Raw genomic sequence first — 72,089 nt, 5'->3', positions numbered from 1 at the left:
AGCGATATAGCTTACCCACAGGAGAACCCACCCAGAGTTCTGACCCCAGGCCTTTGAGCCCTCCACCAAGGTTCAGCTTTCCAGTACAAAGGTGGCCATATAGTCTTCTCAGAAGTTAGGGTTATACAGCCATGGGAAAAACTCTGAATCACCAGTTCACTATTCACAGCTTCTTCCCTTTGATTTCTAGTCTAAATAGAGAGATTTACACATTCTAATTGGCTGCTTCTGGTAACCTCTGGGGTGAGTTTTCCCATTATGGAAGTGGACTCTGAAGTCATATGGAGCTGATTTTGTCACAAAACTATGCCCGATACAGACACTTACCAGCAGGGTACACATCTTCACCTTTGGTTTCAACTTAGCACAAGTCTTTCAACCTAGCACTAGGGAGGCAGAGGCAAGTTGATCTCTGTAAGTTCAAGCCTAACCTGTTTTACCCAGACATTTCCAGGCTAACCAATGTCACATAGTGAGACCCTGTTTCAGAAAATTGGAAAAAAAAATGAAAAGAGAAAACAATAGCTCCTCTCAGTATACTCCTTGTCAACTTTGCTTAGAAAATGGGCTCTTATTATCTGCAAAAAGCAAAAGTTTGACTTTTTCCTTTCTGATTTGTATTCCCTTGATCTCCATTTGTTGTCTTGTTGATCTAGCTAGAACTTGAGGTTCTAGATTGAATAGATATGGAGAGAGTGGACAGCCTTATATTATTCCTAATTTTAGTGGAATGGTTTTGCGTTTCTCTCCATTTTAATTTGATATTGGCTGTTGGCTTGCTGTATACTGCTTTTATTATGTTTGGGTATGTTCCTTGTATCCCCGATCTCTCCAAGATCTTTATCATGAAGGGTGTTGGATTTTGTTGAAGGCTTTTTCAGCATCTATGAGACGATCTTTTTTTTTTTCAGTTTGTTTATATGGTGGGTTACATCGACAGAATTTCATATGTTGAACCACCCCTTTGTCTCTGGAATGAAGCCTACTTGATCACAGCAGATGATTTTTTTTTTGATGTGTTCTTGGATTTGGTTTGCCAATATTTTATTGACTATTTTTGCATCAATGTTCATGAGGGAGATTGGTCTGTAATTCTCTTTCTTTGTTGCATATTTGTGTGGTTTTGGTATCAGGGTAACTTCAGCCTCATAAAAAGACTTTGGCAATGTTCCTTCTGTTTTTATTATGTGGAAGAATATGAGGAGTATTGGTATTTAGCTCTTCTTTGAAATTCTGGTAGAATACTGGACTGAAACCATCTGGCCCTGGGCTTTTTTTTGGTTGGGTGACTTTTAATGTCTGCTTCTATTTCCTTAGGGGCAATATGTCTATTTAAATTTTTTATCTGGTTTTAATATAATTTTGGTATGTGGAACCTATCCAGAAAATTGTCCATTTCTTTAGATTTTCCTAAGTGACCCCAAAAATTCTACCATGGAACTCCTACAACCGATAAACAACCTTCAGTAATGTGGTGGCAGGATACAAGAATAACTAAAAAAAAACCAGAAGACCTCCTATATATTGCTGTGGGATAGTCTGTATGTCACATTGCTCTGATCGGTCAATAAATAAAACACTAATTGGCCAGTGGCTAGGCAGGAAGTAGGTGGGACAAGGAGAGAGGAGAATTCTGGGAAGCGGAAGGCTGAGGTGGAGAGACACTGCCAGCCGCCGCCATGACAAGAAGCATGTGAAGACACTGGTAAGCTACCAGCCACGTGGCAAGGTATAGATTTATGGAAATGGATTAATTTAAGATATAAGAACAGTTAGCAAGAAGCCTGCCACGGCCATACAGTTTGTAAGCAATATAAGCCTCTGTGTTTACTTGGTTGGGTCTGAGCAGCTGTGGGACTGATAGGTGACAAAGAGTTGTCCTGACTGTGGGCAAGGCAGGAAAACTCTAGCTACAATATACAAATGATAAAGGGGCTGAAAAAGAAATCAGAGAAACAACACCATTTACAATAGCCACAAATAATATAAAATATCTTAGGTTAACTCTAACCAAACAAGTGAAAGACCTGTATTACAAGAACTTTAAGTCTTTGAAGAAAGAAATTGAAGAAGATATCTGAAAATAGAAAAATCTCCCATGCTTTTGGATAGGTAGGCTTAACATAATAAAAATGGCAATAGTGCTGTGGATATTGCTCTGTATAAATAAAATGCTGATTGGCCAGTAGCCGGGCAGGAAGTATAAGAGGAACAAACAGAAAAGAGAATTCTGGGGACAAGAAGGCTGAGTCAGGAGATGCTGACAGCCACCACCATGAGTACCAACATATAAGATATTGGTAAGCCACGAGCCATGTGGCAGGGTATAGATTAATAGAAATGGGTTAATTTAAGATGTAAGAACTAGAAGTCTGAGCCATTAGGCCAAACAGTTCAAATAATGTAAGAGTCTGTATGTTTATTTTATAAGTGGGCTGTGGGACTGCCAGGGCTTGGCAGGAGCTGGGAAGAAACTCTCCAGCTACAAATGGCACCCAATGGGTTAGCAAGAGTTTCCACATAAAACCTGAGGAAAAAAATTCTAAAACGGAGGTAAAAACAGCTTCCTAATTGTCTCTAAAGTTAGCGGCAGCCTGTGGATTTGAGCTAATATGGCAGGTTCCTGGCATGTACGTTTGACTGGCAGTATGGCGGTTTTGTGGCATGCTTTTACTGTTACACAGAGGTGTATCCAAGCTATGCACTATGCTTTGTGTTGGATATAGTTTTTGCTAGTTAAAAAAAAAAAAGAGGTTACTGGGCTACATGCTTCTTTGATAAAAGCATAGACCCACTGTTTCTAAGAGCTGATGGCTCTCAGAGCTGGCAGTAAATGTACCACCGCCATGTTGTGAAGGTTAAGGTGGGCAGAGCCAGCAACCACAGGGCCATTTCAGTCTTAGAATGCTGCAGTTTAAATCAATAGGTTCACAATAAGGCAGATTCAGATGGAATAGTTTACAATGTGTGTAAAATATATACAGGCTTGAAAGAGACAAAGAAGGTGATATATACAGTTATACAAAGAAATACATAGTTTTAAAAAATAAAGTCTTTAAAGAGACAGTAAAATTAATATAAAAGGCAAGCCACAAAAAGATGGATATCACACAGAGAATCTGGATTATGTTGTCTTTAATAGTCTTAACTGCAGAAAGACATTTGATTGTAAAAACTGTTGAGTTAAGCCAATATGTATATTTTAAAGGTATCTTGACTTCAAAATTTGGATCTAAAGATATGTTGCTTTGGAAAGGAGGCTATGCTTTTGTTTCCACAGAAAGCCAGAGGCTATGGGTTTGTTCCAGATTAAGATACATCAGGTTTGACCAGCCAAGACACTCTGAAAGGTCTCCAATGACACCATGGCCCAGATGATCCAGAATGGTTTCAAGGCAACTGGCTCAGACAATACACCCTCACAGACTAAACCATAATCCTAAAATTTTCTTTGTGTCCCCATAAGATACAGCACCCCCCTTCAGCAGGAAGTAATAAGAGAAGCTACTCCCAAATTCCCAAATATACCAAGCTGGCTTTGGAGAAGGAATTGGCTCACTCCTCTAAACCCAAACATATTGCTAAAAAAAGGGGGTTAAGAGATTCTTTTGTCCCATATCAGAAGAGCCCTTTGGTGTGTGACAGAGAAAAACCAATATTTTTATTTAAATCAGGGTGATTATAAATGTAATCTCTTTCTAAAGAACAAAAGGGAGTATGATATAGATAAGATAAAGGGGTAGATTATTGAACCTACTTTTAAAGAGCAACTTGTTTAAAAATGTTTTACATTGCTATGGCTTTCAGTTTATTGATACAAATTTAACGCTAATTTTGTATACTGTATGTGTAATTTTACTCTTATTTAAGGTATTATGTTTATACAACTCATTTAAATTGTAGTGCAACAATTAGTCTTCTATAATAGTCAAACTTAAAGCCTTGTTAGTTAAGTCTTCTAGGTATACAGAGATATATTTCAGATAGATAGGTAATCTTCAAACACTTCAAAGACCTACAGAATATGGAATTTAAAATATTTTTAAAAATTTAGACTTTCTGGACAATGAGACATGTCTGCTCCTGGCAGCATCGATTTACTTCAGAGAGGAGGATGGGCACCGAAGACACTCCATATGGAGTTTATCTTTGCTTTGGCAAAAATAGCCATTTGGGCAAGAAACTGTTCTTGCCTGGACTGCTTGATCGACTGGACATGCAGGACTCACTGAACTTTGCTTGGCAAAATGGTCCTTCAGGTTCCTGCTTCTCAGAGGAAATTGCCAGACATTCTACAGGACACAGAGAGAAGTGATTGAGAGACTCTAGGCCTGTGGGCTAAAGACAAATGCTCCAACATTAAAAAGGAACATTAGGTGACTGTCTAGGCTACCAGCTGTCTCTGTCTACTCTTGCAAGATTCCCAAAAGTTGCTTGCATCTTTCTCCCATTTCTCAGGTAATATTATATCCTTCTGAGGTCTTTGATGTAGTTGAAGACTAGATAGTTATAATTTTCCTTAGTTATGATAAAAGATAAGTTAGATATGAAATCTTAGACTCACAAATATAGGATAGATAGAATACATTCTTTAATTTTGCTAAATAGGTTAGATATTATAAATAGACTAGATATTGTAACTGTAATTTTGGCTTAATAATTGTTTTGCTATATGTAATTTTACTATGTGAAAGTTAAAACCTTCCTTTTTGAAAAAAGGAAAAGAGGAAGTGCTGTGGTGTAGCTTGAGTTTTCCTGCCTTGCCCACAGTCAGGACAAATCTTTGTCACCCGCCAGTCCCACAACTGCTCAGACTCAACCAAGTAAACACAGAGACTTATATTGTTTACAAACTGTATGGCCGTGGCAGGCTTCTTGCTAACTGTTCTTATAGCTTAAATTAATCCATTTCCATAAATCTATACCTTGTCACGTGGCTGGTGGCTTACCGGCATCTTCACATGCTGCTGGTCATGGCGGCGGCTGGCGGTGTCTCTCCACCTCAGCCTTCCGCTTACCAGAATTCTCCTCTTTCCTTGTCCCAACTACTTCCTGCCTGGCCACTGGCCAATCAGTGTTTTATTTATTGACCAATCAGAGCATTTGACATACAGACCGTCCCACAGCACTGTGGATATCACTCTGTATAAACAAAATGCTGATTGACCAGTAGCCAGGCAGGAAGTATAGGTGGGACAAGCAGAGAAGAGAATTTGGGGGGGGGGACAAGAAGGCTGAGTCAGGAGATGCTGCCAACCACCACCATGAGTACCAACATGTAAGATACTGGTAAGCCTCAAGCCATGTGACAGGGTATAGTTTTATAGAAATGGGTTAATTTAAGATGTAAAAACTAGATAGCTAGAAGCCTGAGCCATTAGGCCAAACAGTTTAAATAATATGAGTATGTGTGTTTATTTTATAAGTGGGCTGTGGGACTGCACTCTCCAGCTCTAGGCAATCTTACCAAAAGCAATGCAATCTCCATCAAAATTCCAACACAATTCTTTACAAACCTTGAAAGAACAATACTCAAAAAAAATCTCAGGATAGCTAAAACAACCCTGTACAAAGGAACTTCTGGAGGCATCACCATCCCTGACTTCAAGCTCTACTATAGAACTATAGTAATAAAAACAGCTTGGTATTGGCATAAAAACAGACACGTGGATCAATGGAATTGAATTGAATACACTGACATAAATCCACACACCTATGAAAACCTAATTTTTGACAAAGAAGCCAAAACTGCACAACAGAAAAAATAAAGCATTGTCAACAGATGATGTTGGCATAACTGAATATCAGCATGTAGAAGAATACAAATAAATCCCTATCTATTGACATGCACAAAACTCAAGTTCAAATGGATCAAAAACCTCAACATAAATCCAGTTATACTCAACCTGATAGAAGACAAAATGGGAAGTAGCATTGAACACATTGGCACAGGAGGCAATTTCCTCAATATAACACCAGTAGCATAGACACTGAGGTCGACAATTAACAAATGGAACCTCATGATACTGAAAGGATATGGTCGACAGAACAAAAAGGCAGCCTATAGAATTGGAAAAGATCTTCACCAACCCCACATCTGACAGAGGGCCGATCTCCAAATATATAAAGACCTCAAGAAACTAGATGTCAAAATACCAAATAACCCAATTTTAAAAAAAAAAAAGGGATACAACTGTGCAGTGGTGGTGCATGCCTTTAATCCTAGCAACTTGGGAGTCATAGGCTGGTGGATCTCTGTGAGTTCAAGGCCAGCTTGGTCTACAAAGTGAGTTCCAGGACAGCCAGGACTGTTACACAAAGAAACTCTGTCTCAAAAACAAATGGGGTACATATCCAAAGAAAGAGTTCTCAACAGAAGAATTTAAAATGGCTGAAAGATATTTAAGGAATTGCTCAACATCCTTAGTTGTCACAGAAATGCAAATAAAAAAAAAACTCTGAGATACCATCTTAAACCTGTCAGAATGGCTAAGATCAAAAACACTGTAGACAGCTTATGTTGGAGAGGATGTGGAGTAAGAGGAACACTTACTTCTCCACTGCTGGTGGGAGTGCAAACTTGTACAGACAGTTTAGAAATCAATATGGTGGTTTCTAAGAAAATTGGAAATCAATTTACCTCAAGACCCAGTGATATCACTCTTGGGAGTATACCCAAAGGATGCTCAATCATACCACAAGGACACTTGCTCAACTATGTTCATAGCAGCATAATTCATAATAGCCAGAACCTGGAAACAACCCAGATGCCCCTCAACCAAAGAATGGATAAAGAAAATGTGGCACACTTAGACAATGGAGTATCACTCAGCAGTAAAAAAACAAGAACATTATGAAATTTGTAGGCAAATGGATGGAACTAGAATAAAATCATCCCTAGTGAGGTAACTCAGACTCAGAAAGACAAACAAGATATGTACTCATTCATAAGTGGATAGTAGATGTAAAGCAAAGGATAACCAGACTATAATCCACAGCCCCAGAAAATCTAGATAACAAGGAGGACCCAAACAGGGATGCATGAATTGCCCTGGGAAAGGGAAATAGATGACATTTCCTAGGTAAACTGGGGACCTGGAGCTGGGGGAGTAGAGAGGAGGGGATGGAGGATGGGAACATGAGGAATAAAACAAAAAAAGAAGGAAAATGTTATTTTAAGAGTATTTACAGTTTTTTGTTGAGTAAAGTAAATACTTGGAAACTGCTTTTCCATTGCAAACAAAAATTTTTAAAAAATCCAAATTAACCTTAAAAGTATACTAAAGAGGCAGATAAGAGCTTGTAGTTAAAGGATGACTGAATGAATTCATACATCATAAATAGAAAAACATTGTTAAATGAGTTGAATGGCCCTCCACTCTTTCCTATGGAGCACAGGCTGAAGCAGCATTTGAGTTGAAGATGAGGTTTCTTCAGCCAGAGGAGACTAGCTCTACTCAGACAGGTACCTAATGTTCTAAGTTCAACAAAGGACTATGTATTTAGATTAGGCTTTTGAGGACTATGTATGTACATTTGATGTTTGGTAGTCTTCAGTTCATTTTTCTTTCTCTCCAGGTTACTTTCTGATTTTAAATATTCTGAAGGCAGTTTAACAGCATGTCCACTTTAGCAAAACATCACCAGTAAATTCTCCCCTAGAGCAGTGGTTCTCAACCTTCCTAATACGTCAACTCTTTAATACAGTTCTTCATGTTGTGGTAACCTGCAACCATAAAAGAATTTTGTTACTACTTCGTGACTATAATTTTGCTACTATTATGAATCATAATGTAAATATCTGATATGCAGAATGTCTGATATGTGACCACCCAAAGGGATTGCAACTCACATATTGAGAATTGATGCTCTGAGCCTGTGAGCTTCCACACATGGACTTATGTCCAGGCCTCAAATGTAATCATAGGGCAGTTACTTCCCCCATAATAGTCATGCCATTATTGTACTACTGCATACATATTTTTTTTGATAAGTGGGAATTGTGGCATGCAGGCACAATAGCTGGGTAGAATCACCGATGACTTTTTACTCCCGTTAGCCGGTACAGCAGCTTCAATTTCTAGAAAAGCTTCCCAGCAAGGAAGGAGCTTCCAGGTCAGAACCAGCTTGGTCACCCTGTGTCCTTTAATCACAGTACTCATTGTTATTAGCAATGGGGTCTTACCATCTAATTATGAAAGTCATGAGGTAATGCCATTTTAGTTGCCAGTCATGTCTGGAAGGTGGGAGACTCTAGGGTTTCCAGACAGACAACTCACAAGCAAGCCTAGCATTTGGATTATTTTTTAATAACCTATTCTTCTAGGTTATCCATACATGTTGGCTACTTGTGTTCAAAGTGGCTATTTCCAATTGTGTTTTTAATTAGCTTACAATGTAGTAAGCTTATATGTGGAGTTTTCATATATTCTCAACTTTATTTCACTTCTCTCCCTATTTGTGCCCATCTTTGATTTAATTTCTTCCATATCCATTGCTCACTTGTACTTTCATATTATTTGCATTCTGCTCTAACACTCCCCCAACAAAGACTTTTTTGTCTACTTGTTCATGGCTCCTTTCTGGCTTCCTAAAGTCAATAAGGTAGTCCAAAATAAACTCACAAACTTCAAAATAAGAAGCTAGGTTCCACATAGAGTGGGAATATGGGTCATCTGCTGTCTTTCAGGACCTAAGCTACCTCATTCAGTCTGATATTGTCTAGTTCTATCCTGCAATTTAGTTTCTTTAAGGTGAAAATAAATTCAATTTGAAGATATACCATATCTTATCATCCTTTCTTCAACTGGTGGGTGGGCAGCTATATTTATTCCATTTCCTAGCTGTTGTGAATAGAGTGACAATGAACAGGAATGTCCAAGTGTTTCAGCAGTAGTCCTTTGTGTATATGTCTGGAATATAGTGCTATGGGAATATAGGTTGTTTGTTGTCTTTCAGGATCTAAGCTACCTCACTCAGTAGGTTATTTTCCAATTCAAGCAATTTTCCTATAAATTTTATTTTCTTCAAGTTGAAAAAAAAATCCACTTTGTCTCGACTGCAGGGACTTAGAAGGATAACCAACAACATTGCAATAACCTGTAATGCTTGGGAATATATGAAACTCCATTGCCCACAACTAAGGTATGTTATTTATATTTTTTTGTGTGCTAATAGATAGCCTCATGAAGGGATGTTGAATTTTCCTAACCTCTATTTTCTTCAGCTACTGGTTTAATCATGTTATTTTGTACTTCAGTTGATTAATGTGGCTTATCATGATTATTGATTCACATAAGATGCTAAACTATTCTTCTATATCTGACAAAAATGCTATTTGATCCTGTTGAGTGATGTTTTTAATTTGCTGATGAATTTGGTGGCTGATATTTTGGTGTGGATGTTTATCCTAAATTGGTCAGGGACACTAGTCTGTAGTTTGCCTTTCATTGTTGAATATTTGTCTGGTTAGTTGCCAAAACAATGCTAATTTTCCAGAATGAGATGGAAGAATCCCTTTGCATTTATTTCTTTTGGAATAATTCACTTAAAAATAGTACTAGTTGTTGAAATTCAAAATAAATGTAAAGACTCAGATTCTGGCTTTTCTCTAATGGAAACACCAACTTCCTGCTTCAGTCTTGAAGATCACCAATGCCTTGCTCATCTTTCCTTGATTCTTCTTGATTAGACCATGATGAGTTATATATGTGTAAAGTCATACCTATGTCTTCTAGATTTTATGATTTGCTGTTGTATAATTATTCTGTACAGCCTCTAATGAGCCTTTATATTTGTTGTATCAGCCAAATTGTCCTTATTTGTCCTTGATAAAATTCTTTCATGTCTTTTCTCATTTATTTTTTCAATTGGAATGGGTAAAGGTATGACACTGCTATTTCTCATTCCAAAAACCCATTTCTTCATTTCATTGATCTTTGATAGTTTCTTTACACAGAATTTTATATACTATCCCCAGTTCATTATTTTTCCTTCTACCTTTTATGTGTGTTGTTTATACTTGAGATGCAACAGTACAGTATTTATTTGCAATGTTGCTTCTTATTGATGTAGGTGTTTAATTCTATTAAAAGCTGTTGCTTTGAAGCCCACAAAGTGCTTACAGAGAACACTTGATAGTTGTAACGGGTTATCTCAATCTGATAAATTAAATCTGATGGCCAAAAATAGAAATCAAAATTATTAAAGTGCTCTTGTTTTCTTCCTTCCCCTGCACGTGATGCTTTTTATGCCATAAATTATGTTCCTCATACTTCATCTTCCTTAACACATTATTCCAGGTATAACTTCCTTACACATTTTCTCCTTCTGATTTCCTATTAAAGGAAGCAGTGGAGTGATTTTCCAGTACTACTATGTGAAAACAATCTGAATTCTCAGTAGTTATTCTTACCATAGTTACATGTTCAGGTGTTCTCATATAATACTATCATTCTACTTTTCCAGTGCACATAGTTCCTATTAGCATTTCTTGGAAAGAAGGGCTGTTTACACTTAATTACCTTCTAAATAAATTGTCTAGAAATACCTTTATCCATATGTTATTTTTTTAAGAATATACATAGCTTTGATGAATAAAATATACAGAGTTGGTAAGTTATTTTCTCATTAGCACATTGGCTATTTCACCTGACCCTTTCCTGTCCTTAGAGTTTCTGGCATAAAGTCTACTTCTGGGCACTTTGAAACACTTAATTTGTCCTTGTTGGAAGCTAAGTTTGCTCAAGGATGGCCTTCAAGTTCTGTAGTGTTCCATACTGTTTATTCTATAGATTATATTTACTGAAGCTTTTTAATAGACTGATCAGGTTGTACTCATGCATTTTATATGTATGTATGTGTACATATGTGTAGATGTATATTGAAACTAAAATTTACAAAGGCATCATGAACATGAAAAGGAAGAGAGAGCAGTATACAAGAGGGTTTGCAAAGAAGAAATAAAGGAGACAAATGATGTAATTATAATCTCAAAAGTAAAAGAAACCAATAAATGAAAAAGGAAAGAAACAGAAACTATGAAGATAGTCAAGATAATGAAATACAAGCACTCAAGAGAATGCTGTGATCAGTGTATTTGACATAGGAATACATAAAAAAACAACACAAAATGGAGAACATGCTCAAAAACTTTAAAGTAAGAAAGTGGATTTATAATTAGTACACTTACAGGTATTGAATTCATTTCATAGGTCTGAATGTACATGTATGAGTATGTTTTTAATCTCATCAGTCTGAGTGCATGCGTATGTTTATGTCGAGGATGCATATTAACACAGAGACTTCACAGGATATTCTGGGAGATTTAGTTTTCTGCTTCTATTTCTTGGGTCCAAGGATAAAACTCAGGTCGCCAGGCTTGGTAGCAAATGCCCCCACCACCCAAGACATTGCACTTCCTCCAAATGGAGGTTTTAGAAGTACACATAGCAATATAGTATAAGATCACAGTAGATGCACTGGACTGATTCCATAACAGAATTCCATAACTAGGAAACTGACTAATAGAGAACTACCACAAAGCATTCTGGTTAAACTGAAAACAAGAAAACTAAAAAAGCAAAAATACATAACACATCAAATTTTAACAAACTTAATATTGGAGTCACAAAGCAAAATTGTTAGTTGAATGCCAATAATATTCAGAGGTTATTTTTTTAAGAAAATATTCAATTTATTTATTTGGGGATTTCCTACATGCATGCTATATACACATCATCATCAACCCTCCCTCTTACTCTTCACCCCCTTCCATGTTCCCCCAACTCTCCTCTCATAACCTTTCATTGACATTTGTTACTTATACACATATTTCTGTATACACATGCATATTTCTGTACACATATGCATATTTATGTAAAACCTGCCGAGTTCATTTGGTTTTATTAATGTGTTTATGTGTTTAAGGCTTATATCTATGGAATGGATAACCTATCAGGGGAATTACGCCTTCAGAAGATGGATTCACCTTCTCTCAGAAGGTATTAACTGCTGTAGTTCTTCACCTAGGTGTGGGACCTTGTGAGATTCCCATCTGTCTTGGCATGTCAACTGGTGTCAGCATTAAATATATATAAACCCCACCATGCCAAAAGTCAAAAGTCACAAATGAAAACATTAATATAAGAAAAAACCTAAAGATTTAAAGTCTGTCCACGGAACATGTTTACAGTGAAAGATGGCTTACACACACATACCAACACAATTTAAAGGGAAAAAATTCAAGCTACCACATCAGAATTTTTCACATATCTCTAAAGAGCACTTCAGATTTATCCTTCTTAGTTTATCTTTCTCTTTTGATTGTGTTCTTTAATCTGTTTCTCTTTATAGATGTTCTTTCTTCTGTCAGGTTGAATATTTGGCTTTTGCTCTTCAATGAAAAATGTTATTTTTACAATGATATTTTCATCTCAGAATTTCCAGTTTATTCCTGGATATAACTTCAGCTTATTTATATCTAGAGAAGTATTTTGTATACCCAGAAGATATTTGATCAGAAGTTGCATATAATCTCCACAGTTAATTAGTGCTATGTTGGTTGTTACCATTTTTGTGGTGTCTTTATAGTTTTCTACATATATGGTCATGTCATCTAAAGACAGTATTTCACCTCTTCCTTTATGATTTGGATTTTAATTATTTTTTTTCTGATTTGACACAGCAATCTTTTTTTTTTAATACAGACATTTATTTTTTATTTATTTTTTTTAAAGTAAATTTATTTTACAACATCATTTAGTTCAACATAGCAATCTTGATCAGGTTTTGTTCATATGTCAAGATATACTGTTGAGGTCTGTCAGCATTGTGTCCAGTAAAAGTAAGCATGATTAACATGCTTGATTTGTTTCTGATTATATTGTGAAGGTGTCAGGATTTCATCATCATGTGAAATATTGGGCGTGGGCTTTTCACGGTATTATGGTGTTGCTTCAATGGTGTCAACTGCTAGACTGTGGACTTTTCTTTTTGGATGGGCTAAAGTACTGATGACGTGAAAGATGGCATAGATCGTGCTCCAGAAGTTGTATGCATTGATAGGAAAATATATCAGTAAGTCTGTTTTGTTAAGTGATTGTTCACCATGCCAATGCAACATGCATGCAAGGAGTCTGCAGCAACAAAATCACTGTTATCATGATGATAAATGGAGCCCATCAAACTATAAACTAAGTGTCACTGGAGGTAGTAATGACAGTGGTCCACCTCTTGTGGAAGCACCTAAAATTTCCCCCAAGAAACTACCCCAGATAAACCCCAGCTAGTGTAACTACATGCTAGAGTTTTTAATTCCTTCGTGATTTTGTTATTTTCTTTAATGTGCCTAATTATGAGGAAGAAACCATCATCTAAGACAGAAGCAGAAGCAGAACACAAAGCTGAAATTTTACCTTGACAGTATCTGCCAAAGCTGAATATTCACGTGAGGGAAAGGGGGTGGGGGCAAAGATAAAGCTTCACATAAAAGAAAAACATATTAAAAATTGCTTCATCCTCCAGGAATCTTTGCATGTATTAGTTTGTAGACTTCTGGACATAGAAATGTCATTGCATGTGTCAAAAGATCCAGAATTTCTGAAGCACTCCCTTGTTTGAGTATCAAAAGCACTCCCCACCAAATGAAAGGAAGTCCTACCACATTCATACTTTTCATTGATTTCACTAATTTATTGTCTCATTTTTCATCGAATTGATGCCTGTCTTCCATAAGCATAGGTCCAACCCACTGGCCTCTGTATGTGTTTCTTTGTATTTTGCTTCCTTCGGGTCCAAAGTCCCTTTTGAGAAACTGGTTTGCGGTTCAGGTCATGGTTGCTACAGGCTCAGCTCTCACTTGCCTGGTGTTGGTAGCTCTCACTCTGCAGGTGATTTTAACATAGATTTCCAAAGATTCAGCACAACTCTGAAACATCTCAAACAGAATTCTAATCTCAGGTCACTGAGCCCTCCACCAGATCCCAAAGGTTCCAGCACCAACATCTGTCCTCCGAGATTAGCCTCCCACAGCCGTGGAACAGCCTTCAAATCGCTGAACAGCTATCCAGACCTGTTTCCCTTTGACATCTAGCCCCAGTGCAGAGAGCTACACATTCCAGTTAGCAGCCTTGGTCATCTTGTGGGTGAATGTCTCTCAAAACAGAGTGATGGCACACTTTAGTACTATGTTAAATTCAAAGTAACATCGCTGCCCTTTACTGTTACAGGAAGGTAATTTAAGCTTGGACGTTAATTTATCATCTGTAACAGAAAACAATAGATTCTGACACCCCACTTCCAGTCAACTTTGTCTATAATGAGCTTATGAAGATATTGACAATGCTGTGCTGCATAAGATAAATACATGTACACTGTTTAAAAAATAAAATCCCTATTAAAATTTAAAAAAAAAAACAAACTTTCAAGGCAGACATGAGCCTGTACTCAAAAGGATGACTAAGTGAAATCATAGTTCAAATAAAGAAAACCATTCTGAAGAGAGTTGGCTTGCCTTCTACTTTTCCCTCCAGAGCGGGAGCTGATGCTGCACAAGATGGGTTTGGCTCACAGACAGATCCAAACTCTTAGTCACACAGAACTACCTATGTACCCAGAGCTTCAGAAGGGGTTATATAGATGTACTGTTTAACTATTAGCAGTAAACCGTCAATTTCTCTCAACACTTTGACCAATTATGAGTCTCTGTTTTAATCAGCACCCACTGAAAAAAGATGAGGTGTAATAATAAATTTGAGCAAGCAATTTTGCAGCCTGTTCATTTAATAAAAGATCAGTGACATCTTTCTTGCTAGAGCCTACAGCTCCCTGAGCCATGGCCTCTTCACCAGGCTTTCTTTCCATGGAGCAGTTCGTAAGTCCAATCAGAGAGCAGTTTCTTATTTCCATAATTGTCATGTTTCCTTTATAGCAGTTAGGACATTTTACCCAGGAGACTGGAAATACATAGCATGGAGGGCCCACACTGATAACTTTTCTTCCCCAATATCCTTCGTGGAATATTCTGGCACTATGAAAACTTGCCAGGTCAGTTTCACTGTGATTTTTCTATGTCCTGTAAGTAGAGAGTGTGTGGGCCTCAACAACGATGTATTATAATCTAGTTCTTGTTGTCATTCAAGAGCTATCATGGTAGCCTGCATAGATTTGGGGAACCCCGTTGCCTCCATGACAATCAACTCAGTGACAGGGAGTGTCTTAGTTGGGTTTTCTATTGCTGTGAAGAGACACCATGGCCACAGAACTCTTATAAAGAAACATCTAATTGGGGTGGCTCCCTAACAGTTTAGAGGTTTAGTGCGTTATCATCAGGAAGTGGAGCATGGAGGCATACAAGCAGACATTGTACTAGAGTATTAGCTGAGAGTCCCACATCTTGCCAGCAGCAGGAAGTCAACTGAGACACTTGGTGATATCCTGAGCATAGGAAACTTCAAAGCCTGCCCTCACAGTGACACACTTCCTCCAGTAAGGCCATACCCACTCCAACAAAGCCACATCTCCTAGGAGTCCCACTCCCTATGAGATTATGGAGACCAATTCCATTCAAACTACCATAGGGAGATATCCCACTACTGGCTCTGAGATGTTTTTTAAATAACCCACAGATTCAGGAAGAAACAATATGCAACTCATGCAGAGTACCTTTGTTGAAATTTTATTTTAATTGTATTCTTTAAATTAATTTACATAGTTGTAAGTTTCCATGTGACTTTTCAAGCATCTCTGGGTTACACTTTTGTTCCTTTCCAACATTTTCCCACAGTAATCCTCTCTCACACCTCTAAACACATTACTCCCTGGCATTTTTCATATCATATATAAGTTGTTGGTTTTGGAGTTTTATTTATTTTTGTTTGTTTGTTTATTATTTATTTATTTATTGTTTTTGCTTGCTTGGTTGGTTGGTTGGATTTGTAATATTTTGTTTTTGTTTTATTGAGACAGATTTTCACTGTGTGTAGTTCTGCCTGTCCTGAACTCACTCTATAGACCAGGCTAGCCTTGAACTCACAGAGATCTTACTGTCTCTGCCCCAAGAGTGCTGGGATTAAAGGCATGTGCCACCATGCCTGGCTATATCACATGTGCTTTTGTATCCTCCTTAAGGCTGTAGACATAAGTTCTCCTGTGTCCCGCTCAGTTCCGCAGCCACTCAGACCCAAGTAAACACACACACAGGGGCTTATATTAATTATGAACTGGATGGCCTATGGCTCACGCTTCTTTCTAACTAGCTTGCATATCTTAAATTAACCTATTTCTATTAATCTATGTTTTGCCATGTGTTCTGTGGCTTTTACCGGTCCTGCTGGCTTGCTGTTCCTTGGTCAGCAGGCTAGCATCTCTCCCTGCTCTGCCTTTCTTCTTCCTGTTTGTCTCTTCAATTTCCTGCCTAGCTATAACCTGACTTGCCATAAGACAAACGGCTCTACTTATCAACCAATCAGAGCAACACATATTCACAGCATACAGAAAGGCATCCCACAGTATAAGGCTTCTATTTTTATATCATTTCCTGCTTCCCTTCAAGCTTCCTGGCCTCTATAGACTCAAAGATAAATTATCAAATCTACAGATTCAAAAATAGGATCCACTCATGAGAGAAAACTGGTACCATTGTGCATCTGTGTCTAGGTTGACATTACTCTGTATAAAGTTGTCTAGTCAATCAATTTTCTTGACAAATTAATAACTTCATTTTTTATAGCTGAATAAAATTCCATTGTGTATGTATACCACATCTTCATTATTCACTTATTAGTTGATGAACATAGAGGTTCATTCTTTTTTTTTTTTTTTGCTCTTGTGAATAGTGCAGCAATGAACGTGAACATACAAATATTTTTCTGCTATGATACAGAATCTTTTGCACATACATACAAAGGTTAAGTGGATCATATCTTATATATATTTTTAGTTCTTAAAGATTACCACAAATGAGCCACATGTGGTGATATACATCCCAGCTCTCTGAATGCAGAATCAAAGAAATCCTTACCTATGCAGTAAGCATCATGCCAAACTGAAATACCAAGTGAGATAGTATCAAAAAAGAATGCTCTGCATTGAATACAGTAATTTCTCTGCCAATTTATACTCCCAGAAACAGTAGAAAAGCTTTGCCCTTTTCCACATCCTCACCATCATTAGCTTTAATTTATTATAGTCTCATTCTTAGTCTTTCTGATTGGAATGAAATGTAATATCAAAACTAAATGGATATGAATAGGAAACTTAAAAGTTGGAACATTCATAATTACAGGTGATGTAATTCTAAACATACCAGACCCTAAATTCTCAACTACAAAATTCATTGAGTTTATAAATACTTTCAGTAACATTGCAACATATAACATATGAAAAATTTAGTAGTTGGCTGGGTGTGGTGGCACATGCCTTTAATCCCAACACTCGAGAGTAAGAGGCAGGGAGATCTCTGTGAGTTCGAGGCCAGCCTAGTCTACAGAGTGAGTTCCAGGATAGGCTCCAAAGCTACACAAAGAAACCCTGTTTCAAAAAAAAAAAATAAAAATAAAAAAAGAAAGAAAAAGAAAAAGAAAAATTTAGTAGTCATCCTACATAAACAATGACAGGTTGAGGAAGAAATCAGGGAAACAATCCTGTTTACTATAGGCTCAAAACAAAAACAAATGAAAAATCTCAGGCAAATTTAATCATTGCAGTAAAATACCTCTCTGATGAAAACTTTCAAACACTGAAGAAAGAAGTGGAAGAAGACATTAGAAGATGAAAAGGCCTCCCATGCTCCTGCATTTTTAGGATTGATACTGTCAAAATGACCATTCTACCAACATTAATATATAGATGCTTTTGGCATTCTTTATTTCTCTGTAGCTAGAGTTTTCCTGCCTGGCCCACAGTCAGGACAAATCTTTGTCACCCACCAGTCCCACAGCCACTCAGACCCAACCAAGTAAACACAGAAACTAATATTGTTTACAAACTGTATGGCCATGGCAGGCTTCTTGCTAACTGTTCTTCTAGCTTAAATTAATTCATTTTTATAAGTCTATACCTTGTCACATGGCTCGTGGCTTACCGGTATCTTCACATGCTGCTTGTCCTGGCAGTGGCTGGTAGTGACTCCTGTCTTCCTGTTCTTTCTTTTCTCCCCTCTGTCAGTCCTGCCTATACTTTCTGCCTAGCCACAGGCCAATCAGTGTTTTATTTACTAACCAATCAGAGCAACACATTTGCCATACAGAACATCCCACAGCATTTCTCTTTGAACATTGACAGGTTGATTTTAGTATATGAGGGGGCTGATTTATTTTATTAGATTTTGATTGATTTTTATCAATCTTGTATCAAGTTATTTAATTTATTTTCCATTTGTTAAATTCTCTTATTATGTCTTTGAATAAGTTCTCGATGCACTGGTAATTCTTCAGTCGTTCTTGGACCAAAATCACTGATAGGTCTTTTGATGACATCATAAATAATCACATAATTTTGTTTCTTTTCATTCACCTTTTCCCCTCTGACTGCATTGTGAACTGTGAATCTTATAGATCACTGATTATGTTTCTGATTGACCAGTTTTGCTTTTAAGTATCTCCAGTACATTTTGTTTTGTTTTGTTTTGTTACATTGTTTTTAGCTCTCATATCTCCTTTTGGATTTTCTTTTAATTTTCTGCTAGTTACTTTATTATTTCTCTCTCTCCTCTTCTCCTCTTCTCTCCTTCTCCTCTCCTCTCCTCTCCTCTCCTCTTCTCTTCTCTCTCTCTGTCCTGTGTGTGTGTGTGTGTGTGTATGTGTGTGTGTGTGTGTGTGTGTGTGTGTGTAGAGAGAGAGAGAGTGACAGACAGACAGACACAGAGAGAAGAAAGACACATACAGAGAGATGGAGATAGAGAAGGGGAGTTCGCTTGTGTGCCTATGACATGTTTGTGCATATGAACATGAGCATTTTCATGTCAAGATGCACATAGAGGTTAGAGGACCACTTTAAAAGTTGGGTTCTCTCCATGAACTGTGGATGCTGCAGGCTGAACTCAGATGTCTTGTTTGGACAGAAATCTTTACCACTCTTTACCACCCAGTCATCTGAACATAACACATGTGAGAAATTTTTTACTTCAGTTTCATTGTTTTACCTTCATCTGATAATTTTCTTCATTTGCAATTTGGTAAATTTTATTAAAATCATTATTTTTAATTTTGTTTCATATAAGTCATTAGCTTACATTTATCAATCTTTAGAATCTGTTACTAATGTCTTATTTTTTCTTTTTAATGAGAAAAATCTTTCTTTAGCTCTTCTTATATAGATTTACATCTCTATTGACAGATTTGACACATCCATCTTCAGAGACTGGGTTTGCTGGGGAATATTTCCATTTGAGTGGGCTTGTTTGGAAGTTCTATGGTAACTTAATTTTATATTCTGATATAATATTAGAGAGCTTCAAAGTCCAGAGTGAAAATGAGCTTCTTTAGTGACCCTCCTTTTTGGTAGTACCCAACCTGGACGTAAAATTCACCAAGCAGCAAGGATGAAAAATCATTGCCATATTCTGTACAGGAAGTATTAGCCTTATCTCCTCTCTTTGTAACTAAGAAACCACAGATGTTTCAGTCTCGGTGTTACTGATGATGCAAAAGTCAGTCAAATGCCCAGAACATAGAGCTACATAGATATCAAATGCTATTTCTTGTTCAACTTCAAGTATAGATACTATAAGAATAATAATGATTCATATAATTAATATTACAAAACCTTGGCATGAGACCATTGTGGTCAGAGAATCTTATTTGTCCTGATCAACCAGAGTTCCTACTGACTCTTACCAAGGTGTTTCACAGTCTCCCTTTTCAGTTTCCTTAGCTTGTCAGGAGATTCTTTCATGTGTGGATGGATAAATGTTCCAGTTGGTGTGCACATGTAGGACTTCCAGTGGGCAGTCCTCTTCCACCACTTTAGCTTATTTCATTATTTGTGCTCAATTTAGGTCTTTGTGGAAATCTGGTGAGTCAGACTAACATTTCTAAAGCAGTTTTCTAAAATCTTGTTTTGTATTTGTCATAAGAGAATGAAGACATAAAAGAAGGCTTTGCTTCAGGCCTATATTCAGTGACTCTCAAGATCCTAACCTGAATCATAATGTAGCATGAGGCCAAAACCTCTGAGTGACAGATATCAACCTCTCTATAATCTTTCAAAGATGAAGATGCAAAATCACAGTGGTTTCTAGGCAAAAACTGGTAGGTCTGGAGCAAGGGAAAGAGAGAACTACCCAAGTTTTACTGACTCTCACTCATCTCAGACCTCGTTAAAGAAGTGACTTAGAAACCAGCTTTATAGTCTATCTTTCTAACAGATGAAGTAGTGTGTATGTGTGTGTGTGTAATATACTTCTTACTTGTCCCTCAAGATTCCATAGTTTTTGTATACACAAATACTAATGTGTGTGTGTGTGTGTGTGTGTGTATCAAAATGTTTTCACCTGTTCTCAAGAGAAACTATTTTGAGACTTTTTAAATTAAAAAATAGAGGTCATGAACTTGAAAAAGAGAAAGGAGGGGTATACCTGGAAGGGCTTTCAGGGAGGAAAGGGAAGGGGAAATGATGTAATAATATAATCTCCAAAAAACACAACTAATTTAAAAAGGAAGAAGTTAAGAAATAAAAACAGTTGATGAATAGAGTAAGCATGTATGCAAAAATGTTGATAATTAACATCTTTTTTTTTTTTTTTTTTTTTGGATTTTTCGAGACAGGGTTTCTCTGCGTAGCTTTGCGCCTTTCCTGGAGCTCACTTGGTAGGCCAGGCTGGCCTCGAACTCAGAGATCCACCTGGCTCTGCCTCCTGAGTGCTGGGATTAAAGGCGTGCACCACCACTGCCCGGTGAACATCTTTTAAAATAAGGGAAATGCAGAAGAAATAAGAAAGGATGAAGCCTATCCTCAAAAATACTTAAAATTTATCAAATGGAGTTTTAGAAGTAAAAATAACTGTGTGCTATAGGACTCAGTACTTGGACTGAACATTTAATTGGACAGAGCAGCTGACATAATTACTTAAATGAAGGACAGAGTAAGGGAAACATCCTTATATGGAAGTTCATGGCCTAACAATCAAGAAAAAATAAAAAAGTAAGAACAATACGGTATACTCCATGTTGTAATATGCTTAATATCAGAGTCACAGGGGAATGCAACAGAGTTTAATGATAATAATAAGCTGCTGTGGGATGTCTTTCTGCATGCTGTATTCACAGATGTGTGACTCCCAATTTGATAATAAATAAAACTGTTTTGGCCTATGGCAAGAAAGCTTACAGCCAGGTGGAAAAACCAAGCAGAGATACAGAGAGAGGAAGGACGAAGTCGGGAGAGATGCCAGACACTGCCAAAGGAGCAACAAGATGCCCGCAGACTAGTAATGCCACAGCCATGTGGCAACATATAGATGAATAGGAACGGGTTAATTTAAGATGAAAGAGTTAGCTAGCCAGAAACTGGAGCCATAGGCCATACAGTTTGTAATTAATATAAGCCTCTGAGTGATGATTTTATAAGTGTCTGCAGGACTGCAGGTGGGAGAGGTTTGTCTGAACTGCTGGGCAAGGCAGGACCAGAGAAATTTTGGGCTTCATTAAGCCACATTGTTAGTTGTAGGGACTGTATGAAAAAAGAAAAGATTTCAAACTACCTCTTCAGAGTGGATAACATGCCTCTTAAGAATACTTTCTTCTTCTTCTTCTTCTTCTTCTTCTTCTTCTTCTTCTTCTTCTTCTTCTTCTTCTTCTTCTTCTTCTTCTTCTTCTTCTTCTTCTCCTCCTCCTCCTCCTCCTCCTCCTCCTCCTCCTCCTCCTCCTCCTCCACCTCCTCCTCCTCCTTCTTCTTCTTCTTCCTTCTTCTCCTTCTCCTTCTCCTCCTCCTCCTCCTTCCTTCTTCTTCTCCTTCTCCTTCTCCTCCTCCTCCTCCTCCTTCTTTTTCTTCTTCTTCTTCTCCTCCTCTTCCTTCTTTTTCTTCTTTTCCCTCTTCTTCTTAATTCTATGTTTTGTTTTGTTTCCCATAATCAGTTTTCTTAAGTTGAGTTTATTTATTCTTCAAACATTCATTTTTCTTCCAGGTCAAGTGTTTGGCTGAGCAATACAATATATATTTTTTGTTTTTATAATTATATTTTTCTTCCTCAGGATTTCACTAAGTTGCTGGATATGACATCTCTTTGTACCCAGAGAAGCATTTTGATTTGTGGATGCTTGGTCAGGAGTTGTTTGTAATCAGTCACCTTGGGTCAGTTGGTTTCATTTGGTTTTGTTTACAGTTAATTTTAATGGTTTTTCCTTTTAAGCTTTACAGTAGTTAAAAATTAATTTATGCTGCACCATTTCCTAGCTATATAATTGTGTTTGTCTGCTTATTTACTAACACTGCCAAGATACATACATTCATGGGAACGTTTAGTGCTGTTGAGCCTCATCGCATTTGGTGTGTCTGGAAAAGCCTTCATGTCTCTTTGGTTGTATAAGTTCATTCTCTTGGCAAATGTGTTCCTGATTGTCACATTATTTTATATGGCACTTCTAATAAACTAGCACCCCCGATTGTATGGGTATGCTTCCTGTATCATTCTTTTAATTCTTATACTAAAGCATACAATTTGTGTAATACTATGTATTTTCTATACGCTACCATTTTTCTATTTTTTTTTTCTTTTTGAAGTGCAGAGTGTTGTTTCCAGTTTCTGGACAGAAACAGCTAAGTCTCACAACTGGACACTGTGTGAGAAAAAACAGAGCTATAAATGATTCACAGACTATGACCACCAGTCATTTGCAAAGCCTCATCTATACCATGAGTCGAACGGCTCTAATGAACTTCTTTTTACAATTTTTTTCTGTATGGATTTATCATTGCTTTACAAGGAATTCCTCAAAACTGTTGTGAGTGAAGTAGAAGTTGAATTAATGCCATTTTCAAATTTTGATGCCACTGGCAGAGTTATTTACAAAATACTTGTTCCCATTTATATTTAGATGCAACTCAAAACCTACATCAGGATATAATCAGAGGTATTTTCAACTTTGAAAACACCCATTTCTTCCTGCATTTGCCTTATAATGCATAGAAGAAGGAACACATTTTCCATTTCTTAAATGTCTTTAGTCATGTTTTATTTGCAATCATATAATTTTGAAGTTCTTTTTGCTGCAAAGCAAACACACACACCAATTAGAGATAATGTATTAATGGACTCCTTATTCTACTAAAGCTAATCTTAAAACAGAAATATGGCAAGCCATAATGCCATCCGTGGGTCCATTGAGGGCTGCAAAGTTAATGAAGCAAGACAAACATTCTGAATCTACACCTGTGGGTCAACTTTCCATCTGGTAAAGGGGAGAAGCCTATAAAATAACCCAGTAACATATATACAATATGGGGCATGCTTACAATCTTATCTGCAAGACAAATGACTACTAAATACCAGGCTTCTGCCTAAGCACATGACATACATCTGACCTTATCTAATATCTATAGCTGCCTAGAACAGTTACTGTTGTTATGATTATTCCAACTTCACATATCAAATAATAAAAGACAAAGGATTAAAAGATGGTACAGTAATAGGGCTGTGGTGACGTCTGGGCCCAAACTGCTGCCAAGGGCCATGTCTGAGTCCTTGGAGCTGCTGGAGTTGGGGGTCTGCGATGATGTCCATGGACCGTGTTAGCACAAGGGCTCATTGGAGCCATGCTACACTGAGCCAGCACCATCATTCACTGGCCCTGGGATAGCTGGCCCTGCCCCTGGGTGGATAGTATAGTAGGGAAGCTGGCCCTGCCCCCTCAGGGGAGAGTACTCAGGAAAGGTAGTTCCATCCTTCACCACAGGAGTGCACCTCACCTGGCCAGCACACTGGAGACAGCTCTGAGGGCCCAAGAGCAACAGCAGACCCACCCACCCTTGTTCTACCATTCAATATGCAATAGCAGGGATGAGGGAAAGATGCCTTCCTACCTCAGTCCCTTGCTACCTGTCACAAGTGAGAGAGTTGGCCCCTGGGTCACAAGAGTGAGAGAACTAACCCTGCCCCTCATCAACTGCAGCACACAGAAGAGTGGGCCCTGCACCCCATCTGGGCAGCATACTAGATCTGACCCTGTTATTGGGGGTGCGGGGTGGGGACATAGGTGAGCCAGCCCAGAGGGCTTGAGGACAGGAGAGCTTACTCCCCACCCCATATGTCCCCTACAGCAATCAGGAGAGAGGTTCCTGCACCCTGCCTGGACAAAAGAGAAGAGCTGGCTCTGGGAATATGAATGTGGATGACCTGGATCTGAGGACCTGAGAGCAGGAGAACTGGCCCTGCTCCTTGCTACAGGCTGCAATGGGTGAGCTAGCCAAGGCAGTGCTGAAGAGCTTGCCTCGGTACTGACCATGAGGGAAAATTGGTAGGCTGATCAATCTAGGTACCACCCAGGCCCAGAATTAGGACTTAATTAGCCCACCCAGACCAACATCCACTGAATCTATGAACTGTTGGAACATGCAAAGGGAAAGAATCTACAGATCCAAAGCAGCAGGATCTCCATGACACAGTACAACAGAATATCTAAGAAGCAGCCCAGTGAGAGCCCATTATTGGTGGTGTAGCAGAAACCAGAAGCCTTGAGTCAGACCAATGACTCAGGCAATGAACACTTGCAAGTAAAGATGGATCGACTGAAGCTAAACTGTATGAAAAGAAAGTTAGGGTCAGAGAGATGGGTCCAAGCACAGATACACTTCTCTAGGACTTGTCCCCCAGAAACCCATTTCTTCTTTTAAAAAAAAAAAAAAAAAAAAAAAAAAGCTCCAACTTACACAATAATGGCAACTCTGCCTCATGATCCAATCACTTCCTTAAAGCCCCACCTGAGAACCAGGACAAACTATACACTACGTGAGACTTTGACTGGACTCTTTATATACAATATCAATAATCCAAAGAAAGTTCAAAGAAGTTTCACACATGTCTTCACACATATATCTCATTGAACCCACCTTCTTTTTAATAACTCCTTTATTGAGGGTTAGATTCTGAGTAAATCAGAGTATAACATAATTTACAAATCCAAAATCTTTTCTCAAGAATGTCTGATTTAGCTTGTTACAGTACCAGGGTTCCCATGAAGAACATAATTGATAGAATGAATATATACATTTCAATGGAGTTGTTGCATTTGCTTACATAGTAATGTCTGGAAAGTCCAACAGTAGTTGTCTTCACACTAGAGAAGATAAGAACCCATAAGACTAGACACTTCAGGGGTCCTATTGTGGCACTGTAAGTCTGGAGGATTCCTGAAGAGCTATGGGTCCTTTATTCCACATGGAAGACCAAAGAACTTGCTTTCTGACACTTGATAAGGATGTAGCAGTAGCCCAAGAACAATATAAGGTAGATGAACTTGCAAACATGGTCATGAAATCACTCCCAGAATGAAAGGCAATGAAGGAAAGAAAAAAACAACAGTGAAGTTTTTCCCAGAAAGTTCTGCTTTCATTTAATGTGGCTCTTCCTGTATCAAATAACCTGATGAAAAAAAGTCCCTTACAGGTGTGCTCAGTGGGGTTCTCTTAGTTGATTCCACATCCACTCTAGTTGATAATAAATATTAATCATTGTGACTTGTATAGAATAAAAAAGAGATCATTTTATTATTTAAATGACACTTAAATATTTAAAAATTCTAACTAAAGGTAAAATAATAGCAACATATTTCTGTGAATGACATATATACTGACTGTAAAAATTAGAAGTCCTGTATTCAGTCCAAACAATTTCTTATATGTTTTCAGCTCAACAAATTTATTTTTAAGTCTCCTACCCTCCAATGAAGCAATGTAGACATGGCTAGTTAGGAGGTGTCATCATCTTACATCCTAAGATTGAAACTCCACCATGGACTGTTGCTTCTGATTTTAGAAAAACATAGAGCTGTCAATCTCTATGATTTGAAAAAAGTCTCTGCCTATTGAATTACATTGGAATTTAATTTCTGTTAATGAGTTGGAAAGTGTGTACTTCTGTATCTTTGGCTTTTAGAAGATTCACATATGTTGTATGTGCTAAACACGTACCTTCATCTCTGAAAATGCTCAAGCAGACCTTTACACACAGGTCTGAGCACAAGTTTCACGTTTTAATTCAAATATTGTAACATTTTGTCTGATTGGATTTGTATTCAGTCATCTCAAATAATACATGAACATCAACTATGGGAAGAGGCAACATAAGGAAGCAGATAAGCAAGAACAGGCTTGTGGTGCAGAGAGCAATAAAAACAATAGCTATAACATGTGTAAAATGACAATACAGATGGTAGATTTTTGTGTATCTGAGAAAAAAATCAGCTGAAAGTATTCTGCTGAAGCACCTCATTCCTTCACTAACACAGAATTATACACAGTTAAAATCTGTCTTCATCTTCTTTTCTCTCTCAGCAGCATGGCCTGATTTTGTGAAATGTGTTCTCCTTATCTGAACAGAACCTGTTCCTCATACAGCACAGTTCACGTTCCTTCATCTTTTATCCTGACACTCATTTTCTGAGTCCATTTTAAGGTAGGACTGTCTTTCTTTTTATGTCTTTTTATAATTTTTAATCTTTTCTCCTGCCCCTTTATGTTTTTTTTGCATCATGGTTTTTGTTTAATCAAAATTTCATTTCCAGAGCTAAAGAGATGTCTTAAGTTGTCAAGAGTGCTTGCTGCTCTGGAAGAGTGCAGTTTGGTTTCCTGGTCTATTTCAGATGGCTCTAAACCTTCTGTGCCTTCATTCTGGAGGGCCCCAATGTCCTCTGGCTTCCTTAGTCTCCTATATTCTCGTGTTGCACATAAACAGGCACACAAACAGATGTGAATACATCATTAAAAACAATATGTTTATTTTGGAAGAGTTCAACTCACCAGATCATTTGTGTTTGTTTCCCAATGGTCAAAGTAAGTCTTTTAGGGATACCTGGAAGCAAGAAATGTTCAGAGTGCTTCTAGGTGGAAAGCCAAGAGCCCCACAAAGGCTCAGATTGCTTTGTTTTATGTGATAAAAGAACTCACACAACCCAAAATGGACTGCTAATGCAAACCCAGCAGGAGAAAACTATTTGGGGTCTAAGTATCAGGCTAGCCCAGGGAGTATTCCTGTCTGTTTGGCTTATATCATAGTCCTTATTCACAGGGCTTCAACTTGATGGGACTTGGAGTCACCTAGGAGACACTCTTTGGGGCATGCCTGTGAGGACATTTCCAGAAAGGTTTTGCTGAAAAGGATAGACCCACCCTGGATGTAGGTGGCACCATCCAATGATGGAGAAGCCAAATAAAGCACCATTCTCTCTCTTCTTCCTCCTCTTCTCTTCTCTTCTCTTCTCGTCTCGTCTCGTCTCTTCTCTTCCTTCTTCTTCTTCTTCTTCTTCTTCTTCTTCTTCTTCTTCTTCTTCTTCTTCTTCTTCTTCTTCTTCTTTTTCTTCTTTTCTCTCTCTCTCTCTCTCTCTCTCTCTCTCTCTCTCTCTCTCTCTCTCTCTCTCTCTCTCTCCTTTCCTTTCCTCCTCTCATCTTTCCTCTCTTCTTCCATTATTGCAACTACCTCACACTCCTGCAGTCATAGCTTCCTACACATGATGGACTGTATCCTTCCTTAAACACAAGCAGAATAATCCTTTCCTTCCTAACTTACATTTGTTGAGTATTATTTCAAGGTAATGAGAAAAGTAACTAATTCATCATGTATCTTCTCCTAGGCTTGGCACTTCATCTTGGTTCCTAGGAGCCTCCTTCTACTGAGGCCAATGTCCCATGCTGATTCTTTTCCTAGTAGCATAGGTTGTGATAGAGAATTTGAAATGAGTTCCTACCTGCTGCCACTGCTTTTCCTTGTCTGCAGCTTACATGAACTACATGATAGCCTTACAAGCTATCATGTACCATGACTCCACTTGCCAACAGGCTTGTGTATGATATCACATGCCCAACCAATTGAGGGTTTGTTGATTCCTGGGAATATTTTGTTTATTTTATAAAAATATTTTATGCTGATATAAAAAAATATTTTCTCTGCATAGTCGCATCATCTACATAGCAGCTTTCAAGGATGAATCCCTCACAGTGTCCTCATCATATTGACCTTTGAAGTAACTCATGTATGGTATAGTTTGCCAGTTATTGGACTTGATAGGAATTTTACACTATATGTCTGGTTTTTTTTTACGAGAATAATGCATTTGAGTTTCACCAGTGCTGCTGCATGTATAAGAAGATCCTTCTTGTTTTCTGTATAATTACTTTTGACAACTATTTGATACAATTAATTATTTCAGTTGATGCCGTTGGAAGCAATTACAGATAAGCAGTTCATGAGGACACTGTTTAGTTTACTTGAGCAAACACATAGCAGCTTGCTCTCTGTGTTGCGTGTTTGCTGTGTATTAAATGCACAGCAGCACTTGCCTGTCTTCCACAGGGACAGGACCAGCTCCCATCTCTGCAGGTACCATTTGAGAGCTCTAGTTGTCCTGAACTTCCATCCAACTTTGGATTGTCAGGTGGTTTTCTCTCTGCCCATTCTGCAGATGTGGTTACAGCATCATTTGTCCTGCTTCTTCTTCTCTGTCAATAGTTAGTCCAATCCTGTCTCCTAAATAAGCACCTGATCCACTGGTGAGACAATTTACTTCATCATATTTCCATAACAAATATGAGCTGGAGTTGTGGCTCAGTGGCAGACCACTGGATGACATCCTGAGCACCATAAAAAAAAATAAAATAAAAACACAGATAGTGGAGAGACATACTGAGGTTTACTGAAAGCCAACAATTGCATCCAAACTGTAGAAGAGTGATGTGAAATGCTGTCTTCTGTGTGTGACATGCATATTATAAACATATAGCAATTATGATTACCCACATAACGATCAAGTCAAAATGTTCTGTTGTTGATGGAAATGACCTTCTCCAGGCACTATCCTTCACTGAATAGTTATTACCAGTTGGTAGTGACTTGGCATGGAGGCTCACTCTGTGTATGTGTGTGTGTGTGTGTGTGTGTATTTGGTCATTTGTATAGGTTGTACATAGTCCAGTAGATGACCCCATTCTTAGGCACATGTGAGTAGCATTAACTGGACTTAACAAGTTTTCAAAAACACAGCAAAAAAGGGGACACAAAGTTGGGAGAGGGATGTGGCAGAGGTTTAGCATGGAAATAAAAAGCTAGAAATGGCAATGGATATGATCATATTTCATTGTATATCTGAATGAAATTCTTAAAAATTAAAAAATAACAAAGAAATCTTGAAAATATGTGTCAGATACTCTTTCTGATAAGATATTTCATAATGAATTTGATATCTAAATTACCCAATTCTGGGTATTTAAATTCTAGTGACAGGTTCACTCTGTTGAAGTTCTTTTTCTGTTATTTAAGCCGCTTCACTCTTAACATGAACTAGTATGTAATTACTGATACTTCTGTGACAATTAGGACAGGTCATGACACATTTACTTATTTGTGGATACCTTGTTTTCACTACCAAACTATTAGCTACTAGAGCACCTAAGCCATACCCCTTCAATGACTTTTGCGAAAAATAAAAACCTGGATAAGAGTAATAAGTTTTCTAAATGATTCTGAAATCATAATGATCTCAGTTGAATGATACAGCTGAAAAACACTTGAGGCCATATAAAGAAATGTTTAAGTCAATTTTGCTACATTGTTAATTACTAGTATTAAAATGGCAATCTTACTAGTACTCTAATCTTAATGGTCCTCATTGGAGGTGATGCTACTATTCATAGGACATTGTCGACACACAGAGATATCTGTGAAATATGCCAAGAATCGTGTGGCATATCATATAGTGCAAAGGGAAATGCCACAAAACATAAAAATCTAACAAAAAGATATAAAGAAATTTTGTAGTTCAAAATTGACCGTATTAATTCTTTGAGCTTTATTTTCATGTTTTGCTGAGATGGCTATGCCCAAGACCTATAGGGTTCACTAAGAGTCTATTCTTGATTGATCTCAGTGATCCATAAAAAGCCAATTTCATCTTTATCCTCATGATCATCACTATCATCAGCAACAATAGCACTCTGAAATTACATATTGAGGAGGTTTAAAGATGTTAGCCAAATAAGAAAAGAATCTTGAACATTTGAAACCCATTTATCAAGACACTTAGAGAACCAACATCATCATTGACATCATTCAAATCTCTCAGTCAATATATCTACTTTGCTACCTGCATAAATATAGTTAAGGACATAAAATATTTTAGAAAGACAGGTTATTTTTCTCGTTATACACCAATATTTTCTGGGATCAAGTTATCTGTATTTCCTATTTTATGACCTCTTAGTCTTATAAATTGTCATGCTGCAGCCTTTTGTGTAGAGTTTTGAATTTCTAAAGTAACATGTGTAAGAGATTTTCAGTGAAAGAAAACTCAGATCCACCCCAAAGTAGTCGGATATTTAAGAGAATTTACTTATGAAACAAATATAAGGTAGCACATTATCTCTCTGAGGTTCTTATGGGAAGCATATAAAAAAGAAAAAAGATTCCCTAAAGTGTACAATGTCTATTGAGCATTAGGTAAAATAATTATTCCCCAATCAGTGACTTAAACACTGGTGTATTCATGACCTAACATCTCAGGGTATTGGGTCTCAGAGTACAGCCTGGCTGAGCATTTTCCTCTGAGTCTTACTAGGCTGTAAATTATGTGTTGTTAGACCATGGTCTCATCTGCAGACCCAAGTAAGAACAAAACCACTTTGACCCCCTTTCACATTCCTAAAATGATTGGTCTGCTGCTATCTGTACATCTGAGAGTCCTAGCATCTGTCTGTCTACTGTGAGTCTCCCACAGGCCGCTGTTGGCTAGAAAATCCCCTACTCTGTTATATTAATAAGGAAATGCTCTGAACTTTCCTGTTTCATCAATGACATGCCTCTGAAGCACTGAAGGAGTTGATTAAATCATTACATTCTATAATTGACTTTCTCACTTTTTTGTTTCAACATTGAACCTTAATGATTTATGAAATTTTGCTCAAAGTTTGAGACAGATTTTCAATTTGGGAAGGTGTAAACTAATGTTTTTAAAATTGGTTTTGATTAGCTTTTATTTCTAAAAGAAAGTAGTATATTTAAGTGTAGTTTTTCTTCATTTTTCAGAAACATGACTGTTTTCTCTGACTTATGGAAACAAACACTACACATACAGATTTGTTTAAAGAAAGTTCAATAAGCCCTATAAAAATATATATCCCAGTTAAGCTTTACATGTGCTTCCTCAGCAACAGGGAGAAGGAGGGATCATTAGCTTTCAATGTATAAGGAGCCTGGTTACCAGATTCTAAAAGAAAAAGAAAAAGAATTATTGGGAAATAAGCCATATGCAAGTCATATAAAATGTACTATTTCAGGTAAAATATAGCTGAAAACTCAATGTAGATCTCAGATTAAGCCTATCACTGGAAAAATTGGACATATTAAAAAGTCTGGTTATAATACCACATTAAAGAGAGAAGTGGATGAAAGGAATGAAGGAGTACAAACTGTAGTTTATATTTATATATGAAGACAGCATGATGAAATCCATTGCTGTGTATGCTAACTTAAAAATATAATCAAATGATATTACTACAGATTTAACAACTTGATATACATATAAGCAACAAGAAACAAAAAAAGTAAAATGCAAATAGTAAACAGCTTACTTTAATAAATTTGTCTCATTTTAATAAGATGCCCTGATTTTAATTTCATGCTTGCTTCTTTTTCACCTGAAAAATAAAATAAAATAAGTCATGTTCTTTTTCACATTGGTATTTGTTACTTTTGAAACATAGTTGTACTTCCTTCTGGAGTATAGTGTGATTAAACTGATAATGTAATTTACAAAGTGTGATGATCAAACTAGGAACATTTTTATTTCCCTAAAATTGCATCACCTTGTACTGGTTAGTTTCAAAATCTTCTGGTCATTTGTAAAATATTTATAATATATTCTTATAAATTTATACTCTAATACCATTCATATATATAGTTATTTGCCTATTGATATTCCATCTAGACATACAATCTATTGTTGAAAGTAGGGCTTTTCAGTAACCTAATATTATTTTACTGCTACTTCTCTCACACTGATATCTCAATATAGATTTCATATATTTAGATATTCTGGTGTTAGGTACATACATATTTATAATACTTTTATTGCATCTCAAAGAAGTGACAGTTTTAACATATATGGCTTTGACTCCTAGAAATTTTTTACTTAAAGATAATATTTTATGATATAAATCAAAGTTCATGTAAATGGAGTTAATATTTGGATATAGACCACAGCAGGTAGCGAATAGTATTATGCTTAGGCATCCCAGGGAGGGGGGGGTCCAAAACTGAAGAAAAATCCCCAAATAAGTGATTCCTTAGCCATATCAGAGGAAGTATGGCCATGATAACACCATGATATTGGAGTTCTGGACCCTTAATCTGACAGACAATAAATTAATATTTTTAAGGAATTACATTTGTGTTACGTAAGGTAGAGATGACAGAAAACCCACAGAGGGACTTACATCCTAGGGTGAAATTAGATACTTTTAATAAGCAATGGGAATAAAAGCTAGAAAACAGCATGAAAAGGAAAATACCAAGATCTTCATATGATCATATGGGGCAATAAGAAACACACTACATCAATGGCAGATACCAAACCTGCAAGCCTTACCAGTTTTACAAATATGTTACACTGGTTTGCACTGCTTATCCCATCTAACCTGTTGAATACACTGGCCTTAGATTGGAATGTTTTCAACTATCACCTAGTTCATTGTCAATGATGACGATCCATACGCTGTTGTTTTATCTTCCATCTTCTGAATTCTGTCTTTCGGCTTTTCTTTTTCATCATACATTATAAAACAGACAAAGAAGCCACATGCGGGTATACAATGTCTTAGAAATAGTCACTAACCCTCAAAACATATAAGCGGTGAGAGCGACTTGATTCCTTAGACTGTTTTGGAAAAGAGATGTAAACTGTTTTCTGGGGCTTCAGATAATTTCAGTGTCGTGTGATATGATTCAATAGTGATGAATGAAGTGAAACAAGGATTTCAACATGAACAAACATACAGAGTTAATCTGCTTTTGCTGTATGGGAGAAACAAGAGAAATGGAAGTAAAGAAATGAGCTTCATTCATACCTGAGTTACTGTGATGTAAGCAAATGAGCGTGAGGAAGTCAGTCATACATTGAGGAGGAAGGCAAAAACAAGTTTGCCTGAGATAGTGGAGAATCAGTCAGGAAGAACTTCAGTCAGTTGACATGTTCTGCACTCATGAAAGCCCCTGCTGCTAGGCACAAAAATCTAGAATTAACTCCATGAAAACCAAACAAAAGAAAGAATTTGTATTCTATTCATCCTGTGTGGCTTTGAATAAAAATCTTTGCTCAGAATATGGGTGTTAGAGATGAGTCGTGGGTCAGGGCATAGCTGGAAGGAACATGAATATCACCTTTGCCATTGGTCTTTCAGTAATTCTTTTTCCTGAAGGAGAATAGCTCAAATGACTACTAGATGCACATATGTAGCCCATAATTCTTAACAGTTGTTTAGATGTGGGGGAGTGCCATGCTCTTTAATAGTTCTGTTGTATTAGGTGTCTCTAAACAGGTTTGGATGTATTTTAACGTAGTTTCAAAAGAGTGGGCCTGGGTTTTAAGTGGTTGGGATGAGAAATAGTGAATCTGAGAATCACCTGGAAGTCTGTTATTATCACTCTGCAATTTAAAAAAAAAAAAAAACTTTTATTTATTCTTCTATCGTACAATATATCCCAACCTCAGCTCCCCTTGCTCCACTCCTCTCAGTCCCACCCACCTCCTCCTCTCCTAGATCCACTTCCCTTACCTCCCCTCAGAAAAGAGCAGGCTTCCCAAGAACATCAACTGAAAATGGTACATCAAGATACATTAAGACTGGGCACAAATCCTCACATCAAGGCTGGGCAAGGCAATCCAGTAGATGGAAAAGGGCCCCAAAAGCAGGCAAAAGAGTTAGAGACACTCCAACTCCCACGGTCAAGCATCCCTCCAAAACACCAACTCAACAATGATAACATATACTCAGATAATGTTATATCTCTGTAGGAGTTGTTGGCTCTGGAATCATGAGAGTAACACTAGATGGTCTGGCTCAAACTTTCTTTCAAATTGGTTTCCTAATACACACTTTAAAACAAAGTCTAAGGAATAATTCCTAAAACACTCATGTTGATGCAGTCATAAAAATGAAGATTAGTGGAGAATAATACCTTTTCATTGCAACACAAGTCTACACTCTACAGTAATTTTAACCTGCATCAAATTAATCATGGACACTTATTCATCATGATAGAATTTTTACCACAATTTCAGGATATTGTCTTCAAATGTCTCTTTTACTGACTCTTTTTCTTTAGTGGGCTCTTGGCACTCCATGTGGTGGCAATCTGCTTTTCTTACTTGATCACATTTCCCACTTAATAAGACATTTTTGTCACATTAAAGATGTGCACAAAGGGCTAATGGAGTTCAGTTGGTAAAGTGCTTGCTGGGCAAACATAAACGTCTGAGTTTGTTTCTTAGCACCTTTAAAATGGCCCTACATAGTAGTATGTGCTTGTAATCACAAAACTGGGGAGGCTGAGACAACTGATCTACTGTCTGCTACACAGACAATTTAATTAGTAAGCCTCTAGTTCCTATGGCAGATGCTGTCTCAAAGAACAAGGTAGATGCATACAGACACTAACATATATCAATAAATAATAAAAACTAAAAAATATATAACAACATGGGATGAGAGATGGATTTGTGGTTCAGAGAACCAGGATTTGACTTTCAGCACCAAAACTGAGTGGCTCATCATTTCCTGTACCTAGCTCTAGGTGATCTCACCCTCTTCTGTACCCTGACGGCATCTGTAGGCACGTGTATATGCACATACAGAAACATGCATACACATGCACATAAAGAATAAAATAATTATTTTAGTAGAAACAATGTCTGGGGAACAACACCTGTAGTTGATCTATGGCATCCAGATTTATGTTTATTCCCTGGCACATACTTACCAACTAACACAAACACATGCATACTCATATTCACAGATGCACTGCAAAGTAAATTAAAAAGTACCAAAGTTTACAAAATTATGTACTCAAACTTACTCCACAAACACTATGATAATGATAAATAAAAATAAATTAGGTTAACGTTCACCCTCATATAAAAGGGAAAAGCATAAACTAAAAAGAATATCCAGCACTGGATGAAGTAAACAATAAATGGTAATTACTCCAAGTGACAAGTGATGCTTTGACACTGGCAATTTGAAAGGATGAGAGAAAGTAAATGAATAATAACTTCTATGAACTACAAATTAAAGACCATGAGAAAAAGCAATGAATGCATTTTATGTACCTCTCCTAACCTGAATAATTTATCATACGGGTTATTTAAAGGGGGAATTGGAAGAATAGGAGGCTCTTTAGTGAGGTGGGGGTGATAAATAAAGAAGAAGATGGGAGGAAGGTAAAGGGGAATAACAAGATACAAGTTATCTGATAGGGAAAAGGCAAAGTGGGGGCTCCTTATGGAAAGAGGAAGGAGATAAATACAGGAGGAGGGAAGTAGATTGGTAAAATAAACAACGTAAATACCTGAAAAAGCTACAAGAAATCATACAATTAACTACCTAAAAGACAAAAACCTACAAGATATGTAATTAAGTATAAATGTACATGTAAAAAGTTTTAATGAACTTTTCTTATCTGGGGATGGTGATCCCGCCAAGAGACAAAGTCCATTTAAAAACATTCCAATACTGGACACTAGAAACCCACTTTGGACTTTTTGGATAGTGCTGTCAAAAAGATTCCCAACACATACAGCTTATGGGTGTTGCCCTTGGTTACTCTGCAGAGGTGGAAGGTAAGTCCCTACTGCTGAAGGCACTGCATACTTTGGAAGTGAGGCACAGAAGCCACTGAGATGGAACTAACCTGAATGTCCCCTCTCTGAGGACTAGCTTTTATGGTGCTAGAAGGTGCCATTCAAGCTTCCAAAAGAGAGTCAACCAACAGCCCCAAACAACTACAAATCCCATCAATGACCAGCATGGCATGAAAACTCTACACGTGTATTAATGACACACATACCTTTGTTGTAACTAATGGCTCTCTAATTGTCCTTAAGAAACACTCAACAAGACAGATTATGCCTGGACTGAAAACCTACCTAACTACTCAATGAAATCATGGTTATTGGAGAAGAATCTACAACCACTAAGTTACTAAGTCAGTATAATTCCTAATAATAGTCTATAAATATTTGTCCTTACTCTCACAAATAAGTGTCATCTTCATACCTTATGTTTCTCTTTGCAACAGATGGATGAGGGACTTTGGTGTAAGATTGTATCTCCTAGTGATATCCGAAGCTACACCTGTAAAGTCTCACCACCATGACTGCCCAAATGTGAGATGAACAAGGAGGACACCAATGAATATGCCAGACTGGATGTGGGGAAGACCACAGGGCCTCTATCCTACACAAAGAGCTACAAGCCAACAAAATACAGCTGGGAGGGAGAGGGGTGGCCCTCCCCAGAGAAGAGCATAACAATTGGTTGTCCAGTGTCAAACGGTCAGCACAGACAACAAACATACGTGTAACATATGAACTCAGCAGGTTATATTTGGGAACATTCAAATACATTTTTGAAGATGTATTTTTTGAAAATAACTTTTGAAAAGAGAGGCCATGAATTTGAAAGAGAGTAGGGGGGTATATAGGGAGGTTGGAAAGGAAGAAAGGGAAGAGAGGAATATTGTAATTAAAATACAATCTAAAAATATAACGATAATAATTTATTATAAATGGAAAGAAAGAACTGCTGAGAGTTGTTATAAATTAACATATATGAGTTAAGATTTCTTCACCCAAAAGATGCACTTTAGATTTCCATCAGTATTCTTTTTCTTTTTTATTGAGAATTTCAAACTTATATGTAACATATTTTAATCAAATCCACCATTCCTCCATTCCCTTCAATCCTCTTTTTCCCACCACGATTATTTCCCAACTTCATATGCTGGCTCTGCTTTTAAACCCACTGAAACCACTTAGTGTAACCTTTATGTGAGTGATGGTAGGACTATCTACTGCAGCATCGGGAACCTACCAGAGCCCTTATCCCTCTCCCAGTGGCGATCAATTGCAATAGTGCCTCAACTACTTGTGGAACACCATGTGGCACTCTACCATGCATAGTGGAACTTTGGCTAGATTGACTTTGTAAAGGTCTGGTGCATGTAGTCAGCCACCGTGAGTCCATGTGTACAATGCCATTTGCATGTCTGTCAAACACTGATACACAGCAGACTTCCGACTAATAAATAATTTCAATTCATTGTCTATGATAATCCCAAGTATGAAATATGATAGAGTTGTCCTACTTAGAATTTAGTTCTACAGAATCTCTTATTCTCTATACTCTAACCAGCTGTGGTTCTCTCATACTATTGTTTCTTTTTTGGTTTTTTGTTTGTTTTGCTTTTAAGCTTATCTCGTAAGGGCTGAAAGAAGCACTAATCTCTGGCATGAAAATAAAAACACAGGGGGCAGATTATTACTATGACTGTTAAGCAGAATAACAGTATTGATTTTTTTCCCTTGGGTTTGGGTTAGGAATTCAGGTAACAGTACCAGGTAGGAGTTCTCTCTTGCAGAGCAGGCATTAAATCCAACCATAAAATTTTGCACCAGTAGGTATACATATCTTGGCAGACCAGATATTATTGTAGCTAGCAGTGTTCACAAATGAATAATAGAAGAAAAACTAGATATGAGACACTTTTACAGCCACTTTCTTAGAGTCCACAAATATACATTGGAGAAAAGATAGCATCTTCAACAAATGGTGCTAGTCAAACTGGCTAATGAAACTAGATTCTTATCTCTCATTCTTCACAAAACTCAAATCCAAATGGATTAATATTGTGTAAGAAGACTTTTCCTGGGGAAATACCACATGCATTTCTGCTCACCCCAGATAGGAATGTATGACATACCAAAGTTCAATTTGGCAAACGAAAGAGGTTTTTGTTGTTGTTGTTGTTTACTTAAAGTAATATAGGTGAGGAGTTACTTACAAGAGCAGAAATAACTGAAAGACAACTGCATCACCACACCCACTATAGCAAGCATGGCAGCTCACAAAATCTGGGAACCTGGAGTGTGTTGCACAACATACCAGCAACTCAGCAAGTTGAAGAGTACCCTTTCCAAGCAACTCAGTTCTTCTACACTTCATGTATGCAGTTCAGCTGGTTTCTGCTTCTTCCCAGAAGCTGAGCTGGTCTCACAGTCCTCTTTGCAGTTTGGCTTCTCTAAGATTAACTTTCTCCAACTCTACTGTTTACCCTTGGAATGGAAGAACCTAGTGAATCTGTTCACGGAATTCCTGGAGCTATTTTGACTTGTTTACCTTTCTGTTTAAGGATTTTCTTTACAGGATAGAAATTTTCAATCTAGACAAAAGACCTGGCATCCTGAATCTGAAGAGAAAGTATACACTTCAATTTAAAGACACAAGAAAGATTTTCTCAGCAGGACTCCAATGGCACAAGTATTAGGATAAACAATTATTAACGGCACTCCAAGATATTAAAAAGTTTTTGTATGGCAAATGAATCCATTAATATTAAATACTATTTATGATGAAAATAATCACATATATATGTATTTGTTTATACTTATATATCATATTATATATTTAAAGAATATATTATATATAAATATATATTTGTGTTATTTATATGTACAAATATATATAAATAAATATATATATTTAAAAAAGACTAAACTGTGCCACTTGTCATCTGCACATAAACAATCTGGCTATATTTTAGCCAGAACAAGGAGCTAGAGAAATTCCTCAGTGGTTAGAAAAAAATGTATTGCCCTTTCAGAGAACTAGAACTTGTTCCTGGCACCCATGTTGGGTGATTCACAACATATATCTCCAGGTCCACAGAACATGGTCTTCAGTGAGACCCTGATACATGTGAGAATCACTATCCAGCAACTCTGGACCATTGCTTTTTCTATCTTCATGGACACTAACTTGAGATTCTTAACAGTACAGCAGCCCTAAAATGGTCCCATAATAGTCACTGACACTAGTGGAGACACTAGGCCCCTGGATAGATGTTTCATGACCTGTATTTTAGAAACTAAAGACGCATTTTCTATATAAAACACATGAATTACTTGATATCCATATATCTCTCACCTACAGTGACCAAGGTGCTTTTCTGAAGTGCCAGCCTTTGGGGAGAAAAGCTGTTAATACCACAGTTTTGTTGATAAGGAATAAAGGTTCATGGTTGCTTTTACTTCCAATTCGGAAGACTTTCATTGATAAATTAAAATAAGGAATACCTTTTAGGTAGTCAAACCCATCCTCTATTTCAATTTGAACTCTGATTTCTTATATTCACAGTGAAGAGGTGGAATTATTTCGCTTGAGATACAGCCTAACGGAAGAATGACTACTGAAATTTAAAGAGTGATGCCTACACATTGAAATAAAGCAATTATTAGGATTGAGGACCCCACAGATGAGTTCCTGAAATCATATTGGTGGCAAATCATAGACATTTTATTATTGAGAAATTAATTGTTCTTATACAAAGGATAATATAAACATCAACATAAATGAAATAAATGCCTATTATTTTCTATTGCATATTGGTATGGTTTTACTTGACTTTAAGATGTAGAATGAAATATATTCTGTAGTAGTAGAAACAGGTATAAAGCAGGTTCCTTAGGTCCTTGGGAAATGTTGCCCATAGAGGAAAGACAGCCTTATGACCACATTTGTCAGGATATTGCACATCTTTCTTATAAATTGTGCATATGGTACATAGAACCTAGCCAATCTTGGAGAAATATGCAATCTTATCTATAATAGAATAGTGGACAGTTTCAAAGGTAATTCTCTGACTCAGATGGTAATACTGTGTCTCATAATTTGGGAGTAGAAGCTGCATAATATCTCCAACAAAAATTAGTAATATAAAACTCATCAACTGCCATGATGTTGTAAATTTGGGAACCACTACTTTAAAGAGGTACCACTACCATTACAACCTTGAATGTCAACTACTGTAAGGTCTGGTAAGGGGCAATGGAGGGAATGTGAACAGTGGCCCACCTCCTCTGAGAACAGCTGAAAGACAGGCAAAGAGTATTTACTCCCTACAAAGATTGTCTTTTTGGGTTTTCTTATCCATCTGGAATTTCCCTACATACTAGTCTCAAATCTACAGGTCATTTTAACATCTAACCTATGTAGGAATGTTGTCATTGAAGATGAAAAATGGTGTGACTGTAGATCTTGTACTAAAGATCCATGTTTTGTGGAGGGCTGAACTATGAGTTACAGTGCTGATTGTGCTTTGGAGTTTATTGAAGATTGTCAATTCATGTCACCAGGCACAGTGTGCAAAGAAAAACACCTTCTAGGATTGTACAACGGAACTTTGGGTAAGTGTCCTGAAGAGATTCTCTGTCTCTCTCTGTCTCTGTGTGTGTGTGTCCATTAATTAACACCCTAGTAACTATTATTGTAACTGTGATAACAAGGGCAACACATATATGAGATACAATATCCTTGATGTATTCTGTGGATGAATTCAGTATGACAGTGTGATAGAGATTTCCATTATAAAAGATCATCTACTTTGAACTGGAACTCCCCCACATACTATATCTCAGTGAGACCTCCACTTGCCACGGCCTGCGCAGCTGGAGCACAAAATCTGGCGAGGGACACCGAGGTTAAACAGCACTCTAGACACCCAGTTTCAGTTTGTCAGGGAAGCAGCTTTCTTTATTCATACCAACATGGGCTTATATTCCCCTCTAACAGCAGGGGTCAAGGAATGGTTAATCTGTATCCAGAGGCAAGCCAAACACTGTTTTCCAAACAGGAAAAACCACAGGGGAACTGATGCCCAGCACCCTCCAGAACCCAACTGCACATTTTTCACACCAACAACTTAACTGGGACAGGACAAAAAGGGGCATTTAAAATTAAGGCAGCAAACTTACTGCTGCCGACATGCTCTCCCTTTTTATTTTTAAAAGGAACACATCGGCCAGAACAGCCTGTGGAAGATCAGATAGCCCCTGCCTTAGGTCACCTGTTGCAATCCCCAAACTTACCCATCATAGGGGGCTGTCCTTATGCTCCCTGCCTTAGGTCGCATGATGACCACAGGAGTTGCCCGTCTCTGGGTACTATCTGTCCAACATTTGTAACCACACTTGTGCAGATTCATAGGGTGACATGGCTGAAGGGCTTGCTTGGTTACCTGTCGGTGTCAAGTGAACTGGCATTGCCATCGGCATAGCAGAAATTACCCAATTCCCATACCGCCTGCACAGATTAATAAGAGAGAAACAGACCCTGCCCATCTAGTAATCCACCCAGTAGCTTTAGACATTAATTACCATCATGTCTGCTCATTTACAGGAACAACTTGAGTTTCATTAATCCTTACAATAGCATGTGCTAACTGAATTGAATAGTTCAAAAATGTTCCATTATACAAACTTCTGACATTCCATAAACATATAACATATGTTGGTGTATCCACAACATATCTATTTGTTCTTGTAACAGTGCTGCTTGCTGATTAAGCATCAGAATTCCAAAGTGTAATTGTCCCTCAATGTTCGCTGAATGTCCAAGGCACCAGCCACCCTCTCAGATAATGTGTTGATAACGGCAGCCTGTTGAACAGTCTGAGATAATGCAAGCCCAGCAGCTGTAGCAGCAACAGCGGATGCAGCCACAGCTGCAACAATTGCGGCAGTAATTCCAAAGTCTATTCTTCTCCTCTTCAGTTGCAGCGGAAACTGATCAGAAGGACTCTTCAGAGGCATCACTGCAAATGCGGGTATTCTCACAATCACTGCATGGGAATCATTTTCACTCCAGCAATTATTCAAGCTACAATTTAGAACTGAACAGTTCAGTAGTCCCTCCCCTCCCACATCACCATTCCAAACAACAAAAGGGAAAGGAGCACTTGGAGACCCACAGCATGGGACATGCTGGAACTACCTACAAAGTCTGCCAAAGAAATATTACTCAGGACTAGGCAATCATGAAAGCTGCCTTTCAGATTCAAGGAGATGCCATTGGTATTATTCTTGCCAGCTGTACTATTTTTCTCAAAACAAAGAGCATTTTTACAAAACCTTCTTGGAGTTTTACATTGCTGGCAGCAGTACCAATTGTCCAATTAGAAGAAAATACAGCAGGAAAAACAGGGCTATCAATACTCACAGGCAGTTACACAGGTGGATTTCTTACTAAACTCCATAATGGCTCAGCTTCTCCCTGAGGCATCATCTCTTAAAGTTAAAGGAACATGCTCCCGGACCATCTGTCCAGCTTGATTCTGAGTTTCAATGACTGGATATGTTTCATGCCACACCACCACCACCCCCCTTTTTTTTGCCTATATCTGTCCTCTGATTCTTTTTCCTCCCTTATCCAATGAGGATTTCTTGGCGGGGGTCGAGACAATAGAGGAGCAGAAGGTGCTGACTGTGCTTTCTCTTTTGCACGGCCCAAATTCTGTTGTAGTTCCTCTATCTCTTTTTCTAGCTGCTCTTCCTCCTCTACTAAATCTGAGACAGAGGCAAGATCATCATCTTCTTCCTCATCTATTAAATCTTTCACAAATATCCTTATACGCTCTTTACAGGGGACCTCGACCTCTTCCTTTTCCCCTTTCAAAGATTCATTCATCTCTGCCTCCTGAGCGGTAGCAAATGCTTGCTCGCACTCTGAAAGTTGCTCTTTCACTTTCACTTTATCAGTCAGAAGAGCATCTTTCACAAGTCTCCATTGAGAAAATGCAGCGGTAGGAAATTTATCTGCGCCCTTCTCTTGCAACATCTTTTGTAAATCTCTTTTTACTTGTTCCCAATCTGGAATATTCAAACATCCTCCAGTCAGAAAACAAGGACTTGCTTCAGCTATGGTGTCCACAAATGTGAGTGTGGTGCTAGACTTAATTCCTGTTCCTTGCTTACTTATCTTAATTCCCGTTCCTCAGTGGCCATCTGAGCTTTTGCAGAATTACCCATGGTACGTACCAATGTTTCAATCCTCCACCCCTCCTTTTAGGGTGAGCCTCATTCGCTTACCCCTCTTTCCAGGTCCCGATGGTGACTTCCACCTGCCACAACCTGCACGGCCTGGGACCCAGAACTGGCTAGGGACGTCAAGGTTAAGCAGCACTCAGGACACACCGTGGTTCATCATTCAAAGAGAGCCCTTTATTGACTATCCATCAGCCTTATATACCCTGCTACTTCCTACTCTCCATGGGGTCAGGGTACAGTCCTCAGGTTCCGATCTGTGTCCCAGCATCTCAGCCAAAAAGGAAAACTGCAAGCAAATCAGCAGAGAGCTGATTCTCGAAACAATGTTCCAGCAATAGCTATATTGTAAACATCCTGTGACTCCCTGACCACAGGAAAAGAGGAAGGACAAAAGGACACCTTAGGGCAATATAGGGCAAGCAAACAGGCTATGCACAAGGCCTGTTCAGCATCTGCTGCCAACAATACTAGTCTGTAGTGTCTTGGCAGTAAAAATATTACTGTATGTGTCAAAAACCTCTGATAGGAAGTTCCAGAAAGCTACACTGTTTCAGGACCACAAGGATTTACCTCTAAATAAAAGAAATCCCTAGCAAGTTCACACTATGTAATATTTTATACCACTTTACTTTATTTTCAGTAGAATTGGTGTTGTAATCCATAGCAAAGAAGCAACTCCCAGGCTCTGTGTTCATTTCCAGTGGGGCTTCTCAGTTCCAAGACACCCTCTCCTTTTCACTCTGTTTTCTCATTTACTTAGAGGGAACCTACAAATCTCATTTGTTTTTTCCTCCAACACTTCCTACTAAAAATCTGCACAATTGAGGAACCGAATTTGGACTGCAAAGTTGGGGGGAGGGGAGCAACTGTTAGATCGGTTTCTGTCAGTGTTGCTTTAATCATAGTTCTAACCTATGTGGCATCCGTAGCTTTCAGATTGTGTTTGATTAGTATGTATATTTACCTCTTCTCTAAGCATCGGGACTGACAGCTCTAGAGATACAGCACTCCTATGAACCAGCTTACCTGAGACTCAACTTCACGGCTTTGAGTCATCCAATAAATTTCAGAGGACCCAGAACTGAGGTGGCCAGACCCCTTTACAAGTACTTCTAGGTTCTCATGTTTTAGATCTATAAGACAAAATCCAAAGCCCTGGTTAACTATTTTCCTTTTGATATCTACTCCCAGTGGACAGCTAATTTCCATACTGAGTCCTCTCTACAGTGCAGTGTTGAGCTTTTAAAGATAATTGATTTACAAAACAAATATCAGAGGCATCATTATGCTATTAAGGCAAAGATAATGGAAAGTTGAGAAGGGAAAATTCACTTCCTAGTGATAATAGTGATAATCGATCATCATATAAAAAATTATCCTCAAATTAGTGTCTTAAACACACATACACACAAAAAAACCACATACATACATGACCTAAACATCTCAGTGAACTAGGAATATGGATATAGTCTCGTTGAGTTTTTTCTCTAGGTCTCACTCCGCTGTAAGTGAGGTACTGTTCAGAAAATGGTCTCCTGGAAACCAAGGAACAAATCCACTTAGTCACCTTTCCCATTCCTGGCATGACTGGTCTTCCACTCGCAGTACATCTCAGAGTCTGGCTTTCTATTGTCAGTAACCTCAGAGCCTACTACAGTTCTCTAACAACTTGGAAACTCAATGTCCACTTATATTCAAGAGAAACTCAAAATATTTTGCAAATTCACCACTAATGATCGGCTGAAAGATACAATGATGTTGGTTACCATTTTAACATGATCATTGCTGTGTCCTTTAGTCAATGCTCTTCTGAACCCCGTACATTTTTTGAGACTGTAACTTAATTACATTTCTACTTTTGCTTTCCTCTCTCCAACCCCTCCCATATTCCTGTCCCCACTTTCCTTCTAATTTACAGCCTCTTTTTCCCCTAACTGTAACTGCATGCTTACAACCACCTTAGTCCATATAATGTTATTTACTAGTATGTATGCCATCAGGGCTGACCCTTTGCCACTGGATAATCAATAGACATGATCTTCTATGGGGAAGACCACCTCTCCCTTCCAGTTCTCCTCCATTGCCTATAGCTCTTTCTATGGTATTGAGGCCTTGTGGGCTTATCATGACCAGTTATGCATGTTAGTTGTTCTCATCTTTCTTCAACTCACATTTGAGCAGTCATATGAACCCAGTACTTTTCTTTAAACTTTAAACCTTATACTCTTGTGAAAAATTGCTAGAAATTTTATACAAATTTGCATATGGAGTGAATAATCTCTGGGGAAAATAAATACATTAAACTGTAGCTTTTCTTTCATTTTCAGGGACAAGAGTGGTTCATAGAAACATAAGCACTACACATACTCCTTTGCATAAATGAAACTCAACAACTCCTAGAAGAATGTATTCTAGTTAAGTTTACAAATAGGGAGGAAGCGAATTAGCCATCATCAGTTCCATGGCCCTGTTATGGGAAGCAAAATATTATTGTGAAATGAACTCTTTATAAGTCATGTAATATTTAATAGAACATGCATATTGTAGTCAAATAGTATCATACTATACCTGATCAAGTTTGTCACTGGCAACATTGAATGTTTTATAAAAAACATTTTAATAGAATAACGATATGGGGTGAACAATGAACAACAGCAAACTATAATGGCACATATGCATGAAGATACCATGATGAAACTCATTACTGTGAATAATACACTAATAAAACTTGATCAGGAGAACGTATTACTCCTTTACTAATGTAATGTTAATATTATTAAGTATAAATAACTATACAAGGAGATATAGTAAATGAATAATTCATAAGCACATAAAAATAAGTTAGTATTATATGTTAGCTATTTTAATTGAATGTTTGTTTCCTCTCAATTTAAAATAAAATAAATTTATTTTCATTTACAAACCGGAATTTGCTATTTTTATGGTGACACAGTGTTGTAAATCCTTTTGTGTATTCATGAAAAACTGACTCATTCATAAAGTATGATGACAAAATCCAGGTAATTGTCACTGTTAACCACATAAGAATTGTTATTATTTATTTGGTATGGAAAATTTCCAAATCCTTTAGTTCTACATAAAATATATAAAAAGTTACTGTAAAATCGGTATATATACCATTCAAATATACAGTTCAAAACTGTAATTATTTGGCTAGAGGCTTTCCCTTTGCATATTCAATCTATTGGTGAAAGTTGGATTTTGAAGCAACTTAATAACATATGTTAATCTGACAAGACCTGCTAAGTATGGCTATAAATTCTGATATATGATATCAATTTTAATATATTTAAAGTATCCCCAAAACCTGACATTTTTAACATATATAATTATGATGGTTGATTGGGATTTTTACTTATTTGTTGACCCTTGTAAATGGTGTAAAACTTAGAAACAGACCATAGCAGATGACAAATAGCATTTGTGGTGTAAAGCCTAAACAACTATGAAGAGATGAAGGAGTGTCCTAAAGATGGAAGGGTCAAGGAAGAACATTGGCAGGTGCCAAGACAATTTTAATTAGTAAATAGACTTGTTATCACCATGTGTCCAAGCTATCCTGTTAAAAGCATTCGTCTCAGGTTGATGTTTTCCCAAGAATCAGTTAGTTAATTGCCAAAAAAAATTTATGCCTATCCTGCTATTTTATTCATGTCTCCTCTTCTAAGTTCTGTTTATGCCTTATTTTTGATGACAGTTGTATGAAATAGGTAAAGCATCTTCATGAGCAGTTGCAGTGTCTGATATATTCATTGACCATTGAAAGAAAAGAAGTAACAAATACTTGATTTCTTAGGCTATGTTGTAAAAGGGATAGAAAAATTCTTGCATATTTGAATGATTAAGAGTATTCCTTACTATTGTTCACAATTGAGGGAACAAACTGGGAAAAAGGTTTCAATATGCACAAAAGTTCAGAGTTCAGCTTTTGTTTACAATTCACATACAGTAAAATAAAATGAATGTCATGAAATGGTCTTTGTCTATATTAGAGATACTGGAGGATATCAAATGATGGGGAGGAAGCACACTTACTCGCATTGAAGAAATCCTAATAAGTTTGGTTGAGATGGCTGAAGAATACTTGGGAAGAACCTCATCATTGCCAGGTTCTGTGGATTGGGAGGCTTCTGTTGCAAGGCACAGGATTCTAGAACCTTGTCCATGAGAGACAATGGAGAGCCCTTGAGTTCTCTTTATCATGTGTGCTCTCAGAAGATGAATAGTAGAATTACAAATGATTCTACAGCAGAGCCAGAACAAGAGCTATGCACATCACTCCATCATGGTAGGTCTTACAGGAGTTTCATTCTAAAAGACAGAAGGAGAGATGATTATCAGAAGAATAAACATACATTCCTTAATTCTTTGCCAATTGTTTAAAGTTTGGGGCATGGCATTTCCTTTAAATATTTTCTGCTTTTCTCTCTTTCTTTGGTGACTCTGTAGAGTTTTTCTTATAGATTTTGTAGTTTGTCAGGACAGCTGGAATTGTTGTAGACAGTTCTACTCACAGGAAAATTAGTGATAATTTATCTGGAGATTAAAATGCATGCTCAGTTTAAAAATGTTATTGCTTCAAAATAATATTTGATATTGAATACTTGTATCAAGGAAACTGCTGAGTAGTCTGAGTTTCACTAAACTGCTTTGAATTTTATTGGAAGAGCTGAACTTCATGAGAGTATTCCTCCATTCAGCCAGAAGATGTTTATTTTTAAACATGGTTTCATGTAGTTCATGCTGGTCCTGTGCTTGCTATGTAGTCCTGAACTACTGATGCTCTTGCCTTGAGCTTCTGAGTGCTGAAATTATAGACCTCAGAATAAGAAACACAGCTTACTTTGCAGTTGGTATATTGCCTGTGTAGTGTGTAGGGTGCTATGGTGTTTTTAATGTGGTTTAATATTCTCTAGATAACAGAGAGCCTAAATGGTGAGTTTCTAGTTATTGATGAAAATGTAAGGGGGAAAAGCAATGGATAAAAGATGGTATTTTGGAGTTGCATGGAAGACTCTCTTAATATCATTCTGCACTACATTTTTAATGAAAGTATTCGATTTTGTCAACACCATTGGTCTCTAGAATCATTGTGTACAGTAATTTACACAATTGTACACAAGTATTCTTTCCAGTTTTTTTCCTGTTTCATACTTTTGAAATATATTTTTAATAGGGGATCCTGAGACTCACATTGACAGAACTTTAAGAGTGCTACACTAAAATACATATGACTGTTTTTGTTGTTGCTGTTGTTACAATACAAATCTAGGCATTCAAATAATTATGAAATGAATCAAAACCATAATGGACAGTGACTTAGCATGTCAAATTTTTAATCACAAGTTTAAGATATTGTCTTCAAAATCTATTTTACCAAAGAATTATCTTCTATGGCTTGTTAGCACTGCCTATGGCAACTCTCTTTTTTCCTTAGTTAGTTTTCTTCACCAACAGGACACTCTTGTTTCTAGGAAAATGAGCATACTGGATGGGAAAGGTAGGTGAGTTGGTAAGGATATACATCATAATCATAAAGACCTGAGTTTGAACACCAGGATATTCTAACAGGCAGGCATTAGCAGCATATGCTTGGAATACAAGGAGTGTCAGGAGGCAGAGACAGGAGAATGGCTAGGACTGTCTGTCCAGTGAACTGAATCTCCTTAGTGAACTTTAAGTCAGTGTCAGACTCTGTGTCAAAAAGCAAGGTGGATAGTGACTTTGAAATGCTCCCTAATGACAGTTCTTGTCCTAAACTCACACACTCTCTCTCCTCTCTCTCTCTCCCCCTTCTCTCTCTAACACACCCACACCAACACATAGATAAATATCCACACATACACAATCACACACACACACACACACACACACACACACACACACACACACATCAAATAAACACACATTCAAAAATTACAAAAGCATAAATAGTAAAACAAAAAATAATGTATATGTCTCCAGAGTACCACTAATCTAGGATGAACTCTGGCCTACATATATACAGAGAAGTACATTTACTATGAACATGAACACAATCCACACAACCTTGGCATTCATGCCTAGAACACATCTACACTAAAATCCAAATGAGAAAAATGTTTGTCTTGAAACAATTTCCTGCCTCCTTTGACAATGACAAGCCATGGACTAAAATGAGCATCCAACCTGTACTTAATAAGCCAGAGTTTACCTTAGCTTTACAACATAAATCACTGTTACAGAATAATCTTTCTGTACACTGTGAAGATGTGTCTTTGTCAATGCACCTTCTGATTGGTTGGATAAAATGCTCAATGTCCACTAGGTTGGCAGGTAGAGGTTAGTTGGGACTTCAGAGCAGAGAGAAATGAAGAGGGCATGAATCTAGGAGGGAGGAGAGACACCAGAGGAGCCAGAAAGGAAGCAGGACATGCAGAATGAGAGATGAAACCTACGAGCCATGTGGCAGCATATAGATTAATAGAAATGGGTTAATTTAAGTTATAAGAGTTAGATGCAAGCAAAAGGCAATGCCAAGCTTTCATAATTAATAATAAGTCTGTGTCAAGATTTGGGGGCTGGCAATCCAAGAAAGCCTGCTACAAATCACCATAACAGAAATTCAGTAATAAAATCTAAAATCAAAAACAAAACAGACAACACCCATTTTAGATGAGGATTCTTCCTGTTGTTGGGGAATGTTGTAAAATGATAACATTTAAAAACAACATGAAAAGGCAGAATAATTTTAAAAATTGGTGCTGTATGAAAAATATACCTCTGCAGGAACAAGAATACTTTAATCAAACTTAACAAAATACAAACACAATGTTCATATATCTTGAACTAAAATCTAATCCATTTTAGTTCATACTTTATAATTTTCTCCTACCTGATTTGTTCATAGGTTTACTATACATGGGTCTGTCTTTCTTTTCTTTTCTATGTGTCTTTTATTCATGATGCTCTGATAGATAAACTCTGAAAAAATATATACAAGTAAAGCATGAAAAACAAACAATTTGAAGACATAGATCCAACAGGGATTTCTGTTCCTCGTTTGTTGTCTCACAGAATATAGTGGCTCTTGGTGAGATCCTGGTGCACATGAGGATAACTTGCCTGTAGCTTTGGCTGTGAAGGAGGCTTTCCTTTTCTGTATGACTAGAAGTTGGATATGCTCAATGCAACACCCTCCCCTAGTAGTGGTTATATATGCTCAAGAGTCATTAACATGTATAGAGACAGAATTTTGCAGGTTGATTGTCTTATGGCCTATACTTTGAGGCCAGAGACACATTATCACCATGAAGCCCAAAATATACTTGATATCTATACACTTCTCATTGTCTGTCTACACTGACCAAAAGTCTTGTCTTTGAGGAACAATCTTAGTACAGAATGACTGCTATTACCATGACTAGGTGATGGAAAAACTGAATCCATGATGGTTACCTGTTTGGGAGCTTTTCAAGACATAATAGAGATAAATGCCACTTTTTATGACATCATGCCCAGGAAACCTTCTTCCACACTTACAAAGTGAGGCAAATCTTTTATGAGAACCAGTGGGTTCATAAAAAGATTATCGAATATTTTGTGGTATTAGTTTACATGGGAAGTATTATAGCCTACCACGATAAAGTATTTTAAATTAACAATAGAATAAATGACTATCATGTTCAAACAGTTTATTTTACTGATGTGTTTTTGATAGACCTGAGATCTGGACTGAACAAATCTGGTATGAGTGAAAGGAAGTATATATCAAGTCTTAAAAGATTTTTGCAATTTGAATAGAAAACCATGAAGCATCATTGGTGTGATATCATATACTTCTTGGTAAGGCAAGGCTGTCCTGGTTATTTATTACTAGTCACTGTTGAAACAGTTAAGTGTTCAAAATCACATTTGTGGAGTCATTATTTTGCTGTCAAGAGGGCTGCCTTCTGAAACCTGATGCTCCCTTTACTAATGAGTCTGTTTCTATATCAGTATTATGTTTTCTGTTACTGTAGCACTGTAATTTGACTTAACATTGGAATTATGATATTTCCAGTAGATTTTTGTTGTATTGTTGTTCAGAATTATTTTGACTATAGTGGGTATTTTGTATTTTCATACAAAATTTAACAATTTTTTTTCAATTTCTGTGAATAATTGCATTGAAATTTTGAAGAGAGAACATCAACTTTGTAGATTGCTTTTTGTAGGTTTAATATTTTTCTCAATCCCGCCAGTCCATGAGCATGGGAAGTCTTTCCATCCTAGAGCATCTTCTTCAAATTATTTTTTTCACTGTCTTAAAAAGTATGTTTGTAAAAGTATTTTATTTCCTTGGTTAGATTTATCCCAATATATAAATACACACACACACACACACACACACACACACACACACACACGTGTGTGTGTGTGTGTGTGTGTACATATATATATAGAGAGATAGATAGGTAGGTAAGATAGATAGATAGATAGATAGATAGATAGATAGATAGATAGATAGATAGATAGGCATATTAGACTATTGTAAATGGTATTGTTTCCTTGCTTTCTTTCTTGATGTGCTTGTGGTTTGTATATAGGAAGAAGATCAAATTTTGTATGTGAATTTTGTTTTCAGTTACTTTGCTTAATATATTTATCAGCTGTAATAGTTTTATGGTAGAGATCTTGGGTACATTTGTATATATTTCATCTGCAAATAAGAGTACTTTGGCTTCATACTTTACCATTATCACTGTATCTCCTACACTTCTCTTATTGCTCTAGCTAATCCTTCAAGCATTGCATTTAATAGGAAGAATGAACACCTTTTTCTTGTTCATGAGTTTCATGCAAATCCATCTAGGATGGTGTTGGGTGCTGATTTGTTACATATTATCTATTTCCCACCTCTGTCCATCAGATTAAGGATACCTGGTCTTATATTGAGGTCTTTGATCCATTAGGAGTTTGTGCAGGGTAATGAGTATGATTCTATTTTTATTCTTTGAAATGTAGCAATCCAATTTGAGCAGCACCATTTGTTGAAGATATTGTCTTTTTTTCTCCATGTGTATTTCTGGCTTATTAAAAATTAGGTGTCTACATATGTGTGGAATTATGTCTGGAACTCCTATTTAATTCCAGTGTTCAAGGCAAGATTTCTCTGTGTAACATCCCTAGCTGTCCTGGAACTAGCTCTGTAGACCACGCTGGCCTAGAACTCACAGAGATCCAGGTGCCCCTGGCACCCAAGGGCTAGGATTAAAGGCATGTGCCACATGCACCCAGCAGGTCTTTTTTAAAATTTTATAATTTGATTTAGTTTTACAGATCAGTCACGGATTCCCCTGTCCTCCTTCCTCACGTCTCCCTCTGCCCTCCCCCCAGCCCACCCCCCATTCCCATCTCCTCCAGGGCAAGGACTCTCCTGGGGATTCAGCTCAACCTGGTAGATTCAGTCCAGGCAGGTACAGTCCCCTCCTCCCAGGCTTAGCAAAGTGTCCCTGCATAGGCCCCAGGTTCCAAATAGCTAGCTCATGCACTAAGGGCAGGTCCCGGTTTCACTGCCTGGGTGCCTCCCAAACAGTTCAAGCTAATCAACTGTCTCACTTATCCAGAGGGTCTGATCCAGTTGGGGGCTCCTCAGCTATTGGTTCAGAGTTCATGTGTTTCTACTAATTTGGCTATTTGTCCCTGTGCTTTTTCCAATCTTGGTCTCAACAATTCTCACTCATACAATCCCTCCTCTTTCTCACCGATTGGATTCCTGGGGCCTGGCATTGGATCTCTGATTCTGCTTCCATCAGTCACTGGATGAGATTTCTAGCACAACAGTTAGGGTGTTTGGCCATCCTATCACCAGAGTAGGTCAGTTCGGGCTTTTTCTTGACCATTGCCAGTAGTCAATTGTGGAGGTATCTTTGTGGGGACCTCTCTACCACTTTGCTTCTTCCTATTCCCATGGGGTCTTCATTTATCATGGTGTATTTTTCCTTGTTCTCCCTCTCTATTTTTGATCCAACTGGGATCTCCTGATCCCCTAAGCTCTCTTTCCCTCAACCCTTGCCCTTCATTATCCCCCTCCCCCACATCCAGTTTGCTCATGTGGATCTCATCCATTTCTCTGTCGTTGGGCAATCCCTGTGGCTTTCTTAGGGTCCTGTTTTCTAGGTAGCCTCCCTGGAGTTGTGAGTAGCAGTCTAGTCATCCTTTGTTTTACATCTAATATCCTCCTATGAGTGAGTACATACCGTGTTTGTCTTTCTGAGTCTGGGTTATCTCACTCAGGATGATATTTCCTAGATCCATCCATTTGCCTGCAAACTTCATGATGTCATTGTTTTTCTCTGCTGAGTTGTAGTCCATTGTGTATATGTACATCTTATTTATCCATTCTTCAGTTGAAGGGTATCTAGGTAATTTCCAGGTTCTGGTTATTACAAACAGTGCTGATATGAACATAGCTGAGCATGTGTCCTTTTGGTATGATTGAGCATTCCTTAGGTATATGTCCACGAGTGGTATAGCTGGGTTTTGGGGGAGATTGATTCCCAATTTTCTAAGAAAGCTTAATATTGATTTCCAAAGTGGCTGTACAAGCTTGCATTCCCAGGAGCAGTGGAGGAGAGGTCCTCTTGCTCCATATCCTCTCCAGCATAAGCTATCTTCAGTGTTTTGGTCTTAGCCATTCTGACGGGTGTAAAGTAGTATCTCAGAGTCATTTTGATTTGCATTTCCCTGATGATTAGGGAGGCTGAGCAATGCCTTAAATGTCTTTCAGCCATTTGAGCTTCCTCTGTTGAGAATTCTCTGTCTAGCTCTATAGCCCATTTCTTAATTGGACTGTTGGGCATTTTGATGTCTAATTTCTTGAGTTCTTTATATATTCTGGATATCAGCCCTCTGTCAGATGTGGGCTTGGTGAAGATCTTTTCCCATTCTGTAGGCAGTCACTTTGTCTTATTGACAGTGTCCTTTGCTCTACAAAAGCTTCTCAGTTTCAAAAGGTCCCACTGATTGATTGTTTCTCTTAGTGTCTGTGGTACTGGTGTTATATTTAGGAAGTGATCTCCTATAAAAATGTGTTCAAGACTACTTCCCACTTTCTCTTCTATCTGGTTCAGAGTAGCTGGATTTAAGTTGAGGTCTTTGATCCACTTGGACTTAAGTTTTGTGCACAGTGACAGATATGGATCTATTTTTAGCCTTCTACATGTTGACATCCAGTTATGCCAGCACCATTTGTTGAAGATGCTTTCTTTTTTCCCATTATACAGTTTTGGTTTCTTTGTCAAAAATTATATGTTCATAGGTGTGCAGATTAATGTCAGGGTCTTCAATAAGATTCCATTGGTCCATGTGTCAGTTTTATGCCAGTACCAAGCTGTTTTTATTACTGTAGCTCTATAGCAGTGCTTGAGGCCAGGGATTGTGAAAACTCCAGAGGTTATTTTATTGTACATGATTCTTTTGGCTATCCTGGGTATTTGTTTTTCCATATGAAATTGAGTATTATTCTTTCCAGGTCTGTGAAGAATTGTCTTGGTATTTTGATGGGGATTGCATTGAATCTGTAAATTGCTTTTGGTAAGATTGCCATTTTTATTATGTTAATCCTGCCTATCCATGAGCATGGGAGATCTTTGCATTTTCTGACATCTTCTATTTCTTTTTTCAGGGACTTAAAGTTCTTGTTGTATAGGTCCTTCACTTGCTTAGTTAGAGTTACCCCAGGGTATTTTTTATCATGTGTGGCTATTGTAAACGTGATGTATCTCTGATTTCCTTCTCAGCCTGTTCGTCAATTGTATATAGGAGAGCTACTGATTTTTTTTTTTAGTTAATCTTGTATCCTGCGATGCTACTGAAGGTGTTTATAAGGTATATAAGTTCTTTGGTCAAAGTTTTGGGATCACTCATGTATACTGCAAATAAGGAAAGCTTGAATTCTTCCTTTCCAATTTGTATCCCCTTAATCTCCTTATGTTGTCTTATTGCTCTGGCTAGAACTTCAAGTACTATATTGAATAAGTATGGGGAGAGTGGACAGCCTTGCCTTGTTCCTGATTTTAGTGGAACCATTTTGAGTTTCTCTCCATTTATTTTGATGTTGGCTGTTGGCTTGCTGTAAATTGCCTTTATGATGTTTCAGTATGTTCCCTGTATTCCTGATCTCTCCAATACCTTTATCATGAAGGGGTGTTGGATTTTGTCAAATGCCTTTTCTGCATCTAGTGGGATGATCATGTGGTTTTTTTCTTTCAGTTTCTTTATATGGTGGATTTCATTGAGGGACTTTCGTATGTTGAACCACACTTGCATCCCTGGGATGAAGCCTACTTGATCATGATGGATAATTGTTTTGATGTGTTCTTGGAGTCTGTTTGCCAGTATTTTATTGAGTATTTTTGCATCAATATTCATGAGGGAGATTGATCTGTAGTACTCTTTCTTTGTTGCATCTTTGTTTGGTTTAGGAATCAGGGTAATTGCAGCCTCATAGAAGGAGTTTTATAATGTTCCTTCTGTTTCTATTGTGTGGAACAAATTAAAGAGTATTGGTATTAACTCTTCTTTGAAGATTTGGTAGAATTCTGCGCTGAAACCACCTGGTCCTGGTTTTTTGTTGTTGTTGTTGTTGTTGTTTGTTTGTTTGTTTGTTTTTGTTTGTTTGGGTTTTTTTTGTTGGTAGACTTTTAATGAATATTTCTATTTCCTTAGGGGTTATTGGTCTATTTAAATAGTTTATCTGGTCGTGATTTAACTTAGGTATGTGGTACCTATCCAGAAAATTATCCATTTCTTTTAGACTTTCCAGTTCTGTGGAGTAGAGGTTTTTGAAGTATGACCTGATGATTCTGTGGATTTCCTCAATGTTAGTTGTTATGTCTCCCTTTTCATTTCTGATTTTGTTAATTTGGATGCTCGCTCTCTCTCTCTCTCTCTCTCTCTCTCTCTCTCTCTCTCTCTCTCTCTCATTTAGGTTGGATAAGGGCTTCTCTATCTTGTTGACTTTCTCAAAGAACCAACTCTTTGCTTCATTAATTTTTTGTATTGTTCTATTTGTTTCTATTTTATTGATTTCTGCTCTCAATTTGATAATTTCCTGGTATCTATTCTTCCTGGGTGACTTTGTCTCTTCTTGTTCTAGAGCTTTCAGGTGTGCTGTTAAGCCACTAGTGTGAGATTTCTCCAACTTCTTTATGTGGGAATTTAGTGCTATGAGTTTCCTTCTAAGCACTGCTTTCATAGTGTCCCATAAGTTTGGATATGTGGTATATTCATTTTGATTGATCTCTAGGAAGTCTTTAATTTCTTTCTTTATTTCTTCCTTAACCCATTGGTGATTTAGTTCAGTATTACTCAATTTCCATGAGACTGTATGCTTTCTGTAATATTTGTTGTTGTTGAAATCTAACTTTAAGCCATGGTGGTCTGATAGAATGCAGGAGGTTATTCCAATTGCTTTGTATCTGTTGAGATTTGCTTTGTGGCCAATTATGTGGTAGATTTTAGAGAAGGTTCCATGGGGTGCTGAGAAGGTATAATCTTTTTATTAAGATGGAATATTCTGTAGATATCAATTAAGTCCATTTGAGTCATAACATCAGTTAAGTCCTTTATTTTTCTGTTAAGTTTCAATATGGGAGGTCTGTCCAGTGGTGAAAGTGGGGTATTGAAGCCTCCCACTATTAATGTGTGGGGTTTTATATGTGATTTAAGCTTTAGTAAAGTTTCTTTTACATATGTGGGTACCCTTGTGTTTGGGGTATAAATGTTCAGAATTAGTGAACTTCATCTTGGTGGATCTTTCCTGTGTTGAGTATGTAATGTCCCCCTTGATTTCTTTTGATTGATTTTAGCTTGAAGTCTATTTTGTTGGATATTAGGATGGCTACACCTGCCTGTTTCTTAAGTCCATTTGATTGGAAAGTCTTTTCACAGCCTTTTATTCTTAGGTAGTGTCTCTCTTTGAATTTGAGGTGTGTTTCTTGTATGCAGCAGAATGATGGGTCCTGCTTTCATATCCATTCTGTTAGCCTGTGTCTTTTTATAGGTGAATTAAGTCCATTGATATTAAGGGATATTAATGACCAGTTATTGTTCATTACTGTTATTATTATTATTATTATTATTATTATTATTATTATTATTATTTTGGTGGTAGTGTGTGTGTACTTCTCTTCTTTGGGGTTTACTGCTGTGGCGTTATCTGTTGCTTGTGTTTTTGTGTGTGTGTCTGACTTCCATAGGTTGGAATTTTCCTTCTAGTGCTTTTTGTAGGGCTGGTTTTGTGGATAAGTATTGTTTAAATCTGGTTTTGTCTTGAAATGTCTTGTTCACTCCGTCTATGATGATTGAAAGTTTTGCTGGGTATATTAGTCTAGGCTGGCATCCATGGTCTCTTAGTGTCTGCATTACATCTGTCCAGGTCCCTCTGACTTTCAAAGTCTCCATCGAGAAATCTGGTGTTATTCTTATGGGTTTGCCTTTATAAGTCACTTGGCCTTTTTCCTTTGCTGCTCTTAATATTCTTTCTTTATTCTGTATGTTTAATTATTTAATTATTATGTGGCAAGGGGACTGTTTTGGGGGGTCTAGTCTGTTTGGTGTTCTATAGGCTTCTTGTATCTTCATAGGCATTACTTCTTTAAATTGGGAAAGTTTTCTTCTATGATTTTGTTGAATATATTTTCTGTGCCTTTGAGTTGGTATTCTCCTTCTTCTATCCCTATTATTTGTAAGTTTGGTCTTTTCATGGTGTCCCAAATTTCCTGGGCATTTTGGGTCATGACTTTGTTGACTCTAGTGTTTTCTTTGACTGATGAATCTATTTCTTCTAATGTATTTTTCAAAGACAGAGATCTGCTCTTCCATCTCTTGTATTCCATTGATTATACTTGTATCTGTAGTTCCTGTTATTTACTCACATTTTCTATTTCCAGCATTCCCTCTGTTTGTGTGTTCTTCATTTTTTCTATTTCCCTTTTCAGGTATTTCACTGTTTCCCTCATCTGTTTCATTGTTTTTTCATGGTTTCTTTCAGGGATTTATTGTTTTCGTCAGCTTTCTTTGTCCTTTCCTCTAGTTTTTTATAGCGTTCTTCCTATTTCTTGTGTCTTTTCCTTAATTTCATTTTTGATTTCTTCTTTAAAAGTCTCTAGCATCTTCATGATGTTATTCCTAAGGTTGCTTTCTTCTACTTCTTCCATTTTGTGATCTTCAGGTCTAGCTGTTGGAAGAGGGCTAGGTTCTGGTGATGCTGTATTGCTCTTTATTTTGTTGTATGTACTTCTGCCTTGACGTTTGCCCATCTCTCATGGATTCGTTCTTGGTCTTAGCAGTGCTCTTGGTCCAGACAGAGCTGACAGATTCAGCATTTCAGGAAGCCTCTGGCCTGGGTGGGAGCTCCAGGCCAGAAGGGAGCTGGGGGCTGGTCTCTAAGTCTCAAGAAGTGGTGCATGTCTCGGGCAGATGAGTGTGGGGCAGGTTGTGTAGATTGCAGGGTGTGCCACGGGGGGTATCTAGGAGAAGGGGAACCTTCCCCCTGGGGCCCTCCTGATGGCCAGAACCTGGGGCTAAGTTGGGCAGGTCTTCCCTGGAATGGCTGGTGCCCAGGGATGGGACCTAGGGGCAGACCTCTCTGGGGATGACCCCAGGAACTCACCTCTGGTCAGGATGGGAGTTGGGGGCTGGTCTCCAAGTCTCAGGAAATGGGGGGGGCTCGGGTAGATGGGTGTTGGGGCAGTGCATATAGACTGCAGGATCTACCGGGGGTCTTGGAGAAGAGGAACCTTCCCAGGAGTCCCGACCAGTGGCCACAAACTGGGGCCTAGTTGGGCGGGTCTTCCCAGGAACGGCTGGTGCCCAGGGATGGGACCTAGGGGCAGGAGTGGAAAGAATTTTAAGGGAGATACCAATCCATCTGAATTGGATTTAGACTACACTTCATGATAGTGAACCCATATTTGATATTGTTTATGTGGCCAAGAATCTTAGACTAGGAGTCATGGGAACTAGATGGAAACATACTACTATGGTTCTAATAAAATAATATTACAAGAAAATGACTCCTAATAACATATTATATCTATAGTTCAGAGTGTCACTCAACCCTCATCAAATAGCTTCTTCATGCACTGGATGGTAAATAGCACAGAGATCCATAGCAATAGAAAGCGATAAATTTGGAAGTCTCAGTCCTAAAGGGGATATCTTTATCAAACCCCTCCCCTCAAGACTTAGAGACCTATGTGCAGAGGGAAATGAAAAAGATTCTAAGAGCCTTAAGTGATAGATGACTTTATGAAACTTGAATTCTCCACATATAATAAGACAGACACACATATTAACTCACAAAATTGTGGAAACAAGACTTACACAAGAATCTCATCAGGAAGAAGTAGACACAAAGTCCCATCACTAAAAAAATATAATCAAAAGATATTTTCTGGAAAAAAATTTAAATGAAAGATTGTGAAGCTCCACCCCTAGGTAGGAAGCTCTCTGTAAGTGGAAACTGCTAAGAGTAAGGAAATTGGTTTTCTTCAATGGAGTGAAACAGAGTATATCAACCTCACTCACTGACTCACTCAAGGGCAGAACTGATGATGGCAAGCACAAACTGGACTCCAGATTTTCTGCAGTCTTTCTTTTTTCATTTGTTTGTTTGTATTTATTAGAGAAAAACAACATGAAGTTGGGTAGATTGGAAGGGAGAAAAGATCTAGGAACACTTGAAAGGTGAGGAAGAATATAATATAAAGTGTAAAATCTTCAAATAAATAAATAAGAAAAATGATGGAAGAGTCAGTGCAGCACACTGGCAGGTCACCAAGCTTCCTGACACTGGCAACCTTAATTAATGAATACACTTGTTTCTACCATTTGCCTTCAACAATTTATAAAATATACTGGTCTCAGATTGATATTTTCTCAGCTGTCTAACAAAGAAATTTAACCTACACAGTTACCCCTACAATTCTAAATTCACAAATTAGTTTTAATAGTTGTTTTATGAAGTAGACAAAGCATCTACATCTACATGAGCAAGTGTGCAATGTCTCTGAGATACTTATGACCTTAGAAAGGTAAACCAACAGCAGACACTTGATTCTTTGGAGCAGAGATTCCCGATGTTCCTAATGCTAAAGATAGAATCCTTTAGATAGACACAGGGATCTAGGGCTTTGTCCATGAGAGACAAAGAAAGGAAAGAATTCATGGTCTCTTATGCATTCTCAAACAAATGAAAAAGAACAACAATGACAAAAATAAAACCCTTTGCTACTAAGATGGGTTTTACAAATGCTTCATGAGCAAGGACATAACTAGAAGGGACCATGGGCATCACTGCATCTGGTGATAGTCTTTCAGGAGAGTTGTTGCAAAAAAAAGAAGCACAAAAAAAATTAGGAGGTGGACACACACATCCCTTAATTCATTGCCAATTGTTCAGATCTTGGGGCAGCATTTCCTTTCATTATTTCCAATCTCTTCAATTTCATCATGGTGACTCTAGAGTTTTTAGTCTGATAATTTTTAGGAAGCTCATGTGGCAAATGGCTAGCTATTGGTGAATTTGACGAAATTATGGGGAGAAAAATGATAAGGTAAAAGAGGACATCTGAGAGTCAAGTTGTAATCTCTGCTGTTATAGATGTATCTTAGTTTTGGATGAAAATGTTATCTTTTCTCCATAGTTCTGGATGCTAGAATTATTGCTAATAGTAATTAAATTATTACAAGACTATTCTTGCTCATTATTCTTTGAAGTGTTTTACTTAACCTTCTGTTTATTAGTGTAGTTTTCATCATTAATTGATATTGTTCATACAATATCAATGCTACTGTATTAGGAATAAATAATTCCTTTCTTCACACCAGCAATCTACACGCTATAAGAATTATTAAATCTAAAAGAAAACATCCATAGATATTGAATTATCATGTCAGGATTTTAATCATAATTCCACTATGTTGTCCTTAAATTTCTTTATAAATTATTTTTCTTTTGTAAGCTCTTGGCACTGTAGTTGATAACACAGTTTGTTCCTTACTTGACTAATTTTTTTCAAATAATTATACACTAAGTTGAGGATCCAGGACAGGGTAAATAGTTCGATTGGTAAAGTGAACACTTCACAAGCAGAGGAACGTGAGACTGATCCTCGGCAACAATATAAAAGCCTGGTTTAGTGGTCTGTACATGCAGAGCCAACAATGGAGAGGCAGAGACACGCAGATTTCTAAGGTTTGCTGAACAGCCAGCCTCCCCTCTTTAGTGAGTGCCAGGTAAAAGATGAACATTGTATCAGAAACCAAGGTGGAGTGTGACATAGGAAAGATATCCAAGACTAACTCTTGAACTCTACAAAAATAGACACACACACACACAACCACATGCACTCATACAATCATATAATATAAAGATATAATAAACTGATAAAATATTAAAATGTAAATATTAAATGCATAAACAAGGTATATAGTTTCTGAGGACTCACTTTAGGACTATGGCCTTCACACATATATTAACAGGTACACAAGATTCAAAAGCACACCATTGTACATGCTCACATTCACTAACATTAATGTCAAAGAAATACAGTGAAAAAATAAAAGAGAAATTGTTAATCTTGAGAGGTTTCTGACATCCATGGCCATGCAAAGGCAATGATTGAAAGGAACATAAATGTACTCAATAAGCAGGAAATTTTTTAGTGTTTTCTAATTTAAAGTAATATCATTGATCTATGAAAGCAGGTATAATGTCAATTTTTAGATTATGAAATCGTTCATTGCTATTGAGGAAAAGTTGAAAATTCAAACATTAAGAAACAATGTGGAAAAGAGGGTAAGTTATTAAAAGCTGGTAGTGTATTAGAAATCAATTTGCACAGGAACAAGTATACTTTACAACAATCAATCAGAATCTCCATGAACCCTGTGTCACATTTCGGAATATAAATTCATTTAAGCCTAATTTTTGCTATTTTTTTCTAACCTGACTTCATCATGATTTATTTATATTTGCCCTTTGTTTAACTATTTCCTTTAGTCCCGATGCTCTGATTGATCAATTCTGCCAGAAGACACACCGTTAAAGACCAGTGCTGAATGGAACCAGACAAAGTGAGGACTAAGAGAGAAAAGTCCTCTGTTGTCTGTGGGTGAGGCCCTGGTCCATGAGAGAATCATGTTCCTTCAGCTCTGCCTGTGGATGTTGCTCTTACTCTCTGTATGGTCACCAACTGCACATGCTAGGTACAGTAGCCCTCCAGAAGTAGTGATACCCTTGAGGGTCACTGACCCTAGTACACATGATGTTTCCCCAGACTGGCTCTGCTATAGTCTGCGCTTTGGAGGAGAGAGACATATTATCACCATGAAACCCACAAAATACTTCGTATCCAGGAACTTCCTACTGTTCACATACAATGACAAAGGTGATCTCCTTGAAGAACAGCCTTTTGTACAGAAAGATTGCTACTACCATGGCTATGTAGATGGAGAACCTGAATCCATGCTCATTATTAACACCTGTTTTGGGAGTTTGCAAGGCATAATAGAGATTAATGGCACAGCTTATGAAATCATGCCCAAGAACCAAACATCCACATTTGAACATCTGGTATACAAAATAGACAGTGAGGACTCAGAATCATTTTCTATGAGATGTGGGTTAACAGAAGAAGAGATAGCACAACAAATGAAGATTCAAGAAAGCAAAGACTCCACACTTATGCAAAGCCAATATGAGAATTGGTGGACCCACCACAAGTATGTTGAATATTATGTGGCAGTAGATAATAAACGATATGTTTACAAAAATAATAATGTCACAGCTTGTTTGCAGGAAATGTTGCAAGTTGTCAATGCAATAAATGGTTTTTATCTTCAGATAGATGTTGAGGTGGTTTTAACTACACTGGAAGTTTGGACTCAAAGAAACCATGTCAACGTAACAGAATCTATAAGAGAGGTCCTACCTAATTTCTGCCGTTGGAAGATGAAAAACGTTGACAATCACATTAGAAATGATGTTGCACATCTTTTTGCCAGGCAAGGATACAGTGGGTTATTAGGACTAGCTTATTTAGGTACAGTTTGCACAGATATTAGTTGTGCAGTTAATAGTTTCATGACAGATTCAGTTCAAGACATGGCATTCATTATAGCACATGAGATGGGTCATAATTTGGGTATGCCTCATGATAAGAATTATTGTGCTTGTGGATTACCTAAGTGCATAATGGCCCCAGCAAAATCTAATTACCCTAGATTCAGCAACTGCAGTTATGAGAATATGTATTCAGTAATTACGGGGAAAGAATGTCTATACAATATTCCAGATAAAATAGAAACAACTAACTTCGCCTTGTGTGGGAATACTTTAGTTGAAGAAGGAGAGCAGTGCGACTGTGGAACCTCTGAATCATGTGAGAGTGATCCATGCTGTGGTGAAGACTGTGTTTTCAAGTTGGGTGCTGAATGTGCTTCTGGACGTTGTTGCAAAGATTGCAAGATCATGCCAGCAGGTACCTTGTGTAGAGACGAGAACAATGAATGTGACCTTCCAGAGTGGTGTAATGGAACTTCAGGTAAGTGTCCAGAAGATGTATACATGGAAGATGGAAGCCCTTGCGGAGGAGATAGTTATTGCTATAATAGGACATGTCATAAACGCGAAGAACACTGTCAGATGCTTTTTGGCAGGAGTGCCAAGAGTGCAGATGAGACTTGCTACATGGAAATGAACACACGGGGTGATCGTTTCGGTAACTGTGGTAATGACAGCCTTAAGTACAGAAGATGTGATAATGCTGATGTACTCTGTGGACGAATTCAGTGTGAAAATGTGGAAGAGATTCCACAGAGGAGAAACCATGAAACAGTGCATTGGACTCACTTCAATAATGTCACCTGCTGGAGTATGGACTATCATTTTGGAATTGCCATAGAGGACATCGGAGCAGTGAGAGATGGCACAGCTTGTGGTCCAGGCCTTATATGCATTGACAGGAAGTGTGTCCCTAAGTCTGTTTTGTTAAGTAATTGTTCAGCATACCAATGCAATATGAAAGGAGTCTGCAACAATAAACATCACTGCCATTGTGATATCCAATGGAAGCCACCAGACTGTCTACTAAATGGCTTTGGAGGTAGTGTAGACAGTGGACCACCACCAAGGACATATACTGAAGAGACTTCCCATGGAGGTATGATAGTGCTAGGTTTTTTTATTATTTTTTTTATTTTCTTAATTTTCTTGATTGTTCTAGTCATAATTAGGGGATCAAACCAAGAACCAGAAGACATGGGAGAAAATGAAACTTACAGCCACACCTCCTTTAACTGAAAATTCACCTGATAATTTACCTCAGAAACATGACAAAAACAAAAAGAAAAAAAATGAGAGAAAGCATAAGAAAATACATACTCCCTAGGAAACTCATCATGTGTTAATTTGTAGACATCTGAACCTAGAAATATCACTGTGTGAGTAAGATATCCAAACCAAGAAATTCTGGAGACCTTCTTGTTCGAATATAAAAAATTATTCAAAACTAAATAAAAGGAGGTCCTATCACACTAATTTTTTTCTTTATTTTAATCAATTTTTTGCCGTATTTTTAATGAAATTGATGTCTGTTGGCCATTAGCATACGTCCAACTCATGGTCTTCCGTACGTTTCTTTGCATTTGTTTTCTCTCAGCTCTAAAGCCCTTCCCCTTTTCAATCTGCTTTGTCACATAGCAAGAAGGAACCTGCAAATACCATTTCCTCATGGCAATTCCTATCTGCTAGAACCTGCCCCTTAAGAGACCCACAGTGAGATTTGAAACTTGAGAGAATGGTTTCAGGTTCTGAGGATGGTTGATGCAGTCTCAGCTCTCACCTTGATGGAATCAGAAGGTCTCACTCTACAGGAGATTTTAACACAGATTTGAAAACAGACCAACAGACCTGTTCTAGTTAAGTAATTATTGTTATTATGAAACACCATTACTAAAACAAATCAGAGTGGAAAGTATAACACAAATTTCTAAATAGTTTTACTAATAAAATACCTGGAGCCAGATATTGGGGTAAAAGATGAAAGATCAGAGGAATAGAACAAGCCAGGCACAAGTTCTTTTTTTAAATATTTTTATTTTATAATTAACTTAATTTCACATATCAGCCACTGATTCCCTCATCCTCCCTCTTCCCACCTCCCAGGCTTCCCCCTCAATGCACCCCCCATTCCCACTTCCACCAAGACAAAGTCTCCCCTGGGGAGTCAGCCCAGCCTGGTAGACTCAGACAGGGAGGCCCAGTCCACTCCTCCCTACACCAAGGCTGAGCAAAGGGTCCCAGCATAGGCCCCAGGCTCCAAAAAGCCAGCCCATACACCAAGGACAGGTCCCAGCTCATCTGCCTTGTGGCCTCCCAAACAGTCAAGCAAATCAACTGTCTCATATGGTGGTATTTTATTTGTACTGAAATGTGATTTTAATTGTATGTTAATAAATAAAGTTGCCCTGGGGCCAGAGCTATTAGAGCCATAGCAAGAGCGTGGTGGTTAGAAGAGCTAGGTAGATTTCTGTGTGTTCAGGGATACAGCCAGCATTAGAGACATATGCCTTTAAGACCTGGAGGGCGGTACTTACAGGCAGTGACAAGGCAGTCATGTGGTTGGGTTTACAACCAATGAGAAGGCAGAACAGAAAGACTATTTAAAGACAGACACACAGGAACTAGCTTTTGTTTCAGGGAAGCTAGGAAGCACTGCAGGAGGTAAGATTTTAGCTCTGAGTTCTGACCTCTCGGCTTTCTCTTTTACATTGGTTCTGTGTTTCTTATTTTAATAAGACAGTTGGTTACATCTACATCTGGCGCCCAACGTGACAAGAATCCATTAAAAACTGCTTGGGGCTGGCTCCATAGTCCTGAGCAGCTCAGCTCCCTAGCCCTGGCCCAGGTCTGCTAGGCCTCAGGCCGGACTAACCGTGAGCTGCTTGCTTAAAGCTGGTGCTACAAACAACTCAGGCCTGCCCTGCCGAACAGGGCCCCTGCCTAAAGACGCTGTGTAAAGCCAAGCAAGCCTTGACTCGGCTCAAGAGGGAACAAGTGGCTGGATTTAAGCTTTAGCCGGCTATGCTTTCCTTTTGCTTCTCTCTCTCTCTCTCTCTCTCTCTCTCTCTCTCTCTCTCTCTCTCTTCCACACCTAGGACACCAGGTGGCTGTTTTGAAATTTCCTCGGATTTCTACTGTTGTACACAGATTTGGTAAGTCACAACATATCAGATATTTTAAAGGAAACTATTAAAAGAGAATTTTTTTCCCATTTAAAAAAATGGGTTTATGTGTACATTGAAAGAAAATTGGGTTTTGTTTGAAATTTTAGGCAATCTGACAATGGAAAAACTATACGAGAAGATTAGTTTTATTGGAATTATGCAATTTATCACCGTGCTTATCCCTCATTTTACATATTTAAAAAGATAGTCGATTTAAGTGCTAGGATGACAGCTTTAGAAAAACTTGTTAAACCTGTAAAAATTCAGACAGAAGAAATTAACAGTGAAGTTGTTTCAAGTTTGGATCATAAGGTTACAGAAAGAAAGCCTGTTTTCACACAGTCACCCTTAATTTATCCTGTAACCGTACAGCAGTTGCCTGATCAAATGACTACACAAAATACTTGCGCTCCAATTGAAACTTTGGATTTAATAAGGTTTAAGGAGGCAATAGTATCTTATGGCATGCATTCGCCATATGTAAAGCAAATGTTAAACTCTTGGTCAACATATAATATGATTGTACCACAGGACTGGCGGGAGCTGGCACAAGCTGTTCTTGAACCCAGCCAGAGGCTGCAATTTTTAACTTGGTTTATGGATGAAGCTAAAAACATAGAAAAACAATGGAGGGATAAAGGAATACAAGTTTGCCAGGATCAGCTTATTGGAGAAGGCCAATATGCTTCAGTACAAACACAATGTTTACATGAAGTCCAAACCCTAATTTTATGTCGAACGGCAGTCTTGAATGCATGGGACAGAGTTGAGGAACCAGGAAAAAAACCTGAGTCATTTACAAAGGTTATGCAAGGCCCAAAAGAGTCTTTCACAGTTTTTTTACAAAGGCTGGCTACAGCAGTAAAGAGAATCGTCTCCGTTTCAGAAGCTAGTAAGGTAATAATTGAATCTTTGGCCTTTGAAAATGCGAATGCAGCATGCAAAAGAATAATCAGGCCATTAAAGGCAAGATCTACACCTTTGGAAGATTGGATTAGAGACACAATTAATGTTGAGGCTGATGAGCATGATGATATGTGGTAGGAGAAGCAATTTCAAAAGGTTTGAGGAGTGTTAGATGTTTTGGATGTGGAAAGCAAGGACATTTGAAAAGGGACTGTAGACAGGTCATTCTGAGAAACAATGTTTCTTCAAGGAACAACGGCAATAGAATGCCCCTTCCTTCTGGAGTATGCAGAAGGTGTGGTAAGGGAAAACACTAGACCAACAAATGTAGATCAACAAAGGACAGACAGGGTAATCCTTTGCCTCAGTCTTCGGGAAACTCCAGGAGGGGCCTCATGCAGTCCCCCATAGCAAATCCAGTTCAAACCTTTCCTGCAGCCATAGAGGAAATGCCTGCTCTGGAGAGCGATTAAATAACCAAATGCCTATTGGAATAAATCATGCTGGTCAGGATGATGAAATAGAGAGAATAGAAAATTCAGGAGAAAACATAAAGAAAATTTTTTGACAAACTTCTACTAATGAACAGAGACCAACATTAACGATAAAAATGAATGGTCATATAGAGTACTAACTAATTCTAGAAAAAAGGCTTCAATTAGCTGCATATATATGTCTTTGTGTTCGAGTCTCTTATCAGTTTTCTGCAGGAAATCGCGGTTAGGCCTAACATCAACTGAAGTCTCCAGAAAGAAGATGGGGCCCCACACAATTCCACATGGACAATAATAATATCACTAAGCTGACAAGCATCATCTACAGATCAGCTTTGAACTACAAGGTGCTCAGAGCAATTTTGAGATGACTAGCTGAGACAATCCAGTTTCAAAGACTACTTGAATAAGGACTTGAGATAAACCCTGAACTTTGGCATTATACACAGACTGGATAATAATGAAGGATATAGTTACCTTTCCTAGAATTTGACAATTAACCTAAAATTTTTCTTTCAGGATAAAGATAACTTCGCCCATACCCAGCAGGAAGCAATTTTAAGAATACGACGCCCACATTCCCAAAGAGGTGGTGTGGGGCGGGTGGTATTTTTTGTCCTTTTAATGGGTTTTAGGTCTGGGATAATTTTCATTGTTTAGAGGGGTTGGTTACAAGTTGTTGTCAAGGGTTAGGAAAAAGGCTAAGCAAAGGAGATTAGATTTAAATTCTTGTTTAAAAAAAAAGAAAAGAAAAGAAAAAGACAATTACTAGTTTTAAATACTTTACATTATTACCAACTATTAGGATATAAAGAAATGAAAGTTAGTAGTTAGACATTACAATAGAACTTGTAGTCATATTAGATATGTTTTAAAAATTGAGCAGATATATTTCAGACAGGTCATCTTCAAACCCTTCAGAGATCTACAGAATATGGCATTTAAAATGTTTTAATAACTTAGAAATTTTTCTTTTTTGAGACATGTCGGCTCCTGGCAGTACCAATCTACTTCAGAGAAAATATGGGCATTGAAGAAACTGCATATGGAGTTAACTTTCATTGTGGCAAAAGTTAGCCACTGGACAATGAAGTATCCTCGAATCAACAGGACAAAATGGAAAGACAGAACACGAAACAAAGGACTACTGATTCTTGCCAAAACAAGTGTGGTTATGGCTTTATCAAAAGGCATCTTCTGAGGCCAGGACAATATGGCACCATCCCTGAAGTGGCCTTCACAATCCGGAAAAGGTACAGTGCCCTTTTCTTCGAAGGCAGCTGAACAAGCAGTGGGCCAATGGCTTCTGTTGTGCAATGGAACAGCAGCTGAAAGCTCACGCCTCTCAATAGTAGACTGGCATTTATTAGAAGGATGTGGAGAAGAAGGGGATGCTGAGATGAAGCCATATATACACAGCCAAGAAGAATGGACAGCTGAATTCAAAAACAGTCAACAATTTCCAGAATTTAAAATCCTGAATCATGACAGGACACTAGTGAAATTCAGGTGTTTCTGGTACATGGACTGCTCTCACCCAATGTGAGGTTGAACTGTTGACCTTGTGTACATCCTACTTCACAATGAGTCTGACAGATATGCTAAGCCTATAGGCTGAAGATGATGCCCCAACACTGCGGAGAAACCTCAGGTGACTGTCCAGGCAGCTGGCTGTTTCTGTCAACTTACAAATCTTTTGGAAGTTGCTTGCATGCACTTCCTGTTTTTATTTTTGTTAGCTAATATTATTTCCTTCTTGGGTCTCTGAGGGAGTTGAAGATTAGTTAGTTATAGTTGAAGATTAATTAGGATAGAAAGTGAATTAGATACATTTTGGACTTACCAAAATAGGATAGATAAGGGAATTATTTTCTCTGATTTGTCAAATACAAATGGACTAGACATTGTTTAGGTATTTGTTACTTGTATATATTGTATATAGTTCTTTAATTGTTGTTATATGTACACTACAATATTTGTGTTGCTCTATATGTTATAGTACATGGAAATTTTATAATATGTATCATAACATGTTTATATAATTTACATATATGCATTTGCACTTGTAACCTGCTGAGTTGATTTAGTGTTGCTCATATATATACATATATATTAATATGTGCATATATATGCATATGTAGATATATACATATGTATATACATATATGCATATATGTGTGTATATACATATTTAGGTTTCATCACTAGGGAATGGATAACGTATTAGAGGGTTTGTCCATGGAGAAGACAGATTGCCCTCTCTCAGTATCTATTAATTTTCTGTAGATCTCCAAGTAATGTAGATACTTGTGAGATTTTCACAACCTGTGCTCTCATGTCAAATGGTGCTGACATTAAATATATATTATAAAATAAACCACAACCATGACCAAATTCAAAAGTCACAAATGAAAAATGTTAATCAAATTTAAAAATTGAAAGAGTGTAGGTGCCAACTATGAGACCTGTTTACAATTAAAGAATTTCACACAAACACATGCATAAATATCTTTCAAAGTGACTTATAATTTTTCCTTCTTAATTGATTCTTTTCTTCTAATTGTAGTCTTGGGTAGTCTGTATTTCAATCATTCGTTTTTCCCTCTGTTAAGTCATATATTTGCCTGAGTTCTTCAGTGAAATTTTTCATTTTGTGCACTTATATGTACTTACATTCTTCATGGATAAAATTGCCATTTCATTCCTTGCTATAACATATATATATATATATATATATATATATATATATATATATATATATGTAGATAGATAGATAGATATAGATATGTATAGATTTTGTATGTAAGCACTGCTTTTGATCAGAAGCTATATGGAATCTCTGTAAATAAATCAAATTTATTTGGTAGTTGTTAACTTCTTTGTGTCATCTTTATTATTTTCCATATTAATGGCTATGTCATCTAAACAGAGAATGTTTTACTTCCTTCTTTCTAATTTGAGTAGTTTTTTATTTCCATTCTTTTGTAACTACCCTATTGATAATTGCCAGTACCATATTCAATAAAAGTATGGACAATGGATATTCTTGATTTGTTTCTTATTTGATAGTGAATGTTTAAGTATTTCAGTATCACCTGAAGTATTAGGTATGTTCTTTACAGGGTGTTATGGTGTTAGTAACAGATGCTCCCATTATGTTTGCCAATATTTCTTTCATGTTTTTAATTATTTGTTTTCTTTTGAGAGAGTTTAATTTTATCAATAAATTATTAATAATTTATCATAGTATATCATTATAAATATAATAATAAGTAATTTATTCTTAGAGTACTTAATATGATACATTTTGATCATACTCACTCCAGTTTTATCCCCAACTTCTCCCAGACTCACAGTTTCCTAGATTCTCCACTTCTTTTTCTCTGTATTTTTATGAACAGAAATATTTTATAAAACATATTTAACATTTCATTTCATTTTTGAATTTATAATATATTACATCTTTTCTTTTTCCTTTGCTCCCTGAAAACTCACTCATATAATCCTTTTTGCTATTTTTCAAATTTGTGTTCCATTTTATCATGAATTGTTACATTCATATAAGTGTCCATATGCATATATATTCTTGAACATCACCTGCTAGTATTTATAATGTAACTTGTATGTATATTTTAGAAGACATTGTCTTGCAACAGAAGGCCTCATCTTATGGCTTTCTTATGTGGCAAACCTCCTGTTCTTAGAGGAGTGCAACAGACCAATAAATCTACTGCCATACTGCTTGGTTTCCTTGCAGACAAAGAACTTAAGAGCCTAATGTTGACAACACCACAGACTTTGGACACAGGACTAGAAAGATTTGATCAAGATGTAACATGCAAACCTTGCCCCTAAGGACTGATTAGCTCTCAAAGATCTGAAGGAGCTCTACAGGCTGCTGAGGGAGAAACGCCATCAACAACCCTATATAGCTGTGATGCCTATAAATTACTCTGCTGGTGAGGCCATTGCACTTGGAGGAGAACCGGCTTCTGCCATTTTCTTTAAACCATGGAATTTCTAACAGCATTCTAAATACTTACAGCTATAGTAATAATAAGAGCCAAAATTTAGAAACAGCCCCTGAATCCATCAGCTGATGAAAGTATCATGAAAA

At 37.5% G+C, this 72,089-nt stretch overlaps 1 protein-coding gene and 1 long non-coding RNA gene across 2 annotated transcripts; one reads left to right on the top strand and one right to left on the bottom strand.

Annotated features, from left to right (window-relative positions):
* Positions 1-31,771: 31,771 nt before the first annotated feature.
* LOC119089221 lies at positions 31,772-47,423 on the bottom strand. The gene is made up of 4 exons (XR_005093095.1): positions 47,352-47,423; positions 44,322-44,428; positions 33,265-33,412; positions 31,772-31,836 (listed from the first exon to the last, which is right to left on the bottom strand). It is a non-coding gene; the product is annotated as an uncharacterized LOC119089221 (long non-coding RNA).
* An 84-nt stretch (positions 47,424-47,507) lies between these two features.
* On the top strand, positions 47,508-64,821 carry LOC114701158 (disintegrin and metalloproteinase domain-containing protein 26A-like). The gene is made up of 2 exons (XM_028881122.2): positions 47,508-47,604; positions 62,347-64,821. The coding sequence occupies exon 2, from the start codon at positions 62,485-62,487 to the stop codon at positions 64,645-64,647; it is 2,163 nt and encodes a 720-aa protein (XP_028736955.2). The 5' UTR covers positions 47,508-47,604; positions 62,347-62,484; the 3' UTR covers positions 64,648-64,821.
* The last annotated feature ends 7,268 nt before the right edge of the window (positions 64,822-72,089 follow it).

Source organism: Peromyscus leucopus, chromosome 17 (assembly GCF_004664715.2).
Source record: "Peromyscus leucopus breed LL Stock chromosome 17, UCI_PerLeu_2.1, whole genome shotgun sequence".
In the NCBI taxonomy this organism is placed as follows: Eukaryota; Metazoa; Chordata; class Mammalia; order Rodentia; family Cricetidae; genus Peromyscus; species Peromyscus leucopus.
The sequence above is the reverse complement of the archived record's forward strand: the minus strand, read 5'-3'. Positions and strand labels throughout refer to the sequence as shown.

Bases quoted from the DNA above. Each gene is read 5' to 3' on its own strand.
- LOC114701158 (XM_028881122.2), top strand. From the start codon at position 62,485: ATGTTCCTTCAGCTCTGCCTGTGGATGTTGCTCTTACTCTCTGTATGG.